We start from the raw sequence: 72,089 nt of genomic DNA, 5'->3' as shown, positions 1-72,089 counted from the left end.
AGAATTATTTGTACTCAAACTTTGTAAGGTAATTTGCATAAAGCCACTTATGCAAAATTGCCCACTATTACTTGGAGTTGCTTGCAACAATAAAAAAAAAAAGATTAACAGCGAGCACTTCTCAGAAATTACTCTCTTTTTCTGCAACAAACAGAAACTCCTCCAGAACAACTGTTTTGGAAACTTTAACCTTTACTTGTAAATATACGTTATTTTAAATACAAGAATTTTATTGTGTTATTCTTTCTCAAAATTAACCAAGTTGTTCGGATAACAAGGAAACAAGAAAAGAGAGGTGCGTTAGAAATAAAAAAAAAATTCTAACAATATGCAAAGTAAACGTCTTAATTATTATTGTGCCCAAAAGCGTGTTTTACCCATTCTCCCTCAAATTTTTTATAAGTGAAATGCAATTTCATTCTATTGCATAACTTATTTTTATTACCAGGTGTTAATGGTGGTGCGCATCAGTTTCATGTATTGTGTCATCTTGTCGTTTTCTCTCAGACAATGTTGGCCAAAACTGTGTGCAAACTTGATAACTCTCTAATTTCTCCATCGCAAAGTCTCCAGTTTGTGCGTTTGTGCGTTTCTGTGTTTATCTATGCCTTTGTCTGTGCACTATATTATTCTTCCCATTTTTTTCTTCATTCTCCTTGCTTGACTGAAACACTGCATGCTGTACAAAAAATTAAGTTAATAGTACTACTTTTTATTCACAGTACATTTTGACATTTATAGGAGTACTATTGCATAGGGGTTAGCTGAAATATCTTATTGTCATCGATGCAAAGATTCCCTCACTTCTGCTATCATTTCTTTGAGGATGGATGGCCACAGGAGACACTGTGCTGCATATTGGTCTAAAAGACGTAGTATATGCATAGCTCAAACACTTGTCATTCATATTGACTAAAGTTTTCATTGATATTGACTAAAGTTTTCATTGATATTGACTAAAGTATTCATTGATATTGACTAAAGTATTCATTGATATTGACTAAAGTATTCATTGATATTGACTAAAGTTTTCATTGATATTGACTAAAGTATTCATTGATATTGACTAAAGTATTCATTGATATTGACTAAAGTTTTCATTGATATTGACTAAAGTTTTCATTGATATTGACTAAAGTTTTCATTGATATTGACTAAAGTATTCATTGATATTGACTAAAGTTGTCATTGATATTGTCAACACCAAAGTTGTTTATATTAATTTTTATTTATTGCGGACTATTATTCCCATCTTTATTAGTTGTTGTTTTGTGACATTTTGGCCAACTATTCCTCTGGCCTTCGTCAGGTGGTAACGAAGGCCAGAGGAATAGTTGGCCAAAACATCATGAAACAAAAACTAATAAAGATGAGAATAATAGTCCGCAATAAATAAAAATTAATATAAATAATGCTCATCTCAATAATGAATTCCAATTAAAATAATATATATATACCAAAGTTGTTATTCATATTGCCAATACTAAAGTGTCCATAGTAAAAAGGCAATGAGACACAATCATTCTCTCTTTGGCGTTGAAGTCGCCCAAAAGAACAAGATGTTCCTTGCTGGGAACCTTGATGATTTATGGCTGCCTCAGATGTAGGTTGTTGAAGAGAGTGTTGGATGTACATGCTGATGAATGTAACAGGGTCTCCAGTGGAAAAAAGGCAGAGAATTCTCTCAGACTTGTTGCTACCTGGTTCTAACATATGTGATAGGCTGCTCCTCACAGAAAAACACACTCCATGTTAATGTTGTTTTTGTCAGAAGAATGTGAACTCCATCTCTCGCAGTGATATCGAGTAAAACAAACAAGTTACTTATAGAAAGGTGCTTTCCACTTAGCTTTTCAAGCACATTGTTGATGATTTCATTATTTCTTAAGTGGCAAATATTCTAGAGGTGCTCATGAATAATAGTTAGGATAGACTAGATATCAATCCTAGTTTTAATGCTGGTTTATTTTTTTTGTAGTTTCGTCTAATTTGAATTTTTCCCCCCCTCTTCATCTTTATCATGTTAGAATAGGTGGAGAATTCGGCTGCTGTTGTCAAAAAAAAAAAAAACTTCCAATTAGGCGAAACTACAGATATTAAATTAGTAATAAAAACAGTAAAACGACAGAGAACAAATCAGTCAATAAGTAGGATGCACAGGGAGAACAACCCTGACGATGGTCAATCGAGACCGAAAACGTTCGGTAAACTAGGGGACTTTATAAGAACTTTGGATCCCACAACAAAAATACTTGTACGAAAACAAGAAAAATGTGAAAGAAAGATCATAAAAAGAAGAACGAAGATCCTCTTCAATAAAATATGCGCGAATATAGTTGTAGATTATAACTAGCAATTCTTATTCTTCCTTTATATTCAACATAAAAAATGAAGATGGGATGTCCTCTCCAGACGTGCACGTTTTTTTTTTTGTTTTTTTGTTTTTTTTTTTTGGTCTGTTTTGGTCGAATGCAAACCTGACTCAGCTTTGTGAAGGACAGGTTTTTCACCATCTAGCATATCGCCCTTCTCCGCAAATGCCAAATGAACAACAGAGTCGCTACATGGAATGCCACAATGAACTGTATTACAAATTATAAATCGCCAAAACACTAATGTAGAAAAAAATAAGCATCAAGGCAAGAAATAATTTTAAACTGAACAATTCATTGAAATGGCTTACTGTTGTTTTGTTAGAGTTTGAAATAAAGATTTCCTCACAGTGTATGAATATAAATCGTATTTTTTGTATTTCTTCTTAATGATGCAAAAGTTTTTCATACGTTTGACTGCATCTGTAATAAATATATGTATTCTCTATAACAGTTTCAAACGTTATAACGTTTTTCTTTTCACTTTTTCTTAAAGTATTTAAACATTACTCAGATTGGCATTAAGAAAAATATATGTATATACAAGTTCTGAATAAAGTTTTTTTTCTTACAAAGAAAATAAAAAGATGAAAGCATGCAAACAAAATATGCATATGTAACAAAACATAATAAAAAATATGTATATGTAACCAAAACATAATAAAAAAATATGTATATGTAACTAAAACATAATAAAAAAATATGTATATGTAACCAAAACATAATAAAAAATATGTATATGTAACCAAAACATAAAAAATATGTATATGTAACCAAAACATAAAAAATATGTATATGTAACCAAAACATAATAAAAAAATATGTATATGTAACCAAAACATAATAAAAAATATGTATATGTAACCAAAACATAATAAAAAAATATGTATATGTAACCAAAACATAATAAAAAATATGTATATGTAACCAAAAAATAATAAAAAAATATGTATATGTAACAAAACATAATAAAAAAATATGTATATGTAACCAAAACATAATAAAAAAATATGTATATGTAACCAAAACATAATAAAAAATATGTATATGTAACCAAAACATAATAAAAAAATATGTATATGTAACCAAAACATAATAAAAAAATATATATATGTAACCAACACATAATAAAAAAAATATGTATATGTAACAAAAACATAATAAAAAATATGTATATGTAACAAAACATAATAAAAAAAATATGTATATGTAACCAAAACATAATAAAAAAAATATGTATATGTAACCAAAACATAATAAAAACATATGTATATGTAACCAAAACATAAAAAATATGTATATGTAACCAAAACATAAAAATTATGTATATGTAACCAAAACATAATAAAAAAATATGTATATGTAACCAAAACATAATAAAAAATATGTATATTTAACCAAAACATAATAAAAAATATGTATATGTAACAAAACATAATAAAAAAATATGTATATGTAACCAAAACATAATAAAAAAATATGTATATGTAACCAAAACATAATAGAAAATATGTATATGTAACCAAAACATAATAAAAAAATATGTATATGTAACCAAAACATAATAAAAAAATATATATATGTAACCAACACATAATAAAAAAATATGTATATGTAACCAAAACATAATAAAAAATATGTATATGTAACAAAAAATAATAAAAAAATATGTATATGTAACCAAAACATAATAAAAAATATGTATATGTAACCAAAACATAATAAAAAAATATGTATATGTAACCAAAACATAATAAAAAAATATGTATATGTAACCAAAACATAATAAAAAAAATATGTATATGTAACCAAAACATAATAAAAAAATATGTATATGTAACCAAAACATAATAAAAAAATATGTATATGTAACCAAAACATAATAAGAAATATGTATATGTAACCAAAACATAATAAAAAAATATGTATATGTAACCAAAACATAATAAAAAAATATGTATATGTAACCAAAACATAATAAAAAAAATATGTATATGTAACCAAAACATAATAAAAAAAATATGTATATGTAACCAAAACATAATAAAAAATATGTATATGTAACCAAAACATAATTAAAAAAATATGTATATGTAACCAAAACATAATAAAATATATGTATATGTAACAAACACATAAAAAAAAACATATGTATATGTAACCAAAACATAATAAAAAAATATGTATATGTAACCAAAACATAATAAAAAAAATATGTATATGTAACCAAAACATAATAAAAAAATATGTATATGTAACCAAAACATAATAAAAAATATGTATATGTAACCAAAACATAATAAAAAAAATATGTATATGTAACCAAAACATAATAAAAAATATGTATATGTAACAAAAACATAATAAAAAAATATGTATATGTAACCAAAACATAATAAAAAAAATATGTATATGTAACCAAAACATAATAAAAAAATATGTATATGTAACCAAAACATAATAAAAAAATATGTATATGTAACCAAAACATAATAAAAAATGTATATGTAACCAAAACTTAATAAAAAAAATATGTATATGTAACAAAAACATAATAAAAAAAATATGTATATGTAACAAAAACATAATAAAAAAATGTATATGTAACCAAAACTTAATAAAAAAATATGTATATGTAACCAAAACATAAGAAATATGTATATGTAACCAAAACATAATAAAAAAAATATGTATATATAACAAAAACATAATAAAAAAATATGTATATGTAACTAAAACATAATAAAAAAATATGTATATATAACCAAAACATAATAAAAAATATGTATATGTAACCAAAACATAAAAAATATGTATATGTAACCAAAACATAAAAAATATGTATATGTAACCAAAACATAAAAAATATGTATATGTAACCAAAACATAATAAAAAAATATGTATATGTAACCAAAACATAATAAAAAAATATGTATATGTAACCAAAACATAATAAAAAAATATATATATGTAACCAAAACATAATAAAAAAATATGTATATGTAACCAAAACATAATAAAAAATATGTATATGTAACCAAAACATAATAAAAAATATGTATATGTAACAAAACATAATAAAAAAATATGTATATGTAACCAAAACATAATAAAAAATATGTATATGTAACCAAAACATAATAAAAAAAATATGTATATGTAACCAAAACATAATAAAAAAAAATATGTATATGTAACCAAAACATAATAAAAAAATATGCATATGTAACCAAAACATAATAAAAAAAATATGTATATGTAACCAAAACATAATTAAAACAATATGTATATGTAACCAAAACATAATTAAAAAAAATATGTATATGTAACCAAAACATAATAAAAAAATATGTATATGTAACCAAAACATAATTAAAAAAATATGTATATGTAACCAAAACATAATAAAAAAATATGAATATGTAACAAAACATAATAAAAAAAATATGTATATGTAACCAAAACATAATAAAAAATATGTATATGTAACCAAAACATAATAAAAAAAATATGTATATGTAACCAAAACATAATAAAAAAATATGTATATGTAACCAAAACATAATAAAAAAATATGTATATGTAACCAAAACATAATAAAAAAAATATGTATATGTAACCAAAACAAATTTAAAAAATGGATGTTTATATTTTAATATCGTTAAAATACGCACTTTTAATGTAGTCATTTTTTTTTAAATAGAAGCGATAGATCGATTTCTTGAAATATGTCATAACAATAATACTTGTCATGTCGAAAATAGTAATATATCCAAGAATTACATAAATTCATGGAGTAGAACAACTGCTGTTGTGTTTTTAGTAAAAAAAAAAAAAAAGAAAAGTCAGTTGTAATAAATTTCGTGTAACTCTAACATATTTTGTCTTCCATAAAATAAATTGAGTACGAATCAATTTAACATAAAATATATCACTTAAAAGAATTTGACAAATCTTTTTGTTTATCGTTTTAATTATGACAAATGATGGTAAGAAAACAAAGTCATATTTTCCAAAACATAATGATTACATTTATGTAAAGATAGAAAAAAAACCGCCATCGTGTCAATTGTTTAAAAGTTTGATAAATTTAATAAACATCAACTGAATAAATATAGGAATCGATTGAACATTACTTTACTTGACATAAATTCAACAAAAACACCATTAAAATTATATTTTTATGAAACAATAAACGGGTGTGTATTACTATACACATAGATTCGAAAAAGTTGTCAAAAAAAAACCCCAAAAAGCAAATATATAACAAATAAATGTGATCGAAGGAAGATAAATCATTTTCCTACCTAACTGGATGATTTTTTAGTGTTTTTATTTAATGTAACATGCTTATTCAGCTCGACAAACATACAGTGTTACCGATATATTTGAAACTTTAAAATGGAGCCGGACTCTCTGTTGAACACGGTAAGTTTGGGAAAATGAGTTAAAAATTAAAAAAAAAACTATACAAAATACATTTTAAAAACCCACCGAATATATGTCAGCCCATATGTCACGGTAACATATATTGAGCGAGTTTCTAACAGTATTTTGTATATATATATATATATATATATATATATATATATATATATATATATATATATATATATATATATATATATATATATATTTATTTATTTTTAACTCATTTTCCCAAACTTACCGTGTTCAGCAGAGAGTCCGCCGCCATTTTAAATTTTCAAATACATCGATAAACACTGTATGTTTTTCGAGCTGAATAAACATGTTACATTAAATAAAAACACTAAAAAATTATCCAGTTAGGTAGAAAAGTAACTTATCTTGCGTTTTGGAGAAAATAAAAAGCATTCGTGGATTACTTTTATAAAACGCAACTTAGAACAAAGAAATAAAAGGGAATTAATACTTACTCTTCATCAAATCTTCTAATGCAAAATTGTCTGCCTTTAAAAAAGAATAAGATAACGACTGTGTGATTTGTAAATTTAAAATGAAAATCTGACAAATGGTCGTGCAAATAAATCGACTAGATCAAATGAAATATCGATTTATTAATCAAATTGTATTTTCGAAAATCGAAAACATTGTGAATTATCTCCCCTTTTGTATTCGTTTTTCTTTTTATTTCGAAAAACTTTGTATATGAAAATATATACACCTGTGAACAGCTCTTATATTAGTAAAATTGTGTGAGCACTACTCGTGTGCCTGTATGCAAGTGTCACGCCTCTTCGTGACACGCAATATTATTTATTTTATTTATTATTTACGGCATATTTATTGAAATTAAAAGTGAAGTCGCGTAAATTAAAACAAATTTTTTAAAATCCTATTCAAAATGAATCTGAAAGAACAAACACACCACGTTTAAAGAATATTTTATTTTCTAATCCATTTCGAATTTAGGAAAACAGTGCCTCGGAAAAAAAAAGGTCCATTTTTTGGTTCGGCAATTATGGAATAATACAGATTAAAAGGGTCGTTCTTTCGGCGATAAAAAGGCTAAGCTCCCCCCCCCCTCCAATACGAGGGGCGTACAATGTAATTCCCTTCCAGTTGTCTGATCTAGTTGAAATTTTGCAATGGTTTATGTTTCTACGGGTTATGTGGCAAATTACAGCTCTGAACTAATTGTGGTTTCTGTTTTACAGGTGTTTGAACTGAGTCAGGTGTGAAATGGAGCCTGTTGAGTGTCGAGCAGTGATAGGACGCACACCACAGGAGACTTTTGATGAAATGAAAGAAACTTATGGTGATAATTGCCCCATCATATGACCTTGTAAAACGCTGGCATTGTAAATGCAAACATGACCGGAAGTCTGTGGAAACAGCTCCCAGACCTGGTCGCTCCCCTTTCTACCATTGATGAGGCATCTGTCCGTCAAGTTGAGGCTGCCATTTTGGAAGATCGGCAGTCGGCACATTACTATTCGCCAAATTGCCCAAGATGTCAAGATTAGTACAGGGTCTGTGGAAACTATCATTCATGACCATTTGCATATGCATAAGGTGTCTGCCAGATGGATTCCCAGGTTGCTCACACCCTTCCAGAAGTGAGAACACGTCGAGTGCTCGAGGATGAATTTGGAGATGTGCCAAGAAGATGAGTGAGAGTTTTTCAAAAGACTGATTACACAGGATGAAACCTGGGTCCATCACTATGATCCAGATACCAAAGCCCAGTCAATGCAGTCGAAGCACTTGGACTCACCACCTCCAAAGAAGGCAAGGGTGTAGCCCTCCGCTGGCAAGGTCATGCTCACAGTCTCCTGGGATCAGGACGGAGTAGTGATGATAGATTTCCTGGCAAAGGGTACCACAATTACAGGAGCCTATTATGCTTCACTTTTGAGGAAATTAAGAGAAGCTATCAAAATCAAGAGGTGAGGCAAGATCAGCAAAGGTACCCTCCTCCTGCAGGACAACGCTCCAGTCCACAACTCGCATGTCGCCAGATCAGAAGCATGGGCATGTGGTTATGAAATCCTTCCCCATCATCCCTACTCTCCTGACCTTGCACCCTCTGACTTTCACCTCTTCCCAGCCATGAAGTTGTCTTTGAAAGGAAAGCGTTTCCCAGATAATGCAGCCTTGATTTCTGAAGTTACGTCATGGTTGGAGGACCAACCTGGGGTGTTCTACAAAAACGGTCTCCAGAAGTGCATCAAACGATGGGAGAAATGCATAACTCTGGGTGGTTCCTATGTAGAGAAAGACTAATAACTGTGCCAAGTTTCGTTGCTTTACTGCTATGGAAAATGGGTCAGGGGCATTACTTATGGCACGCCCCTCATATATATTTTTAATATTGAACATAATAATTATTATAAGGTTGCTTTAAAGCAAATTGTTTTACAATCAACGGAGATTTGACAAAGTGGTCAAAATTCAAATAACAAATAAATGTTATCAAAAGGCAAGATGAGTTACTCTTCTATTTATCTGAAAAAGTTTTTAGTGGTTTTACTAGCGTTAAAACGTTTCTTTGGTTTAAAAACATATATTATCTAGAGCGTTACATGAGAACAAGAAAAATGGATATGATTTGACTCCTAATTCAAAGTTTTGAAAATTACTTAAAAATAAAAAAATTATACAAAATACTGTTAGAAAACCACATGTACCTCATGAACATACATTAGAAAACCACATGTAATACATTAACATACATCAGAAAACCACATGTACTACATGAACATACATTAGGAAACCACATGTACTACATTAACATACATTAGAAAACCACATGTACTACATTAACATACATTAGAAAACCACATGTACTACGTTAACATACATTAGAAAACCACATGTACTACATTAACATACATCAGAAAACCACATGTACTACATTAACATACATCAGAAAACCACATGTACTACATTAACATACATCAGAAAACCATATGTACTACATTAACATACATTAGAAAACCACATGTACTACATTAACATACATTAGAAAACCACATGTACTACATTAACATACATTAGAAAACCACATGTACTACATTAACATAATCATAAAACCACATGTACTACATTAACATACATTAGAAAACCACATGTACTACATTAACATACATTAGAAACCCACATGTACTACATTAACATACATTAGAAAACCACATGTACTACATTAACATACATTAGAAAACCACATGTACTACATTAACATACATCAGAAAACCACATGTACTACATTAACATACATTAGAAAACCACATGTACTACATTAACATACATCAGAAAAGCACATGTACTACATTAACATACATTAGAAAACCACATGTAATACATTAACATACATCAGAAAACCTCATGTACTACATTAACATACATTAGAAAACCACATGTACTACATTAACATACATTAGAAAACCACATGTACTACATTAACATACATTGGGCGGGTTCTAACAGTATTTTTGTAATGAAAGGACATTTTTTTCTCTTTAAAAATGAATAAATGACTATTTATTACACAAATTTATGTAATAAATTTAATAATATTTAACAATGAATATATAATATAATATAAATATATAATAATTTATGTAATAGATTTGTTATATTTATTTAATAATAATTTTAATCATATACATTTAATAATTTAATTTATTTAATAATAAATATATAATAATATAATAGATTTAATATATTTATTTAATAATAATTTTAATCATATGAATTTAATAATTTAATTTATTTAATAATAAATATATAATAATATAATATAATAGATTTAATATATTTATTTAATAATAATTTTAATCATATGAATTTAATAATTTAATTTATTTAATAATAAATATATAATAATATAATAGATTTAATATAGGATGCAAGTCAGGCGGTCACCAATCTATATTATATGTTTTCGAATTCACACCATTTTATGGGATTGATTTTGGGAATGTATTTTATTAAAGGTAAATTAAACGGGATTGCTGATTAAAAGAAAGGACTCACCAATCAACATCTTTACATAAAGAAAAACAAATGAAATCCTGAATTTGCCAGTTTATAATGTTTTGTATGGCGCCAATTCACTGTAGTTGGAGTTTGATGTAGGGAAGCCGTGTTTTGTTCAATTTTCGATTTTTGAGCAATTATTGGCATAAATCACTACTTTATTGAGATCATGTGTCTCACATGGATGTTCTGTCATCCGGTAATTCCTTCATTACTGTCTGTATACCGCAGTAATTATTAAATTAATAAAATGTTTGCCGTCACTATTTTATTAGCGATGTTATTTGAAATGTGCGATCCGTATTGTGTTTGAGCATATACCAGATCCCGAATTCATGGCAACGTCATCAATTTTATAATCGGTGAATTTATATAAAAGAAATAACATTTTCTGATGTGTTGGATAAATTAAAATAAAGAGTTCCAACATGAAGCTTTTCTTAGTGGAAAGGTTCAATAATGAATAGTTTGAGGAAGTGAGGATTTTGTGAGATTAGCATGAGGCTTAAATTTACTGAGTTTTTATGATAAGAGTTTCGCATAAAGTCCATGCAGCTATTTTTGAGGAAAATAGTCCATAAATCCACATAATCGAATACGTGTCATAAGAATAGTTCGAAATAAAATTGTTAAAAAGAAGATTTAAATTCTTGCTCGACGAGGTAGATTTCCATGCTGGGTATTAACGTTCATGCCTGTTGCATGTAAAATCATGACAGATTTTAACGTCTCCTGCAAACAGTTTACTCAAACACGTGTTGATTTGACTTTAGTGGGTAAATCTTCGTATACTGTTAGAAATTTCAGAATGCAAGGGCGATAACTGCTAAATTGTTCCAATCACGCGATTATTTTGACCAATGAAATTGCATTGTTTCAGTTGCTGCGGAGGATTCAGGAATTGGCGGGAATATTGTGTTTCTTCAAATAGATTTCCATTCCGTGTCAAGCAAAGCAGACGCGTGGTGTCTCGCTCCGTGCCAAATGAACTTTAAGGCAGGGTTCTATTCTATTTGTTATCTCTGCTCACTTAAATGCGGATACAAGCTTGAGGCAAAAATGTTTTATGGACTAATTACATTCATCATTATTGCCCGCAGGAGGGCATCCTTTATTATGGAACATCGATCGCAATGTGCGTTGTTCTTATTTGACCAGTCTGGAAGGATTTCGAAGAACCCTCAACCACTTCTACGAGCGACCGAATTCAACCAGCATCTTCCACAGAAGAAAACTACCTACACCTTTCGAGGCATAAACTACCCGCCATTTGGCCGAAGCTAAAGACGTGCACTCTTTTGCAAATATGGACTCATTTTACCTTTCTTGTAAATAAAATATTCTTGGAATTTAAGGTGAGCCTTTGTTGCTTTTCTGAGTGTCTCTTTCATTCTGCCAAAGGCAAAAACGAGTAAGATAAATTCTTTCACCGTTTTTATTGCAAAAGAAATCCTCCCCCCCTCCAATTTTTTTTTCTTATGAGTAATAACGTTCTTATTGCATAAGATTTCGATTCCCCCCCCACACACATTATTTTGGATTTTTTCTTTTCATTGTGTCGCCTTTAAAAAAAAAATAATAATATATTGAATATTCATTCTTATATTAAATTGTAATCGTTCATAAAAGAATTTATTCATTGAAAATAAATATTATTTCATGTAAATTGCAACTGAAGTTCATTTGAAAAAAAAACAACATTATTTCATGTAAATTGTAAACTGAAGTTTTAATTTGTAAAAAAAAAAAATACCTTTCAAATATTTTACGATAATTGTAATCGTTTAAATAATGTATGAAAAGCAATTATATTAATTCTTGAATTTATAATTGATTCATTGTTGAAATGTGTTGTCGTAATGTCGGTCTGAACTTTCCTTATGGGTTTAAATTCCTTGTTCATTGAGAGTTTCGAATTTTGTTGACGTAACCCCCTTCAGATAATAGTTGTTTCTCGTCGGAGAATCTTTTTCGTGCCCTTTACTTTTATTTCCCCACGTAGGAACGGCCATTTTTTTCTCGTGTTGTGTCCTTCGAACATGGCAAATTCAAATCTCCTTGGTCGAATAGAGGCTAAGAAGTTTCGTATAACAGCTTCTTTGGATTGGATGAACGAGAGAGGAGGTGGGCGTTGTATAAATAATTTTTCTTCCGACATCGAGAAACGGTTGTCTGAAGTGGACGATTTATTAGATCAGTTAATTTTGAAGTCCCCAGATGAGGAAAGACTCAATATCTGTCGTGACTTCGAAATGTTTAAGGCGGGAGTCCACGACAGACTGGCTGAGCTCCAGCCGGAGATTGAGAAATCAAGGGATATTGTTCCCATGAAAATGGAGTTGGAGTGACCCCCCTTTAGTGGGAATCCAACTCCGAATAAGTTTGAATTCCGTGGATTCCTAAGGAAATTTGAATTCTGTACTGCGAACATGAAAAGTGCAGATAAATTATTATTGCTAAAATCCAAATTATCAGGAGAGGCGTTTAATATTATTTCTAGGTTTGATGTGATTCCCGAGAATTACGACGCAACTTTGGAGTGTCTGAAGGAAAAATATTTAAATCCTTCAGCAATTATGAACAAAATATTCGATGACATTATTCCGCAACCAGAGCATTATGCGTCTTTGAGGGATATCAGAATCCTCCTCCAGCGAGTCAAACTCGAACTGACGGAGATGGATAATTCCTTTGGCACGGATTTTCTTACAGATAAATCCACCTCAGGAAGATTAATAGCTCATATTCTGTTCGCTAAATTTCCGAACAGTGTTCGCAGAGAAATAATGAATAAATCTTGTGAACGGTTTTCTTCTTTAAAGTCTATTTTAACGTATACATTTGACGTTATAGACATAATAATGGCGTCGCCTTTAAATGCGTCAAGGCGGGAAAATTTCCCACCAAACATGTCGGGTTCGTTGAATGCTGGAACCCTCGTGGCGAAGAATTCGGAGCCAAAACAAATCAAGTCCTTTCAGAGTAATAATAACTAAGTCTTTCGTCAAAAATGGCGAAAATAAATTTTGTAAATTGTGTCAGGTTGATGGTCACCTGACAAGAGTTTGTTCTAAATTTCCAAATTCAGAATCTAAAATTATTCGAGCGAAAGAATTAAGATTATGTCTCCGGTGCCTCAGTGAGCACTCAGAGTCCAGTTGCAGGGGGGTTAAGGGGTTCCCCTTCCATTGCAGTAATTGTGGTCTAAAAAACCATTATTCCTTAATGTGTCCCAAAGGCTCTAGGTCCTTTGTGGGACATACTTTCGTGGCGGATCAGGACAAGAGTATTAGTTCTGTACTCAAGATATCTATGTAGGTTAAAGGGCACCCGGTTTATTTTTTCTGTCTGTAGCCAAAAATCCTTTTTCTCTAAAATAATTCTGGACCGGTCGATTCACAGCCGTAATCTAAATCCTGAGACGGTACAAATGTCCGTCAATACCCTTGTGGGGAATAAGTCCTTAGATCTTTCAGAGCTGGAAGTGTCTATTAAATTGGGACATCAGCGTCCTTTTTATCATTCTGCATTGTTTGTTGAAAATTTGAAATTGAAATTTAACGTAAACAGGTTCGACGAGATTATGTCGAATTTAACTGAAAAAGGGTATAAGTTTTGCCCTGGTTATTCTGAACTAAACGGTTCTAACATTCTCGGTATCATTGGCTTGGATCTTATTCCTAGAATCCATAATCTCAGTTTAATTAAGTGCTTGGGAGGTTCCGCTTGGAAACTCCCCAATTATATCATTCCCTTCGGTGAGGGATCAAGTTTTTTTAAACAAAAATGATAAGGCTGTGGAAAAATTGCCAGCCTTCGATCAAGTTATTAAAACACTCCCTATGTGTCAGTCATATTTAATTGATAGTGTATTAAAGCCAGTAGCATCTTACGAGGATGTGCTGCAACCTTTTTTTGACAGTCCTGCTGTTGAACGTGGAGTAGAAAAGTTTTTTTTCTCTGGACTCCATAGGCATCGAGGATGCCAACCAATTGTCTTCAATTGATAAAGAAAAAATAAATGCCTTCGAAGAGGCTATAGTTCTCAAGGAAGGAAAATATTACGTCGAGCTGCCTTGGGAGCATGACAAGCTTCTCAAGGTGGAGTCCAATTATGTGCCTTCACTGTGAATAATGCATAGGGTGGCCCAGTCCTTGGAAGGAAAAGGACTGTATAACGATTATATACAGGTCTTCAAAGAATACGAAGACTGTGGAATTATCAAACCTTTCTCTGTTCCCCATGAAACTTATGAGAATTATAAATGGATTCCCCATCGGCCAGTAATTAAAGAAGGTCTGGGAATAACTACAAAAATCCGCCCTGTTTTCAATTGTTCGTTGAAAAATAAAGGTAGCATTTCGATTAACGACGCTGCTTATTCGGGTGTTAACATGACTGCATTGTTGCTAGATATTCTACTAGCTTTCCGAAAAGAAAAATATGTGCTTTTGGGCGATTTGCGCAAAGCTTTTTTACAGATCAGGTTAAAATCTATTGAAGATGAAAATAGATTTTGTTTTTTCCTCAAGGTAGATGGCAAATTGTGCGCCTACCGATTTAATACTATTATATTTGGGTTCAATGCCAGCCCTTTTATATTAAGCTTTATACTTAAGCATCATGCCAAAAAATATGAAGCCGATTTAACTTCACATTCGATTTCCAATAATTTCTATGTTGACAATTTAGTTACTACTAATAGTGACCGAGATATTCTAAGCCATGTGTATAATAAAGTCCGCGACAGACTCGGAGAAGCAGGGTTTGAACTCCAATCCTGCAACTCCAATTGCACGAGCATATAAAATAAAATGATGGAAGACGGTACTATCTCGTCTTCTTCCCCCACCTTTGAAAAGGTGCTGGGGTATCAATATTCTGTTGAAAGGGATACCCTTAAACTCGCTCTATCTGTAATAGATGGCAATGCCAATACCAAACGCAAGATATTATCTCAAGTTTCAAGTGTATATGATCCATTATCTTTACTTTTTCCTGTCACCATGCAGGGGAAGATTATTATTAGTCAACTGTGGAAAAAGGAGTTGTCTTGGGATCAACAAATCCCTGAAGAAGTTAAGGCCACGTGGCAAGCACATGCCAACGAGCTGAATTGTATAGGGGACTTTGAATTTCCTAGATGTACTCTCCTAGCGGAATCCCCTGTTGAAATTATTTGCTTTAGCGATGCTTCTAAGCACGCTTATGAGTTTTCCATGTATGCGAAACAAGGTGTTCAGTGTTCCTTGATATTCGCCAAGGCAAAAGTGGCACCCATCAAGGGAAAATCACTACCTGTTTTGGAATTATTAGCTATATTTCTAGCGTTTAAAGTTATTCTACAAGTTTTGGGTGCTCTAGCGCCCATCAATATCAAATCCTTTTTTGTCGTGTCTGACGCACAAGTAGCCCTGTCATGGATTTTGAATGGGAAGGCTGCAAGAAAAAATATATTTGTAGAAAATCGCGTGTCAGACATTAATAAGTTCATTGAAAACATTAAACTTAAATATGGGATAAACCCTAAATTTAGATATGTTCCTTCGTCGGATAATCCGGCTGATCTTTTAACCAGAGGTATTACTGCCTCTAAGTTCAAACAATTTTTCAAATTTTGGACCTGCGGACCAGATTGGCTTAATCAAGTTGAAATCAGCTGGCCCACATCCCCCTTTCCTTGTCTTAACAATGTTAACAGGAAGATGGTAAGAAGATGTTCTCGGATGAAACTGCTTCTAACGAGAATCACTTGCCAATTAAAATATCTGATTTTTTCTCATTAACTAAGGCTATTAATGTCTTAGAAAAAGTTGTGAGATTCGGTGATAAATTACGTCACCGAAAGACTGACACCGTCAAGAGAGCTAAATTGTTGCTCTTCTCTCATTTACAAAGGGAAGCCTTTCCCACAGAACTTGCAACAACCCTCTAATAGGGCTGCTCCCCCAAGAGTTACGGCCCTTGGGTTATTCCTAGATTGGGAGGGACTGATACGGACTCAAGGACGTATTCAGAACTCCGAGGTTTTTCCATATGAAGTGAAATTTCCTATATTGTTAGGAAAAAATACCCACCTGACCAAATTGGTCATTATTGAAGCTCACCAGAATTGTTGTCATATGGGAGCAAATTCAACCCTTAGCAAGGTGAGGCGATTGGGTTTTTGGATCCCCCAAGGGAGACAGGCGGTGAAGTCGGTTGTCCGTGACTGTGTTATACGTAAGAGAATTAATTCTCTACCGTACAAAGCACCCTCTGGGTTTCAACTGCCTTCTGATAGAGTAAATTTTGTCCGGCCCTTCAAATGTGTAGGGGTGGATTTTACTGGACATTTTTTTGTCAAAAACAATAATGAGGATGTCAAAATGTACATCCTACTGTTTACTTGCATGATTTTATGTGCCATACACTTGGAATTGGTACCGGACATGAGCGCAAGATCTTTCTTGTTAGCGTTCATTAGATTCACCAACTTATTTGGTGTACCAACTCATATGTATTCCGACAATGCTAAATCTTTCATAGCGTCGGGTATTATATTATCAGACATATTTGTGTCTGATGAATTTAGAGAATATTTCAAATCCACTACTATTGTTCATTATACAATTCCCCTGTACTCTGCATGGCATGGTGGAGTATGGGAGAGATTAATTAAAACTGTGAAACAGTGTCTTTCCAAGTTGTTGGGTAGGAGGAGGGTCGGTTATTTCGAGTTCCTAACTGCCCTTTCAGATGTTCAAAAGGCCATAAATGATAGGCCACTAACATTCATTTCAGCTTCTGATAGAGGCCTTGATGGGTTGACTCCCAACCATTTTTTGCAGACAGGATATCATCCCCGCCTGCTTATCAATCTTAGCAGTTCAGAGGACCCTTGTACAGAACCTCCAAATAGAAATTCGCTTTTACATTCCCTTAAAATGAGGGATGAATTTGTCAGTAAATTTAAACGTAGTTGGCATAATGACTACTTGCTCTCAATTAGAGAAGTAGATGCCCACATTACAGAAAATGAAACCTCTAAAATATCAGAGGGTGAAATTGTTCTTATCAAAGCTCCTAATAAGTCCCGGCCCTTCTGGGGGTTGGGTAAGGTAGTAAAATTATTGGTCGGAAAGGACAACAGGGTTCGTTCAGCCTCAGTACTGAAAGATGGGTATGTCCAAATTCATTCCTTAAAAAATATTTATCCTTTAGAGATAAAACATAACCCTGAACCTGCAATAGCAGAATTTGCGGAAGAAGGAGGCCCCTTCTTTTGCCCTACATGTTCAGTCGCCAACGACGGAACAACACCTATGGTGTGTTGCGACTCGTGCAATGAGTGGTACCATTTTGGTTGTGTCGGGGTCGACCAACAAGTTACCGTTGAAGATTGGGTGTGTCCGGATTGTGCGGACCAAACACCAAGTTAATAATTGTATATTCCTTTTATAGACTCATCAGTAGAGTCATTCCTTTTATTACTAATAAATTCTCTGTTTGCCATAGAGAGATTGTTATAAGTTCAGATTGACAACAGACACACATTGAATTTAATTGCTATTATTGTGTTAATATTAAGTCCTTTGGGACAGAATTTCATTGTAATAACCTGTCCAAATAGGCGACAATCATTAATTTCCCGAAAAAAAAAAAAAAAAAGAAAGAAATGAGTAATCCATTTCTTTCTCTTCCTTCCTTTGGCAGTGTGTTAGAAATGTCAGAATGCAAGGGCGATAACTGCTAAATTGTTCCAATCATGCGATTATTTTGACCAATGAAATTGCATTGTTTCAGTTGCTGCGGAGGATTCAGGAATTGGCGGGAATATTGTTTCTTCAAATAGATTTCCATTCCGTGTCAAGCAAAGCAGACGCGTGGTGTCTCGCTCCATGCCAAATGAACTATAAGGCAGAGTTCTATTCTATTTGTTATCTCCGCTCACTTAAATGCGGATACAAGCTTGAGGCTAAAATGTTTTATGGACTAATTACATTCATCATCATTGCCCGCAGGAGGGCATCCTTTATTATGGAACATCGATCGCAATGTGCGTTGTTCTTATTTGACCAGTCTGGAAGGATTTCGAAGAACCCTCAACCACTTCTATGAGCGACCGAATTCAACCAGCATCTTCCACAGAAGAAAACTACCTACACCTTTTGAGGCATAAACTACCCGCCATTTGGCCGAAGCTAAAGACGTGCACTCTTTTGCAAATATGGACTCATTTTACCTTTCTTGTAAATAAAATATTCTTGGAATTTAAGGTGAGCCTTTGTTGCTTTTCTGAGTGTCTCTTTCATTCTGCCAAAAGCAAAAAGCGAGTAAGAGAAATTCTTACAATACATGCCTTCTCGAACATTCTAGCCTGTTTACTGTATTCATACGCGAGGAAATGTAACATAGTTCCTTTTCTGTGGTCGCATTCGATCATCATGTTCCTGCATGTTTTTCATACACGTCGGTGTTTTGAAGCATTTATTCCTGCTATGCATAGTTGTTGCTACAATAATATAAATATAATATATAAATATAAAAAATAATATAAATTAATATTATATTATATAATAAAATAAAATATATTATATAATATTAAATGTATATTATATAATATATAATAATGTAAAACTTTTACTATAAAAATACAGAAAGAAAAATAAAAAGATTCTTTTTAAGCGTTTCCGGAGAGATCTAAAAATAGAACAGAAAAGTGTCCTTTTTTTGAAATCCCCAGAAGGTTCCTAAGCCGAGGTGTTCTATTTTTGAAATCCCAAGAGCTTCCAATAAACCTTACTATAAATAGACGCTAATTTCTATTAATTTTTATTCTTATTGTGGACTATTATCCTCATCTTTTTTTTGTTTTTAGGATAATAGTCCGCAATAACAATAAAAATTAATAAATAATACTCATCTCAATAATGAATTCCAATTAAAATAATGTATAACTTTCTATTCGCACTGTAAGTAATTTAGGTGACTAAAATAGGATTTGTCCACGTTTTAATAATGTCTTAATCACTGTAAGTAATTTAGGTGGCTAAAATAGGATTTGTCCACGTTTTAATAATGCCTTATTCACTGTAAGTAATTTAGGTGACTAAAATAGGATTTGTCCACGTTTTAATAATGCCTTATTCACTGTAAGTAATTTAGGTGACTAAAATAGGATTTGTCCACGTTTTAATAATGCCTTATTCACTGTAAGTAATTTAGGTGGCTAAAATAGGATTTGTCCACGTTTTAATAATGCCTTATTCACTGTAAGTAATTTAGGTGACTAAAATAGGATTTGTCCACGTTTTAATAATGCCTTATTCACTGTAAGTAATTTAGGTGACTAAAATAGGATTTGTCCACATTTTAATAATGTCTTAATCACTGTAAGTAATTTAGGTGACTAAAATAGGATTTGTCCACGTTTTAATAATGTCTTAATCACTGTAAGTAATTTAGGTGACTAAAATAGGATTTGTCCACATTTTAATAATGTCTTAATCACTGTAAGTAATTTAGGTGACTAAAATAGGATTTGTCCACGTTTTAATAATGTCTTAATCACTGTAAGTAATTTAGGTGACTAAAATAGGATTTATCCATATTTTGACAATGCTCTTTTCACTGTAAGTAATTTAGGTGACTAAAAAAGGATGAAGGATAAGAGAGGGATAGAGATAGAAAAAGAGAAAGAGAGAGAAATAGAGAAAGAGAGGGAGGATTGAAAGATAGAAACAGAGAGAGGGGGACAGAGCGCGCGCGCGAGAGAGAGGAGAGAGACACAGAGGGAGGGAAAAAGAAAGGAGGTCAAATAGAGATAAAGAGGATAATAGGGAGAGAAAAATAGAAAGAGAGGGAAAGATAGAGAGCGGGGGGGATATTGATGGAGAGAGCTAGAATCTAGATAGAGAGAGAAGGAGGTAAACAGAGGGTGAACTAGTAGTTCACTGAACTAGTGAACTAACTACCCTTCCTACACCGTGTTTATCCTCGATCAGTGGAGAAGAAATCCTTGAAGACTGAGGCAATTTTTATTTTCGTTCCTATTCAGAATATTCCTTTTTACAGACCTGGATTTTCTACACATTAAAAACCGACTTTGTGTTTAATTCTGCCCTCGTGGGGAGGCAAGTAAATAGGAACAAAGTATGTGTGTGTGTGTGTGTGTGTGTGTGTGTGTGTGTGTGTGTGTGTGTGTGTGAGAGAGAGAGAGAGAGAGAGAGAGAGAGAGAGAGAGAGAGAGAGAGAGAGATCTTGGAACTAAAAAATTCCCCGGCATGCTCAGTTTTAAATAACTACTATTCGTTTATGCTTCTCGTACGGCTGTTGCAGCATTAAAAATGAATTTTTAAAATATAATTTATTTTTTATGTTGCAAGTTAGTTGTGTCGAAAGTATGAATGAATATATTTATTAATTTAACGTTTAAAAATATATACATGATCACCAAAGCAAAAAAAAATATGGTACTTGTACAGTTTAATCAAGACATTAAAAAAATGAAACTATCGAAAAAAAAGTTTTAATTGTACGTATCCGTTATGGAATGAAGTTCTCCGAAAAAAAACTTTCACTGAATTTCATCAAGTATTCTTTTTTTTTTTTTACAACGAAAAAACAATTTGTTATGATACCGAGCAAAAGGTTCGATTTTTAGGAAGAAAATATAGTAATAAAGATGGGGAGGGAGTGTCAGCGCTTTAAATTGAGTTATCTCCCCGTGACGAAATCCAAGCTATCTACCTTCAACACCCTCTCATAAACACGTTTTTCGCTGTAAAAAAAAAAAAAAAAAAAAAAACTCGATCAAATTAAGTGAAATGTTTTTCAGAAATCTTCAGTTCAAAACGGATACTTACAATATAACCCTTTTTCGATATTTTCATTTTTTAATGTCTTGATTAACAAGTACCAAAATTATTTTGAACTCGTTTTAAAAAAATAAACTTGATCACGGAGTCAAGAGACATAAAACGAAACCATATATTTATTTAAAAAAATATTTTTTTAAAAAATACTTTTTGTGTTTTTACGGAACAAAAATAAAAGAAACGTATTATCAAAGAAAGCAATTATTTTATTTAGAAGAATAATTCAGTTTAAACGATTCTTGTGCTATTACGAAACAACAGAAAAGAAAACACGGTACTCATGTAATTTTGGCACTACACTGAAGTAATAACGTTCTTATTTCGAAAGCCATTCTTAACATGGGGAGGGGGTATCGTTTAAAAGTCATTTCGGCACTTGTGAAGTATTGCTGACGGCGGCTATTGTTAGGGTGGGTGGGTGATATCTCCAATTTCTTCTTGGTCAATAATATGACAAACACGATTTTTTTTCCGAACAGAAAAATATTTGAAAACAAAACATTTATTGTCTAAAAATGTGGGTTAAATGTTTACAACAGAACGCCAACCAATAATTTTTTTTTTTTTTTTTTTTGTAGGTTTCCGGGTTCGCTAACGAATCTGATATTCAAACCCATCGCAAATTTACCGTTTGCGTGGTATTAACCCCAGAACCCACGCACTATTTTCTGCCAACTCACCGCCATCGTTTATGCTATTCTTACATGATGCGTTCGCGCATGGACGCGCGTAGTAAGGTGACTTGTCACATCGCGAAATAATTTTTAAGCAGACATTTGAATGAAATAACAAGAAAGTTTTCAACAACCACAAACTGTGGTTCATTTTTCTGTGTTACGTAGTTTTTGATGCTTTTTAAATGATCTAAAAAAATTCAGTTTTCACGAGCGGTTTACAAAAGCATTTTTATATTTATTAAAAATTCTTCCGCGATGTGACAACGCATAGCATAAACGATGGCGTTGAGTTGGCACAAAATAGTGCGAGGGTTCTGGGGTTAATGCCATGCGATGGGGTTGAATATCAGATTCGATGTGACAACGCATCATGTCAGAATAGCATAAACGATGGCGGTGAGTTGGCACAAAATAGTGCGAGGGTTCTGGGGTTAATACCATGCAAACGGTAAATTTGCGACGAGTTTGAATATCAGATTCGTTGTCAGCGACCCTGAAAACCTATTAAAACCCAATTTTATTGGTCGGTCTTTTGTTGTAGTTAAAGTAAACACTTACCAAATGTAGTTTAACGAAGACATTAAAAAAATGAAAATGTCGAAAAAAGTTTAAATCGTACGTATCCGTTTTGGACTGAAAATCTCTGAAATAAAAATTTCACTTAATTTGATTGAGTATTTTTTTTTGTTTTTTACAGAGGAAAGACACATTTTTTGAGAGCGCATTGAAGTCAGCCATTATGGAATTTATTGAACATGCCACGGGGAGATAACTATATAAAGCGCCGACACTCCCTCTCAATCTTTAATTCTAGTTTTTTCTTCCTAAAAATCGAACCTTATGTTCGGTATCATGACAAATTGTTTTTGCGGTGTACAACAAAAAAACAGGTATTATTATACAAACACCGTGACAGCGTTAGGGTTAGGGTTAGGGTTAAGGGTTAGGGTTAGGGTTAGGGTTAGGGTTAGGGTTAATTCGCTGTCACGGTGTTTGTATAAATTTACCAAAAAACAAACAAAAAAAAAACTACTTGATGAAATTATGGGATTTTTTTTTTTTCGGAGACCTTCGACCTTCGTTCCATAACGGATACGTACGATTTAAACTTTTTTCGATATTTTCATTTTTTAATGTCTTGACTAAATTGTACAAGTACCGAAAAGATAATTTTAATAAAACAATTTTTAAACAAACATCGGATTTTTGTACAATGAAATAGTTTTTTGTTTTTTTTGTCAAATAAATAATTTAAATGAAACATTTTTTGTAATTAAAGTGACTTTGAAGGGTCAACAACAAATTAATAATTTAAATCTTTTCTGAGCGAGAAGCGTCACCTGGCGACAATTTAGACAAGAAAGGATGGCCGCCGTTTCGTTCTCATACTGCACAAGTGCATTTTGTTGTTTCGTGTACACAAAAAGTGTTAAAAGTTCAGTACTTCACAAACGGTCTGTTTATTTAATGATTTGCTCCTTCAAAGCGTTTTCAGTCACTTTCTTCGTACGTGTATTTATTTTATTTATTTTTTTTTTTCTCTGGGTAAATTTGATTCATACTTTTATTTCGTGCTTGTTTTTATTTTATTTTTATTTAATTTAATTTTTTTTTTTATTATTATTTTCTCCACTAAATATTATTTTTTTGTTAAATTATTTTTTCATATATATTCAAATAATGCTTTTGCCCCCTCCCCTTTTTTGGCCTCAAATAGTACCTTCAAAAAGTTTTCGTGATTAAATAAACCAAAGAAAACCTTTTGCACATGCGCTTTGAGGGAGCAATCATTAAATAAAAACATTGTTCCCCGTGAAGTACCAAAAGTTTTAAATAAAATATTTGTTTGATTATTTGATAAAACAAGAAGTGTTTGTTTGTGTGTTTGTTTTAGCAAGAAATGTTAGAAACTAAAGTGATTTTTTAATGAATACATGGTTTCGTTTTTCGTGTGAAATAAGATAATTTTAAGGAAGGAAGGAAAGAAGGACGACAACGCATGAGATGCAGTTAAAGGAGTCATGATATGAGCTCCAGTTTTTATTTCTCTGAAAAACCCGCCTAAACGGAAGTGGTTCTATATTTTAAACTGTTCCTTAGAGAGTTCACTAAGGGGAGGTAACTGTTCATACTATCACATCCCTCTTCTTTCAATAATTCGATGAAAAGATAGAAAAAGGAAAATAGTTATAAACCGATAAGACAAAATCAAAGATAAATAAGAAAAGTCAATCAGTAATTGTTTCATCTCTAATTCTTTTGGGGGTCTGATAATACGTCCAGATCTGGTGGTTGTGTGGTTGTATAAGTCTGTTACCCCATAGGGTATTTGTTTAACTGGTGACTGTTGCCTTTGTGTGTTGTTTGTTTCTATACTGGATGAACAGTCTCTGGCAGGCTCCTGAGAAACCTCAGTGGAGTGTACCATGTGCTTCCGGTGGAGTCTACTCTAAGGTGCTGACGATTTCGACGCAGAGTTTTTCCGGAAGTGGTCTGTATACAACCTCGGTTCTTGGCCCATTTGTGTGACAAGTGCAGCGGACCACTCACCTGCTTCTTTATCTAACACACGTACAGGTTGTCCAATGTGCAGTCTGGGCAGATCTTTTGCATGTTGATCCGTGGTACTGTAACGATGTTATCGTTTCGTTTCGTTACAATCCTAGTTTTGTAACAACGTTATCATTTCGTTTCATGACAATCCTTGTTTTGTAACAACCACACATGAAAATAAAGGCCTCCATGTTTTATATTTAAAACTAACAACACGCGTCTTTTCGTTTCTCTCTCTTAACCAACCACACAACACGAGCAAACACAGCGTGACATGGTGGCAGCGGCGAGATAAAGGGAAAAATAAAATAAAACAACGATAAAAGTAAGACATTATATATTTTTTTTCTCTCTTTTTTTTCGAACCAAAACTTCGTAAAACACACACACACACACACGCTCGTTGAAGCTCGCAATGGCTAATATATCGATACCAGTTCCCATTCTCGACTGGGACTCGCCTAACACTGCAGAGTCATTCAAGATATTCCAACAACGTTTGGAACTTTATTTCACAGCGAAGGGAACTAAAGAAGAAGAGAAAGTGCCTATCATTCTACTCGCAACTGGCGAGGAAGGAATTCATAGATACAACACTTTGTCTATGTCAAACGAAGACCGGAGAGACGCCAACAAAATTTTCAACGCATTTTTGGAGCAGCTGGAACCGGCAACCAACCACCGTATATGTAGGCTCGAACTCAGTAGATACCAACAAAAACCTACCGAGACGACCGACATATTTCTAAACAGGTGTCGCTTACAGGCGAAGAAATGCGATTTCACAGCCCATGAAATGAACGAACGTTTAGTAGAAATACTGATAGCCAACACGCCCATACCGGACTTACAAAAAGAACTGTTGAACAAGCCGAAGGGCTACACAATAGAAGAGGCTGTGAAATTAACACGCACATATGAGGCTTCAGCCGTGTATATAAACAAAATACACCAACTACATGGCCTGTCACAGATAGACACCATAAATCGCGGTGGTCGCGAACGCCAGGAAGGCAACAGAAATACCAGCAACTTGTGTAAAAATTGTAGACGGGACCACCGTTTTGGCAAGGAGCATTGCCCTGCCAAGAACGACATATGCAGCTCCTGCGAGAAAATGGGCCATTGGGCCAAATTGTGCTTCTCAGCGAGACTCAGACCCAGGAAACAAAAAAAACCCTGGCACAAAAGCTGCAGCCAGCCAAGGCACAGACAACATGGAACAGGCCGAAAAGTCGACAGCGTTGCTGAACATGACGACAGAGCCAGAACAAAACTACATGCGGCGATGGAGCACCTCACATTCAGCACTATTAACAGTGAACATCCACTGCACAAACAAAAAACAACACAAAATGAAGCGTTTGTCAATATCAACGTTATATTGACAGACCACCCAGGTACGCACAGCCTCAAACTGAAGGTAGACACGGGTGCACAGGCAAACACACTACCTTTACGCATATTCCGCAGTATGTGCCCCTCCGCCATAAACGAAGACGGAAACCCAATACCTGGATCACTAAACCCAACGAAATGCATACTGACAGCATACAACAACACTGAAATAAAATGCCATGACACCACAAACATCAGGTGCAAATACAAGGACTCTTCATGGCTCAACACTCAATTTTATGTGGTTAACACTCCAGGACCAGCTATACTGGGCCTGCCAACATCTGTAGCCCTCAACGTTGTGACAATGAACTGTGCCATATCCGTTCAGCAACAACCTATCAACAGCATAAATGATCTGATGCGTTTATACCCCGACAGATTCAACCGCATTGGTGAGTTCAAGAAAACGCAACCACCGCATGAAGAGAAACTTGAAGTGCGGAGACAAGAAGAAGAACGACAACGGCTTGAAGAAGAACGGATCCGGGCTGAAGAAATTCAGAAACAAGAAGAATTACAGCGGCAGGAAGAGTTAAGGCGTCAAGAAGAATTAGGCCGCCAGAAAGAATTACGACAACAGGAAGAGTTACGAAGACAAGAAGAATTACGGAGGCAAGAATTACGGAAACAGCAAGAACAGCAGCAGAAACAGCAGCAGGAGCAAGAAGCCCGTCAGCAGCAGCAACAACAACTTCTTTTGCAGCAGCAACAGCAACAACAACAGCAACAGCAACAGCAACAAGAACAGCAACAGCAACAACAACAAGCAACCAATTCCTCTGCACAGCAGGCGAAGATATGGGCCAACAATAAAGTAACTGTGTCGAAATCAGCTGCAAAATCGTTGCTTGAAATCCAACAGGAACAGGCAAAACAATTGGAAGAGGAGAAGAAAAAGAAAAAAAATAACAACGCCCAACCTCAACAACCAGCACCGAAAGGGGTCGTACTTCTCCTGTGTTATCAACCTCTCCTACCTCCGGCTGGAGCTGTAAGTCATCTCCCTGGCAAGTGCAGGCAAGCAGCAAATCAAATGCCAGTTCAACATGGGAAGTTCAAAAGAATAATAAAAAGCAGTCAGTCTCATCTCCTACCAAAAATAGCAATGCAACGATTGATACAAACAGTTTTCCCAGTCTGACTGCAACAACGTCTCAAAACACAAAAACAAAATCATCCAAAAACAAACATAATACGGATGGTGTGCTAAAATTGTTTCAGTCATCCAATTCAAATGATGATTTTATCCATTGGTCCGAATCTCTGCTTAAGAACCTCAAAGTTAACCTTGATGTTCCAACCTTTGTGGCCTTTCTTCAAGAAGTCGATTCCCAGAAAGAGGTTATTGACTACATACATTCTTACCTGGGAGAGAGCAAAGTTGTTGCTGAATTCACCCGCCAATTTTTAGAAAAACGAACTACACTAAAGAAAAGTGGTCAACAAACGAAACCAACCAGCAACAAGAAAACAACCACCAAGATCAGGATCAAATATATGATGCTTTTAAACAAAGGCAACACAAGCAAAAGAAATATTTTGACCAGCATGCGCTCAAGGAAGACCTACCACCTCTATATCCTGGCCAGAGGGTAAGAGCACAAAACCCTACACACGGAAACTTGGACTTAGCAACCCTAGCTTCTCAAGCAGATGGTCCCCGACCAAACTGCAAACGGATATATGATACGGAGAAACCGGCAGCATATTAGGAGTGCTCCAATAAGGCCAACCGCCAACACCACTACAAACGCCAAAGCATGTAACATTTGCAGAACCACCTGCATGTACAACTCAGTCTCCACAAAGAGACTCCCAACAATACACTTGCAGTGGCAGGATGGTACGACCACCATCAAAAATGAACTTGTGAACATTTTCTAGAGAAGTATAGCAAGCAATTCATGGGGCAGAATAATCCCCTGCTTCGCTGTAGCTATTCAGGCAGTCTACCCTGAATTAGCCCTTACCTTTTATCATATATTGAATATGCTCAATATCATAATCTTCATATTGGTAAAGGGGGGATGTAACGATGTTATCGTTTCTTTTCGTTACAATCCTAGTTTTGTAACATCATTTCGTTTCATGACAATCCTTGTTTTGTAACAACCACGTATGCGCACTGAAAATAAAGGCCTCCATGTTTTATATTTAAAACTAACAACATGCATCTTTAAGTTTCTCTCTATTAACCAACCACACAACACGAGCAAACACAGCGTAACAGGTACATCTTCTGATTTTCTTGTCTCTGATACAGTCGCGCCATTATCTTCTCCTTGTTAGTGTTCTGGTTGGTGCATTTGACTGGGATGTTGTCAGCTAGCTTCCTTTGGTATAGGAGTTCCCCTGGGGATGGAATGGCATGATTTAGAGGAGTTGAACGCAGGCATAGTAATACCATGTCCAAGTCACGACCACTTGAAGCAGCTTTTTTGAATGCAGATTTCACTATCTGGACACAGCGCTCTGCAAAGTCATTTGAGTGCGGAAACCTGGGTGAAGACGTGTGATGTTCAAAACCCCATTCTTTTGCGAATTGCTTGAAATAAATAGAGCTGAAGTGTGGACCATTCTCACTTATCACTTTCTCTGGAATTCCTTGTTCTCTAAATATTTGCTTTGTATGTTTGATGACTTCATGACTGCAATCTCACAAATGGGAACTTGAAATAATAGTCCACAATGAGCATAAAGTTGAGATCGTCAGTGGCCACTATCTGCCATGGCCTCACCGGAATCTCGCGGGGCATCACTCTGCGCTTTTTGGTGCTGCTGACAAATGGTACATTGTTGTACCATGTTGTCCATGTCTTTGTTAATGTCGTCCCCGAAAACACAACTTTTTGCTTGGAGTTTACATTTCTCCATCTCCTGGTGTCCATAATGTATTTTCTGTAATACCTCTTGCTGCATTGATTTGGGTATTATTATTCTGTTTGATTTTTATAATATGCCATTTTCGATGGACAGTTCATCCCGATAGAGCCAATAAGGTCTCATATTTTTGTCCACTTCTCTGAGTGTGTCGGGCCAACCTCTTAAAATAATCTCCCTCAATTCACATAGTGTGGTATCCTCATTTGTTGCTTGGTTTAACTGATCCAGTTTTGGGGTTGAAAATTGAACACAATCTTCCTTCAGGTCCAAGTTAATAACTTCTTTAGCTTTTTTGTTTGGTAGCCTCGAGAATCCATCCATCAGTGCCATATCTTTCCCAGGGCGATATACGATTGTCATGTCATATCCCTGCATGTCATATCCATGCATATCATATCCAATGCATTGGAGGCGAGGTGGAGCCGCAACCAAATTTTTTAAGTTGATTATTTCCAGAGATCACTTTCCACCTGGAATAAACTTCCATAGATATAAATCCTGAATCGTTCACAGCCAAAAAACAACTGCAAGGAGCTCCCACTCTATGTTGGCATATCGTTGCTCAGTCTCTGTTAAAGATTTGGATGCTTCTTGAAGGAGAGTGGTACCAAGTCCTCTATTTAATGCATAGACCCAGATAACAGTTTGCTTTGAAGGGTCAAAGTATGACAGCAGCATATCTGTGCAAATGAGATCCTTGACTTGCTCTGGTGATTTTCTGTCCAAGGTGCTCCTTTTTTTAGGAGATTTCTTAAAGGTGCTGTGAAATCTGACAGGTGTGGAATGAAATGTGCCATATATGTGATGATTGCCAGCATCCTCTGCAGGTCAGTGGTGTTCAATGGACTAGGTAACATTTTTATTTCTGCTACCTTGCTGGGATCAGGGTGCATACCATTCTGGTCGTAGATTGCACCAAAAAAGTGAATTTGTTTCTCATTGATGGCACACTTTCCACGGTTGAAACAAAGTCCTTCCTTCTGTGCAATTCTAATATTATAGTATATAAATTCTAATATTATAGTATATAAATTCTAATATTATAGTATATAAATTCTAATATTATAGTATATAAATTCTAATATTATAGTATATAAATTCTAATATTATAGTATATAAATTCTAATATTATAGTATATAAATTCTAATATTGTAGTATATAAATTCTAATATTATAGTATATAAATTCTAATATTATAGTATATAAATTCTAATATTATAGTATATAAATTCTAATATTGTAGTATATAAATTCTAATATTGTAGTATATATATTCTAATATTGTAGTATATAAATTCTCGTTAAGTTATGAAGGTTTTTGTGTTGCTCTTCTTGCGTTTCTCCAAAGACAATGACATCATCAATCAGCCCTAGAGTTCCAGGACACATTTCCAGGATCATGTCCATCCACCAGACCAAAAGGCATCCATTGAAAACAAAATCTTCCAAAAGGGGTGTTGAAAGTAGTCAACAGTTATGAGGCTGCATTAAGTTTGATGGACCAATATCCATTTTTGTCATCCAATTTAGAAAAATATTTGGCACCAGAGAGCTTATGTGCAAGTTCTGCCATTGTAGGGGTCTTGTAATGGCATCTCATGATAGCCTTGTTTAAATCTTTCGGATCTAAACACAGACAGAGTTTTCCATTGCCTTTACGCACATAGACCAAACTGCTGACCCATTCTGTAGGCTCGGTTACTTTTCGTATAACACCTTGTTTCACCATATTCTCCAACTAGGTCTGGATTTCTTGGGACATTTCCTCTGTGCATATATAACAGGGTGGTTGTCTGGTTTCAGGACAATGTGATATTCACCCTCAAAATTGCCGATATTGTCAAAACGGTCTGATCCTGTGTTGATGTTATTGAAACTGGTGTTTCCTGGATCGCACAGTGTAGAGTTACCAGTTTAAAATCTTGTGTCGAAGGTAGCTCTATGATAGTAGGTCCTTCTGTTGTCACAACAAAGAACTTGAGTGTCTTCCATTTTGCTTTGTGTGAACAAACTATTTTAATGGATCCGTGCTGTGTAATGTGAGAACCATTATATGCTGTTAAAACAGTTGGTTCATCCTTTGTTGCACCGGGGGGAGTAGGTGTCTTGCTGCACTTATCAGGTGTGGGAACATCTTCTGGAAAGTACGTAATGGAAGTATGTTGCCTTCGGCTCCTGTATCAACCTTAGCTTTCAGAAAATGGGTGCCCGGGAGGTTGGGAAGCTTAATTACAAGGTTTGTGAAAATCTCTGTTCGATTGTTGCTTTGTTCTTGGATAGAGTCCAAAGACATTTGTTCAAACTTGTTAAGCATCCCTTCATTTTCCCTCTGAGAGGCATTAACCGAGTGCATTCGGTTGCTTTGGTTCTGGTGCTTGTACTGGTTCTTTTCTACTTCTGTGCGTCCTGGTTTATTATTTTTTTCTTTCAATGTTGTGCGTGTTGGCACACACCTTACTGCGTTTTCATTTTTGCTTGTACAAACTTTGAATCAATGATTTTTTCGTTCACAAGCTGAACATATGGTACCCCATGCCAGACATTTTCCGCTCGGGTAGGAGCCTCCGCATCGTTTACAATGCTGGCATCGCACTGTATCTATTTCTTGCTTTTTCCGTTCGTCTTGTTCAGTTAGCTGTCTCATATGGTCTATGGAAGCTTCATGTGTCCTGCCACAGTTTATAGCTTCCTGCAGTGTTAGATCTTCACCCTTCGCTAGAAGTTATTTGTGAAGTTCTGGGTGCTTCATTCCAGATATAACCTGCTCGATGAGTCGTTCCTCTGATTTCTGGATATCTTGGAATTTGCACTTTAATGCCTGCAATTTCCATCGAGCTAGAAAGTCATCGAAACTCTCTGACTGCCATTATTTTTACTGATGTAGATAAAAATGAGCAATGTGTAAATTTAATTGTGGCTGCAGTCTTCGAATTTTTACCAAATTATTTCTGGATTATTTCTGTCGGCTTCATTTTCAAATGACTAAGTGTTGTACTAGGTGTATCAGAAGCGGACATTAAAAAATGACGCGATAAGAACTAATAATTCAACTTACATCTTTTCGAAGATTATAACTAATTAAAAAATGTAAATCAAACCCTAATTTTTTTTCAATTAAAGAGGTAAAGACCGAATTTTAAAAAAATAGCAGGTTTTACAGCAAATTATGCAATATTTGTTTTTTTAAATATGTTTTCTTTAAAAAAGATTTAAATAAAATCAACGTATTTTGACTTGCTTTGATAAATATATGTATATATAAATGCCAAAAGATCACTTACCTATAAAAAATACTATTAAATGGGTAGTTCCATTCTTCATTGTTAAGAATTTATCCATATTTATATTTTAAATTCCATGTATATTTTAAAGCGAGGGTTGTAGAAAATCGCATTTTCGTAACGCGTTTTGCATTAAGCTTAAAGAGCTGCTCCTGCTACTTTGGCATTTATCAAATATGGATTCGTCAAAGGAACATAATTAATGTCTCTTTTTTATTGCGTACTGTTAACCAAAATTAGTATTTTTGGTCCACCGTAGTTTAAAAAAAGCACACATTCACTTATAAGTTTTTCCCGTTAAACAAAAAATCCAGTGAACCAAGTTTTTTTTTTTAATTCTCTTAATGAAATACACGAGTTTTTAAGTATTATATCTTATTTCTACTTTATCAACTGGATTTTTTTTAAATATCTAAAAAAAAGAAAACATTGAATGAAATAGAAAAAATTGCCGTCAGCATCTGGTATTTACTTATAAGCATAACATGAGGTTTCATTTAAAAAAAAAATCAATGTAGTTTTCAAAAAAAAAGAATGTTCGCATTATTTTTTGTCCCAATAATTATGCATCTCTCTGTTTATACATTTATTCTATTTTTATTCTGTTTTTATATTTGATTTTTTGGATTCCATATCTTTTATGATTCTTAGTTTCGTATATTTTGAGTTTGATGCTAGCTCCTTGATGACGTCACGATCCCAGCACAAAATTCGGCCTCTTTTAGATTCCAGCAACTATATCCACCTGTCAACTTGTAAAACCCAAGAGGAGAATGGTTTTGGAAAAGTTACATGAACTCAAGTTGGACTGGGGCGTCCAGATTCATATTGAGTGTAACTTGATAAAGAATCCCATGATGGATCCTGTCGAATTTGCTGACTACATGGTGTGTAATTCAGCTTCTCCGAGTTCCTATGAGAGTGTAGGTTATATTGTGCAGAGATCACTTGCAGAACCTTCATTGTATGAAGTTGCTCCTTTAAGTAGAACGCATCCTGCTTTGGAGTCACATGCAGGTGGTATTGTTTTTAATTTTTTTTTAAGATCTGCCTTGACGTAGCTTCCTGCAGTATTGCAAGAGCTATTGAAGACAAGATCGATTTGTCCAGGGATGTTTCTGAGGCGCTCAGGACCATCTTATACTTAGAAGTGAGTTTTCTGATGCTGAGATGTTTGTTTCAATACTGAAAACCAGGAGATTGGATCTCTCCTTGATAGGGGTCTACATCTAAGTATTACATCTCCAGCTACCGGAGTGTTTCTGACACCTATACCCAACTTTGTTTGTTTGGCTTTATATAAACGTTTAAAACTGTAATTGCCTTGCATAATTTGTGCAGGGTTTGGGTTTCAGTTTTATTTCATTACACCAAGTTGAAGAATTTATCATAACATAGGGTTGATTGGATTCGTCCCTCTTGTAGCACCGGTGTTGATCTCACTCGGCTCTTGTGGTTATGAGGGAGCTGAGATATTTTGGTGTTTGCCAGAGATTCTATAAGGATTCTTAGTTTCATATATTTTGAGTTTGTACGAAACTCCCTTTAATTTAAAGAAAAAGAGCAATGCTAGCTCCTTGATGACGTCACAAGCCCAGCACAAAATTTGGCCTCTTTTGGATTCCAACGACGTGGAGAGTGGACGTAGATTCATTGCCCGGTGAAGATATGGAATTTTAATGAGCCCTCCTTCAAGAAGAATACCCGGCAACAGAACACTGGGACGTGATGAGGCGTACTTCTGAAGACTTTACATGGCTACGGTTTGCACATATTTTGAAGGAGTGTAATTTTTTAAAAAGAATTTAAATTGAGAAAAAAGAAAAAGGCACGTGCTGTTGGAATTTTTTGTACCAATAGTGCATGCCGCTGTTTACATTTATATTTTTATTCTGTTTCTTATATTTGATTTTCTGTATTTCATATCTTTTATGATTCTTAGTTTCGTATATTTTGGGTTTGTATAAAATTCCTTTAATTTGAAGGGAAATGCTAGCTCCTTGATGTCATCACGAGCCCAGCATGAAATTCGGTCTCTTTTTGGTTCCGGCAACGAGGATATTGGACGTGCTTTTATTGTCCGGCACTGATATGGAATTTTGACGAGCCTCCTTCAAAGAAGAATGCCCGACAAGAATATCCGGACGCGCTGAAAGCAAACTTCTGAAGACTTTACTTTACATGGCTACGGTTTGCACATAAATGGAAGGAGAGAAATTTTAAAGGACTTTAAAATGAGAAAAAAAGAAAAAGGTACATGCCCGATACCTTCAATTTGTGAGTACGTTCCTAAAGTTTATTGCTTATGAGAGAGAGATTCGGAACTACTATTTGAATTACCTTGTATTTGTTCATGGATGCGACATTTTCAATATAAAAACCAGTGTTATTTTTTTCATTATATGTTGTTACTTTGGCATTCTTTGTTCTTTGAATTTAATGTCCGCAAAAGAAAAATTTGCAACTAATTTTATTGTAAATAAAATCTCTTCTTCGTTTTGAAACAAGACCGTTATTTTTTATTCTTTACCCCCGCCCCTTTTTATTTTTTTATTTTTTTTTTCAGGCTAGTTATTTTTGCGGCGAATTTATCTGAAAGAGGATAAAATTCTAACAAGGATTTACACTTTTGACTTTACAGGTAAATTTGCAGATAACTATTCTTTTTTTTTGTTTGTTTTAAATTTGAATATTTTATTTATTGATCTTTTATCTTCAATTTGTGATGTATAAAACTTTGGTACATAAATTAATTATTTAAATTTAAATAGACATTACAAAATGGGGGGGGGGTAAAAAGAACGTTTGTCTAAAATATTATATTCGGTTTATTGGAAAGAGCATAACATTTCACAGTGACCCAGAAAATATTGTAAAAATTGAACCAATAGAAAAAATTTTGATAGATTTTTAAAGTTTAAAAATTGAAAAATATTAAATTGTAAAATTCAATTGATTTCAGTACGTAAAAAAATGGCTGCCTGAACGCGCCCAGGCACTTTGTAAACACTGTTTTTTTTTTTTAAATAAAAAATAATATTTCTATTATTTTTTAAACAACTTTAATAGTTTATTTTGGAAGTATATTCCATAAAGAAAATAAACAACCCAATTTTAAAAGGAGAAATCACGAGTTTTTTATTTTATTTTATTCGCAGTTTTGTGTTAGGAGTGTCAAAAATTCCCCTAAAATTCTGATACTGCTTGTACCTTTTAAAGCCTTCTTCTCTCGAGAGTAACAAAATGTGGCCAACCTGTTTTTCCAACGGGATATTTTTGACCGAGAAATAAAGGTTACGGTTACAATGCTGCTTAAAATAATCTAGATGTTTCACTTAAGTCTCGCTTGTAGCAATTGTTTTAAATGTTTTGATCCCGACAATATCAAAACCAAATTTTTTATTTTCTTTTATTTTTGCAATACGAAAGAACAAACAGGCATGTATGTGTATATTTGTTTTCTGTAGAAAAATGTTCGTTAATTTATATATAGTTTAGGCACCGCCAAAAATGGCCGAAAAATCAAGTTGTTTTTTAAAACGAAATTACATTTATTAAAATCCATTATTTCTGAGTAACTTTTTTTCTTCCAGAAAGATAAAACCCTGAATTTTATCGTATAGAAAACAGAATAATGTAAAACTTTTTCTACTATTTTTAATTAAATTTTAAATGTTAAATTTTCCCCAAAAGTTAACAATTGACATTTTTTGTCTTGCACAAAAAACGTACATAAATATTTAAAAAAAAAGAAAGGTTTTTGAAATAATTAATTAATTTATTTGTTGTCTAACTAAGATTTAGGATGATTTTCTATGAGAATATGCAAAAATATTATAATACAAGTACCTGGATTTCAAATAATTCCACATATTCATATAGGCAACCAGTTACTTCGCGTCGATCTAGAGCCTAGATCGGCAATATTAACGTTTGTAGTTGATAAAAAGCAAACTATCGAAGACCAAACAGGCCAAAAAAAACTTATTTTTCAGTGACGAAAATTTCAATGTATTATTAACGCTGAGGCTGGCCAGTACCAGATGGGTGACCATTTGTATGAGTTTGGTTTTTAATGTGTATGTGTGTGGGGGACAGGCTCCCCAAAATAGGGGGGGGCAATTTAAAGCAGAATAAAAAAAAATTTATTTCAGCGCGTTTGGTCCACCGTAGTCGAAAGGCGGCAAACGTTTTCAAACGGGATCGAAAAAATGATGCTATTTTTAACACAAAGGGCACAATATTTATCAATTTTTTTTTTGTATCGATTCTTCAAAGCATGCCCTGGTCATGCATTATTCGGCTCACTAAAAAAAAATTGTTAATTTATTTATCAAAGATTTTAAAATGGCTTTTTTTGGATAAATATCAAAATTTTTTTTTTTTTTTTTGCTTAACTTAAATTAATTATTTTACTTAACATATTCACCGAATTTCACCTTTCAAAACTCAAAAGGCGAGATAATTAAACACAATCGAAGTTCTGATATTCAGACATCAAAATAAGGTATGCAAACAATTTTTTTTTTTTTTAATCTATAATTCTGTCCCTTACAACAACACAATATGTTTTGTTCAGTTTCAGATGATTATTTTAAGCATATTTGTACCCCCTCAAAACAGGGGGGGTTGTAAGCAAATATATATATATATATATAAATATCATTTATGAAAAATAAGTACACTGTTATAAAGTTCATTCTTCTCTTAATAATCGCTGAAATTTTCGTATTGATCGGATAATTATCTGATTTTTGGTAGATTTTTAAAAAGACGGTCCGTCAAAAAGTACTTACCTGCCCCCCCCCCCAGTTTTGGCGGTGCCTAATATAGTTCCATGGCGACCAGCAGAAAAATTTAATTGGTAAATGTTTACTTTAATGACAACAGAAGACCGACCAATAAAATTTCAATAATAAAATATCAGATTCGTTGTTATCGAGCAAGAAAACCACATAAAATGTGGTTTTCTCGCTGACAATGAATCTGATATTCAAACCCGTCGCAAATTTACCGTTTGCATAGTATTAACCCCTGAACCCTTGCACTATTTTGTGCTAACTCATCGCCATCATTTATGCGTTCGTGCATAGATGTGCGTAGTAAGGTGACTTGTAACATCGCGGAAGGATTTTTTATTTTTTATCAGACATTTAAAATAACAAGAAAGTTTTCAAAAACAAAATGTGGTTTATTTTTCTGTGTTACGTAGTTTTTTATGCTTTTTTAATTAATCTAAAAAATTAAGTTTTGACGAGCGCTTTACAAAGGCGTTTTTTTTTGTTTTTTTTGGAGGGTTTTTTTTTCAATTATAAAACTTGTACAACATTTAAGAGGTGCTTCAGCAGTTTAATTTACCGTTTTTTAAAATTTTTGTGAAAAATTAAACAGTTCTTCTGCTTCGTGTATGTCGGCACGTTACTTACGGAAAAATGGTAAATTAAACTGCAGAAGCACCTCTTAAATGTATAAGGTGCTGTTGTAGGTAATTTCCCATCCTTTGGCGTGACGTTATACCAATACGTGGCCTCTGTAATGGTACATTGCTTTCTGGCAGCAATTCTCTTAATGCTACGATGGTTCCTCTCAGCAATGCCATTCCCTGATGGCACATGGGAAATTACCTACAACAGCGCCGGCCAATGCCATGTACACATATCGGAATTGATGCTGTACAGCCAGTCAACCAGAAAAGACATGCCAAATACGAGGTAGGGGATCCAGTTTGGGTAAGACCACCTGGAAACCGGTGCACTACTAAATTCAAACAAGGATGAATCTCTGGGGTGATCAGCCAGCAGTCGGTCCTAGTTGACGGAATTCCACGCCATGTGTGCGATCTTCGCCTGGCTTCTGAGGTGCATCATACAACTACAGAGGAGAGCAATGAATCCTCAAGTGATGAGCTACTGATGAACGAAATCAACAGACCAGAGAGTGATGATTATAGTTCACCTGACGCGGCGGAAACAGAATCAGAACCAGAACCAGAACCAGAATCTGAATCAGAACCTGAACCTGAATCTCAATCTCAATCTGAACCAAAACCAGAACCAAAACCAGAACCTATGAAACCTATGAATATGCCCCTTCGCAGAAGTAAGCGGACTAGGAGACCAACCCTGCAGTGCAATCTGTGTGATCATCAGATCAGGGGCGAGTGTAATACTCACCAGAGTAGCAAGCATCCACGTATTTGTGCATTGTGTGAATGTGCGTGCAAGGAGGGGTGGACTTGCCGCAGGGAAGTGTTGGGTGGGAAAAGAGAAAATAAACTGTGATCTCATGATTTTTGATTTTGAAATTCCATGCGGAAAATATATGAAGGATTCAGCTTCGCATGCTATTTCCAGCAATTTTTACATGGATAATCTTGTTGCCACCAGTTGTGACAGAGAATTCTTATTATTTATAACAATGTTCGCAGCAGATTGTTAGAGGCAGGATTCGATCTGTGATCCTACAATTCTAACTGCTCTAAGATACAAGATAAAATGTTGGAGGGTGAAACTATTTCTTCTTCCTTTATAGCCTTTGAAAAGGTTTTGGAATACCAATATGACCCTCTTCAGGATACATTCAAACTCTCTCCCATTTTAGCAGATTCTGAGGTCAATACCAAATGGGGGATTCTTTCACAAATATCAGGAGTATATGACCCTTTATTATTGCTTCTCCCTGTCATGATACAGGGGAAGATCCTTGTCAGCTTGATCTGGAAAAACAAGTTGTCTTCGGATGAGCGAATTCCTGAAGAGCTCATCAACGTTTGGCAAAACCAAGGATCTAAATAATTTGGGGAAATTTGAATTTCCCAGGCATGCATTGTCTGAAAATCGTTCTGTTGAATTTATTTGTTTCTATGATGCATTGAAAAATGTGTACAGATTCACCTTGAATGCCAAACAGGAAGCTAATTGTTCCCTGTTATTTGCAAGGCCAGAGTGGCTCCAATTAAGGGGAAGTCACTTCCCATTTTGGAACTAATGGCTATGTATTAAGCCCTTAAGGTAGCCCCTCGGATTTTGGGTGGCTTGGAGCCCCTTAATATTGATAATTTTTCCCTAATGTCCGATTCCCAAGTTGATCTCTCGTGGGTCCTGAACGGTAAAGCATCCAACAAAAATATATTTATTGAAAACAGGATCGCAGAGATCAAAAAATGTTCAGAAGATATTAATATCAAATTTGGCGTTCTACCGAAATTAAAATATGTTTCCTCGTCAGAGAACCCGGCAGATCTTTTAACTACAGGTATCAACACTTCTAAATTTTCTCAGTTTTTCAATTTCTGGATGTATGACCCGGACTGGCTTAATAAAGATGGCATTGATTGGCCAATCTAACCTTTAAAAACTAATAAAAAATCATGTGTATACTCTTATGAGGCACATCATTCTGAAAATACCTCCCCGTTGGATATTACAAGATATTCCAGCTTATCTAAGGCAATCAGCGTCTTAGAAAAAGTGTTAAAATTTTATGATTTGTTATGTCACCATAGTGCTGAAAATTTTAATAAGACTAAATTATTGCTATTTGCTAATATGCAAATAGAGGCCTTCTCACATGAAGTAGGTTATTTGAAACAATCTTCTGATAAAGTGCTTCCACCTAGGGTAACTGCCTTAGGTTTATTCCTTGATAAAGATGAGTTAATTAGAACCAGAGGTAGGATACAGCGAGATCACAGTGTAGTATCTGTTCTTCAGATGCTGCACTTTAATTTCTTGTTCTCTGTCGGTGGAGGAGAAGTCCTTCACGACTGAGACAATTTTAAATTTTTGTTCCTTTTCGCCACGTTAAAAAACGACCCTGGTGTCTAACTCTGTCCTATGGGGAGGCATTGTAAATAGGAACTCTAATATTCTTCCCTTTGAGGTCAAGTTTCCCCTTTTGTTGGGGAAAAAACATTATTTAACAAAACTGGCGATTAAGGAAGCTCATCTTCATTGTTGCCACATGAGGGTTAATTCAACCCTCAGTAAGTTAAGGCTGTCTGGGGTTTGGATCCTTCAGGGGAGACAAGCTGTAAACGCCTTTTTTGCACACTTGCATTGTATGTAAAAGAATAAATTTTCTGGCTTGTAAGGCGCCAGTTGGGTCTCTATTGCCTGCTCATTTAATCAAGTTGGTGTGGATTTTACCAGACAATTTTCCATAAAAGTTATAGGGGTAGAAATTAAAATGTACATATTACTCTTTGCATGCATGAGTTTGCGTGCAATTCACTTAGAATTATTGACGGATATGAGCAACTGCTCTTTTATGCTGGCCTTCATTAGGTTTACCAATTTATTTTGTATCCCTATGCATGTATATTCCGATAATGCAAAATCTTTGGTTGCGTCCAGAATATTGTTGTCGAACCTGCTTGAATGTAATGAGCTAAAGGAACAATTTAAATCTATTCACATCATCTAATAAGCCCTCTTTATTCTGCCTGGCAAGGGGGAGCTTGGGAAAGGCTAATTAAAACTGTCAACCAATGTATAAGGAAACTATTTGGCAGAAGAAAGTTATTTTGAATTTCTGACTGCACTTTCTGAAGTGCAAAAGGCAATAAATGACAGACTCCTCACTTGTATTGCTTCTGCTGACAGAGGCTTTAGTATTTTAACTCCAAATCATTTTCTACAAACAGGCTATCAACCTTGTTTGCTTATTAATAATTATGATGCTGAATTATGTCCTGACCCCCCCCCCAATAGGACTGCATCGTTACATTCCCTCGAAACGAGGAATAAATTTGTTGAAAAATTCAGTCATATCTGGCACAATGATTACTTTTTGTCATTAAGAGAAGTTGACGCCAAAATTGGGAGCAGTTGTTCCCCAAAGTTATCTGTTGGAGAGATAGTGCTTATTAAGTCTCCCAACAAAACCAGACAATTTTGGAATCTTGGTAAAATAATTAAATTAATTACTGGAAGTGACACTAATGTTTGTTCCGCGGTCGTTTTTAAAGATGGGTGAGAACAGGTCCATTCCTTAAAAAATCTTGTGCCCTTGGAAATTAAGAGTAATGATGAGATTGTATCGACCAAGTTTATTGGTGAAGGAGGTTCAGTTCCTAATAATGGTACATCACCTATGGTGTGCTGTGATTCCTGTGACAGCTGGTATCATTTCAGCTGCGTAGGAGTTAATCAGCAGGATACCTTAGGGGACTGGCTTTGTTTAAATTGTAAGGATGAAGCTTCACAGGTCATTTCACATATAATGTCATTTCACATATAATGGTCATTTCACATATAATGTCATTTCACATATAATGTCATTTCACATATAATGGTCATTTCACATATAATGTCATTTCACATATAATGTCATTTCACATATAATGTCATTTCACATATAATGTCATTTCACATATAATGTCATTTCACATATAATGTCATTTCACATATAATGTCATTTCACATATAATGGTCATTTCACATATAATGTCATTTCACATATAATGGTCATTTCACATATAATGTCATTTCACATATAATGTCATTTCACATATAATGGTCATTTCACATATAATGTCATTTCACATATAATGGTCATTTCACATATAATGTCATTTCACATATAATGTCATTTCACATATAATGTCATTTCACATATAATGTCATTTCACATATAATGTCATTTCGCATATAATGTCATTTCACATATAATGGTCATTTCACATATAATGGTCATTTCACATATAATGTCATTTCACATATAATGTCATTTCACATATAATGTCATTTCACATATAATGGTCATTTCACATATAATGGTCATTTCACATATAATGTCATTTCACATATAATGTCATTTCACATATAATGGTCATTTCACATATAATGTCATTTCACATATAATGGTCATTTCACATATAATGTCATTTCACATATAATGTCATTTCACATATAATGGTCATTTCACATATAATGGTCATTTCACATATAATGTCATTTCACATATAATAGTCATTAACTAATATCTGGATGCATTAGAATTATTGAAGTTTCAATTGGAAATTGACAGCAGACAGTGGCACACATATTAATATTAAGAAGTTTTAACTGAATTAAAGTTATATAATTATTGAATCACATTCTATAAATACATATATATTTCTAGTCTCTCTCTCTCTCTCTCTCTCTCTCTATATATATATATATATATATATATATATATATATTTCTAATCCATATATATATATATATATATATATATATAGTCTATATATATATATATATATATATATATATATATATATATATATATATATATATATATATATATATTTCTAGTCTATGCTCCTCACCTTGAGTTGAGCATATTGAGAAGTGATACACGAATTACCATTAGCGCATAAGCAATGCTCTTTGTGTAAACAAATCGAGCTTAGTTATTTCGGACGATGTCAAAACAATGCATGACTCGAACAGCAGCCGCTGATTAGTGTAATGGATAGGAGCCTTGACTGTCATACAATTTCAATCCTGGCTTGGGGTAATTACCTGTTTAGCTGCACTGATGAGCTGTGAAACAGTGAAACAGTTCTGTATGTGGATGACTATATATATATATATATATATATATATATATATATATATATATATATATATATATATATATATATATATATATATATATATTAGGAGTTAAGATAAACGGGACAAGCAAAATAAATGCATACGTTTTCAGCGTCCCAATTTCTCATTAAAAAAAAAATGATGAATCGCTTCTTAGTCCAACAAGATATTTTGCTTTCATTTGTTACATTTTCTGCAAAAGCACCATGAAAACTATTTCACTGTAAATAATTTCCGACCAATCATTAAGATTTTCCCAAAATTACAAAACAAAACGTTTTACAAAATATCAAATTAAAATATATAATTTTATTTACACAATTTTTGGGGGTAAATTTTTACTTGATTTCCCAGCTGAACATTTTCCTAAATAATAACTCTCAATGGTTTTAGAGTATGCTGAAAACGAATATCGCATTTAAATTTTCGGAAAAGTACTTATTTGTGGAAAATGTAATTGTAATATCCGTTTTCAGTCTACCCGAAAACCTATAAAAGTCATTTTAAGGTCATTTTGTCAAGTAAAAATTTACCATTTTTTAAAATGCTAAACTTTTAGATTTAGTATTTTTATTTTCAAAAGAAAAAAAAAAGATTCCATTTTTTTCGAGGCATTAAATGGTGATTTGTAGCATAAAAAAAAACCTATTAAACGTGATGTTAACAAAAAAATAACAAGAGATGAGCGAAAAACAGGGGAGATAATTCATACTTTAATTTTATTGAGAAACATTTTAAAGATTAAACGTTAATTCATTAGACGAAGACGTCATTTTCATAAGGTTTTCATTTGAAATTTGCAAGTCTAATTATGTTATCCTTTCTTTCAAACATTCCACATATGCGTGCCAAGATTTGAAGACGAGTAAGTATTAATTGCTTCAATTTCATTGTCCTCTGTTTTCTTTGTAAAAAAATATAAAAACCGTTCCATCAAGCGTGAGTCTTCCCCTTTAATCCTTACTGTTTATACCCCCCCCCCATGCAATGAATAAATATTTTTAATAAACTAATTTTTGCAAAATAATGTCTACATTGTTTATGAGATGAAAATAATGTAATTTATTATGTGAGATTTATTTGTTAGTTTTTATTAAATACACACACATTATATATGTATGTGTGTGTGTGTCCGTCCATGTCTTTTTTTTTTTTTTTTTTTTTACTACGACATTTTGACGTTACGGAAGAATGGGCGACCTAACGGTGTTAGTTGAAAATCGCTTACTAATGTTAAATTGTTCCGTTTTCATGTTTTTGTTTAAATTTACCAACAGCTATGTTTTACTTCGGCAATATTTTACATGCCATATCCGCGTGTATTGAATTTGTTTAAGTTTGTATTTTTTCTTTTAAAATTATTATTTTACAAAAAAGTACCCCCCCCCCAAAAAAACATTGTATTCTGTTTTCTAAAATTATAAAGAAAGCAAATATTTAATAAAGTAATATAGTTTTATAATACGAAAAAAGCAGATTCAACCCATTGGAAAACACTGTATTTAAAAAAGCAAAGCAAAACATTAATACAAACAACGTAATAGATGCAGATCACTAGAAAACGTTGTATTGTATTTATCAACAACAAAAAATGATAATAAAAAAATCATTGTGCTCCATTTTCCAAGTAATATATTATATAGTGTATATACTAGGCAGGCACCGCCAAAACTGGGGGGGGGGGCAGGTAAGTACTTTTTGACGGACCGTCTTTTTAAAAATCTACCAAAAATCAGGTAATTATCCAATCAATACGAAAATTTCAGCGATTATTAAGAGAAGAATGACAGTGTACTTATTTTCCATAAACAATATTTATATATATATATTTTTTTGCTTACCCCCCCCCCCCTTGTTTTGAGGGGGTTCCAAATATGCTTAAAATAATCATCTGAAACTGAACAAAACATATTATGTTGTTGTAAGGGACAGGATTATAGATTAAAAAAAACAAAAAAAAACTTTTTTGCATACCTTATTTTGATGTCTGAATATCAGAACTTCGATTGTGTTTAATTATCCCGCTTTTGAGTTTTGAAGTGTGAAATTCGGTGAATATGTTAAGTAAAATAATTAATTTAAGTTAAGCAAAACAACAAAAAAGTGTGTATAATATTTATCCGAAAAAAGCCATTTTAAAATCTTTGATAAATAAATTAACAATTTCTTTTTAGCAAGCCGAATAATGCATGACCATTATTAAACAGGGCATGCTTTGAAGAATCGATACAAAAAAAATTTTGATAAATATTGTGCCCTTTGTGTTAAAAATATCATTATTTTTTCGATCAAGTTTGGAAACGTTTGCCGCTTTTCGACTACGGTGGACCAAACGCGCTGAAATAATTTTTTTTTATTCTGCTTTAAATTGCCCCCCTCCCCATTTTGGAGAGCCTGTCCCCCACACGCATACACATTAAAAACCAAACTCATACAAATGGTCACCCATCTGGTACTGGCCAGCCTCAGCGTTAATAATACATTGAAATTTTCGTCACTGAAAAATAAGTTTTTTTGGCCTGTTTGGTCTTCCATAGTTTGCTTTTTATCAAGAACAAATCTAAAGTTTGTAAACAGAGTAATCAAATCGACTTGAAGTAACTGGTTGTCTATATGAATAAGTGGAATTATTTGAAATCCAGGTACTTATATTATAATATTTTTGCATATTCTCATAGAAAATCACCCTAAATCTTAGTTAGACAAGAAATAAAAAATGAATTCTTTAAAAAAAAAAACCCTTTTTTTTAACTATTTATATACGTTTTTTTGTGCAAAAAAAACAAAAAAAAAACACAAAAACGCCAGTTGTTAACTTTTGGGGAAAATTTAACATTTAAAATTTAATTAAAAATAGTAGAAAAGTTTTACATTATTCTGCTTTCTATATGATAAAATTCAGGGTTTTATCTTTCTGGAAATAAAAATTTTACTCAGAAATAATGGATTTTCATAAATGTAATTTCGTTTTAAAAAACAACAACAACTTGATTTTTCGGCCATTTTTGGCGGTGCCTAGTGTATACCCTTCCCAAGTATATTATATATTTTATAATACTTAAACAGATCTAAACCATCGAAAAGCACTGTATTTTGATTTAAAAAAATAAACAATAAAAAACATTGTATTCAATTTTTTTTTATAAACATAAAGAGATTAATAAATATTTAATGAAGTATTTTTATAATAATAGTTTCACATTTTCTTTCATGTCAATTTACACTAAAACCGATCGTCCAATTTGATAACCGGACCATTATTTCTTCTACTTTAGGTTTTTCACCTGACACTTGTACGGCTGGATCTAGGGTCACCTATATTCCAGAATGCTGATATCTATGTATTAATAGGATAGCATGTGTGTTATTTATTTTGTGTGTTACCCTTACATCTGAGTGACTGTGGTTTAATTGTTATGGACTTCTATTTCTTGTGATAAATAATTTTATCAAGAATTCTTCATAAATTTTGGTTTCGGTTTCAATTATAGTTGAATGAACTCAAGTTATATATATATATATATATATATTCTTGTTTTTCATAAGTTTTGATTCAAGCTGATGCACCTAAGTCATATGGATATAGTTTTTTAAACTTTTAAATCGCAACTTTACAATATATAAAAATCGATAGAACATTAACTCTATAATACGAAATTTGCAAGAATTAAAATATCATATTTAAGCATACTTTACAACTGGGCTATGCCGGGCGTCTCTACTAGCTTAGATAAATACTTTTGCAGTTTTAACAAAAGAGTAATATCCATTTAATTTAAACCAAAGCTAATATCTATCTGGTGTTGGCCGGGATTTGTTTTACTTTATTTTGTTTTTCTTTTTTGTTTCACTTTTTATTAAGTTTTTCATCATTTTAACACATTATTTTTTAGTCAGATTTTGATTGTTAAATATAAATTTTACGAAACTGTTTAATAATTCAATGATTAAACTGAATTTCTAACAAATTTTGTAAATAAAATATTATTTTAATCTTTTGTAAATAAAATATTATTTTAATCTAATACATGATGACTTGTCAAAAATTAAGAATTCAGAAATGACTTTCTATTTGATATTCCGATGAAATGTAGGAAAGTGATTCTTTTTTTTCATCCATCCAGCGCAGCCATAGTGAAGATTGAACTCGCTACACGAGTTTGTAGTGTAATTCAAATCTTGTCAGTTGCTGAATACTTGATGCTTCGACAAGGGTATTTTTTATCATGATGCCATCACTAGATGGGGTGCCTACCACAGCTTAAGAGAGTCCCATCTACCCTCGAAAGAGAAGGATAGACCACGCCAGTTTCTCAACCTGGTATTTTTACTTTGTGGTAAGCCGTTGAAAAAAAATGTTACATTAATAAGATTTTTTTATTTATGAAATTATGAAATGTCTTCAAAAAGTGTCAATGTTTTAATAAGAATTTTATTTTCTATTTGATGGCTTAAATGTTTCCAAATTCAACTCTAATTTGAAAGTGTCAGCAAAGTCATTTTTTAATTCGTAACAAAAGAGAATTTTTTATTGTCAGACAAGTTGAAAAATAAAAATACACAAAAATAGTGCCCGCAATATTAGTAAAAAGAATGTGAATCAACTATTCAAACAGTCCAAGATGATTTAAGTTAATAGAAAGCTACCTCTACCTATCTGATGATTTTTTACTTGAAGTTTATTTTTCTATTTTTTAAAATTTTAACTTAGCTGTTTTGTATTCTTTATAATATTCACTTGGGAAGGGTATACACACTATTAATGGCACAAGAATAAATCACTTGGACATGTGTGTATAGAACAAAAACTTTTATTGACTGATTTAGTAAGGTTAGTATGGAAGTGGGGGTTGTGGTCCATTCAAAAGAGGAGTAGTGGGAAAAGGGGATGACTCCGACTTTTTCACCAATACAGGTCAACAAGATTAAATTTTCAACTTTTTTCAGGTTTTCTGTCAGACTCTGGAGCTAGAAGAAATATTTGGAACTGATTTCTCCATCATTCCCATTCATGTGTTAACTTGTCTGTATTGAAGTTAAATTCCCTTGGATATGGTAAAAATTCCATGATTTTTTTTCAATGGCTACCTGAGTTTCTTCTGACACCATTTTCTATTTTTCATAGTATTGACTTGCGAAGCATGAAAATAAATAACTGGACATGTGTATATGCAACAAAACTTTATATTGACTGGTTATTATTAGTATGATTACTATGAAATTGGGAAGTTGCTGTCCATTCAAAGGGGGAGTAGTGGACAAGGAAGATAACACCATTTTGACTGTATACAAGCTGTTTATCTTTTTTTAAATTATTATTTTTAATTGGATTTTGAAAGTTAAGTTATTTATTTTTTTACTTAGAAATAAATGTTATGATAATTATTGACTCAAATTTCTCACAAATTTCCTAAATAAATGTCATTTTAAGTAGATATCCCAAACTAGCCCAGTTTAGGATTCGAAAACTGGTAAATAAAGTTAAATTTCCCTCAACTTCAACTTGCGATATCTCGTTTATTTTTTGGGTTATTTTGATGAAGTTTTCATTTAAATAAAATTTAATCTTTTTGCTTTACAGATATATAATTCTTTTTCTTGTGTCTTTAATAGTTTTTTTCAAGGCTACTTCAAGTTATGTCACTAATTTTGGTGAACGCAGCTTTATTTTTTACACAAAAAAAATGTTGGTGTTTTTCAAATTTGGTGTGTGCGATATTGTCAGTCTCTAGGTATAAAAAATAGTACCATTTTAAAGAAAAAAGGTCACTTATCAATATGGTGAGATTAAAATCGGGGTTTAAGTGGGTTTTTACAAAAAAATCCAACTTGAAAACTTCCGTGAAAGAAATATGAAAGAAATATGAAAGAAATATGAAAGAAATTCAGTTGAAAAAATTCCAAAAAGCTCACTGTTTTGTAGAGAAATGTCTTTAATAATCTGTTGGTGTCATATTACTATGCTCCAAAATCAAGGAAGGCCGCTAATAAAAGTGACTGTACCTACACATCGAGATTTACAACTTAATCTCAAGTGACTGAAGTAAGAAGTATCATTTTTAACTGTCAGCATGAACGAGCCACACGACCTAGTGAAAATGTAAACAAACAACCTGTTTCACTATGGATATATCAAAATTCTAAGATGAGTTTATTTTTGTTTATTTAAGTTATAGAAAGTTATTGTTTAAAAAAAGATCTTTAGTGCGTCCATAAAAGAAATGTTTGTTTATTTAATAATTCCTGAGACGGCACTTCTACAGTTTATCGCCAAAAATGGAGAGGCCATTTTTTTTCGCACACCTGTCATTAAAATCCGAGGGACAAATCAGTATTTTAAACTATGACCGAAGTTAGAAATAAATAACAAAAAAGTTAAACTAGATATTAATTACTTCCGGAAAGAACTATGAAAAAAAAAGTAAATAAAGAAAGTGAAAGAAAACATATATCCATATTTTAATTGAAAATGTTTCGATTTAATTAATGAAAACGGGAATGTTTTTTCATGAAACGTATATATATTGTTATTATTAAAAACAGAAAATGACATATTCATAATTGTCTAAACTGGGCGAGCACCATTTGAGAACCAAAACATTTACTGTATAAAAATTGATCAAAATATAATTGTAAACACATTTATTGAAAAGTTTGCATAAGAAAATATAATTTTAATAAAACAAATTTGTAATGAAAGCAACATTGGATTTCTATAAAATAGTGTCATTTTTTTCCGAACAAATAATTTTAATGAAACATTTTTTTTAATTAAAGCAACTTTAACGGGTCAATAAAAAATTAATTTAAATGAAACTGAAAAATCATTATCTACTTTAATTTTTTTATTTATTTCATGCTTCGGTCATAGTTTAAAATACTGATTTCTCCCTCGGATTTTAATGACAGGTACATGAAAAATTGGCATCTGCATTTTTGGCAACAAACTGTAGAAGTACCCGTGAGACCTATATGTTCTATCAGGTGTTTTTGAAAGACTTGAACTGAGATATCTCAAGGTTGTCTTAGGTGTCAAAATCAACACCAGTGGAAATAAAGTTCAACTGGAAGCTGCTTTCTCTGACTACTTGAGAAGAAATCCCGTTAATTCATTTCCACCTCCAAAGCAACAAAAAAATCCCTTAGTGAATCTGCTGAACATTCAGATAACTCCTGCAGTTGTGATGAAGAACCATCTCAGGATATCTTCAGTTATGAGCATCAAGGACAATGGGTTGCTGTCTACTATGACACCAACTTTTACATTGGCCAAGTCATTGAGGTTATATCTGCATCCAGCACTGTAATGAAATTTTTATCGGAAACGAAAAGTAGAAATTTTTTTTTCGATCGTCTTTGTTAGATGACATTGCACAGGTAGAGTCAGCATTTGTTTATGGATGGGGTTTTGAGGTAATGCCAGTTTCAAGTGATGGTGGGATTTGGAGTGTTCTTGATATCTACCATAGCAGAAGTTTATGAAAGAATTCTGAGTGAAAATCAATAAGGAAAGGAATTGTAGTAAGTGCCTATAAAATATCTTACTTGTTTCATTGTCTTTTAAGTTGAAAGTTTTTCAATGCTTGAAAAAAAATTACTTGTGACTTTTTGTATAACAAATTTCTAAATCTTATTGTTGTCGGCCCTTTTTTGGTGAGTTTAAATTCCCCAAAGCAAAAATATTTCTGCGGCAAAACTTTTTGTTATTAGAAACAAGGCCAGCATTTTTTTTTTAGTTTCTCACAAAAAATTAGTAAAGTTGCAAAGTTTTAAGCTTCTACCTCCAATGGTTACATTTTTACAGCAATTTCAGTAACGTATACTTTTGACTCATTTTTTAACACTTTTTTGCCCTTTTTACGAAATTGTCTGTTCGACTGCTTTTACATGTTCACAATTGAGTGGTTTTATCAATTTATAATTAAAAGAAAAAATTATCTTGATCTCTAATGTGTTATGAATCATACTAAGAATAGCATTACAAGCGTATGCTGTATTTTCGTGGACATCAGCAATATTACATACCTAATGTGCTTCAACAAGTCATATCTTTTTTATTTGTTGGTCAGTTTTTAAAAGAATTACATTGATGGAAAGAGAATAAAATAAGCATTCCAATGATGTTAATTTATTTTTCTTTTATGCCTTCAATGTTTTTATGCTTCAAGTTAAAAATGAAAAATTGGTAAAAAAATGACGACACAAAAAGGGAAACACTTTTTTTCAATTTGTTCATTTTATACGTTACGTTTGGAGACACATACGTGGGGTTAAATTTGATTGGATATGGCTGACATTTTACAGGCTATATAAACAAAGAAGTCCATCTCTACTGATGTTTGATGTTTGATTTTTACGACGATAGGAAGCAAAGTTATGACCGAGCAAAGTTGACGAAGAATATTTCAAAATTGATGAGATAAATCTGCATATATCATCCATTTTCATATAAATAATAGTTTCAGAATTATTTTCATGTATAATATGTAAATATTCGATAATTATTAATTGCGCAGAATTTTATTTCAAATGTTATCTTTTATAGAAATCAAATTCGCTTACGGAAAAACGGTCGCTAAGCGCGTCATGTGCTGAGCTGACTAAAGCATTTTCTTAAAAATAGAAAACTGTTTCTGCTTTCGTCTTACTAGACTAGTCATTTTTTATTCTGAGTTCGTCAATTTAAAAAAATTATTTTCAAGTTTTTCAAATTTGATTTCCAAACAATACTATTTTGTTGTTTTTAACGCTTTCAGTACACGGGCACTAAAAGCGTTAAAAAACAAAAAAATGTACTAATTACATGCGTTTAACTACTTATTTGTACTTAAGGTAGAATTGAGTTTTTTAGTGGTCAAAAAAAAAAAGCATAACAAATAAAAGGTATTTGTTCACATGCTACCATGCTAAAATAACGTTATTATTTAGAAACCCATTCTTAACATGGGGAAGGAAGGGTGTTTTTTGTTAACTATTCTGTACTTTTACTTAATAATTAAATAAAAAAGATATTGTGAAAATTGTATTTATTTTTAATTCATTGTCAAGACTATTTTTTGGAATCTGTAAAACAAACCCGTTTTTTTTTTAACTGAGGATATCTAAATAATAATAATAATAATATGAACAATTAGGCGGTTCGATAAAGAATTTCATTGTGATGCATTTTGTAAATTTTTACCTTGTTTCCACCTTAACATTTTTCTTTAAAATGACTACCTTTATAGGTTTTCGAGTATACTGAAAACGAATATCACATTTAAATTTTCCGCAAATAAGTAGCTTTCCGGATATTAAGCAATGTCATTTCTTACGTTGTTGCTGGTGACCATCTTGGTATGTGCGTTTGTGCATAGTTTCTCGGGGTTGCACTTGCGCATATCAAGATGGCCACCAGCGATAACATAAGAAATAACATTGCTTAATATCCTTATTTATTTGCAGAAATTTAAATGCGATATTCGTTTTCAGCATACCTTAACACCTATTGAAGTAATTTTAAATGTTAAGGTAGAAACAAGTTTTAAAAAATTACCGTTTTATTTCTTTGTTTACATAATTGAATTTTCAGTAAAACAACAGAATAGAAATGACAAAAAATACCATCGACTGGTGAATTATATAGATTTTGCTTATCAGGATTCCTGGTATCCTGGCACCGTGAAAGTTACATCGAGGATTCATGTAAAGTACGATTTAGGGTTGCATCGCAGAAAATAGGGGTATATTTTGTGCCAGATAGAGAGGATTAACAAAATTAATAATTGGACTGGTCCCAAAATGCATAAATTCTGGTCGACTATGGGAATTTCCATCTTTTACAGAAATCCAAAATCCATATGAAAATTTTTCTTTAATATATTTCTGAGATTAATTCATATCTACTCCATTTTTTTTCTTTGAAGGGAGTAGTAAATACCGGTCATGAATGCTCTTTAGGCATCCAATGGCTACACCCAGGATTAAGCTCTCCTTTGGTGAGTAGGCAGGAAAATGTTATATTTAAATACCACTATAATACTTAGTTTTATTCATAAATAGACACCCACTGTATGATACCATGCGCTAGTTTTAAACAAATTGAAATTTGTACATCTGAATTTATAATTCATGGCTTATGGTAAAGAGATACATTAGATTTGACTGCATAATCAGAAAGAGCACACAATTTTACATAAGACTGCCAAATTTCATTAGAATAGCTTGAAAAATAAATAAATGGTGGCGAAATTACCGAATTTCTTGAAATGTTGAGGTCCGTAATTTAGCCCACTTTTTCTACAGAAAAATGTCCAGGGAAAAGCATAAATTTTGGCACTTAAAATTCTCATAACTTTTAAACTACTGATAGTATTTGCATAATTCAAACGGTTTTAAGCATCTTTTACATAGCTCTTTTCATGCAAGTTGATAAAATAACAATTATCTAAAAATAAAAAATCGACTTGTAATGCTACTAAGAAGATTCAATGCATTAGCTATTGAAATGAAATTGATATGAACAGTCAAAGTTGCATTTCCGTGTCATATTTTGCACATTTTTCCTGTTGGTAGTGGAATTTTGCCTAGTGTTTAGGTTGGTTTCATCTAATAATTATTGCTTTCATCTAATAATTATTGCTTTCATTAGTATTAATTTTCATTTAAGACAAGATGACATTACATTTATAAGGCTTTCATTTTTAGTTATGTACTGTGAAATTTGGCTTCTGGACCATGATAGCAAATTTTCAACTTTCCGACAAACTTTGAACGATCATAACTTGATAGCTAATTGCGCTACCAAAATAAATTTGGTACTTTTGTTTATGGTTTATGAAAATCTATCTGACCACATTAATTTTTTTTAGATATAGGGTCATTCCATGTCAAAACACCAGCAAAAAGTTCAAGTCTGCACCCACCGACACCGAATTAGTTGAAATTTGGCACAAATATTCCCCTTCATGAGTTGGGAAAATTTGCCAAATTATTTGGTCCTAAACCTTACCGTTCGGATTTTAGGGGGGTGTAAAATTTGCATATTTTGCTTCCAAATTTATGCCATGAAACGTCACAGAATTTCAGGGTTTTATAAAATGAGAAAAAAAAACTTTCTCTTCAATTTTCATAATATTTTTTTGATAGCATCTACTATGGTTGTTTAAGTTCTCAAAAAAAAATTTGTGAGGGTTTCTAGCCTACTTTAGAAGATATGGCCCTGCAAAGTTTATCTTTTTTCTATGTACGCACGGTAATTCAGTGAAAGATTGATAAAGACAATCATCCTAATACTCCCAAACTCCTCAAATGTTCATATTGTGCTAAGTAATTTCTTAAACTATTCAATAAGATAGTCTTTGTTAAGAAAATAATTTAAATATAGTTAGCAGATATTGCATTTTGTATGATACGGATAGATTGTCTTTAACAAGTGATAAGCATTGACTCATGCATTAGGATCAGCATTTAGAGTTTTTGTAGATGGCATTAAACATTAATTTAAACATAAATGGCATTAAACATTAATTTAAACATAAATGGCATTAAACATTAATTTAAACATAAATGGCATTAAACATTAATTTAAAAGAAATTATTTCTGATTGAATTTAAAAAAAAAATTAATTTCATAATTTTCACGAAACAAAAAAATTCGATTTCTTTTTGTTTTGCATGTGAATTTTTAAAACTTAGAATATTTGTAATTGTCACTAAATATTTATATATTTTTTTATTCATAAAGAAATATTTTCAATTACATCACTTTAAAAATTATATTTTTATATTTTTTACAAGTTTTCAAAAAGTTATTCTCATTAATCTAAATTTTTTTTGTTTAGAAGAAAGTGATGACAATATACAAATTTTAAACTATGCTGTGCACCAAATTTTGTTGTGTACATAGATTAATTTGTTTTGTATACAATTCTTTGCACAGATAATTTATCCACTTTGGACAAATGATAAACTCTACCATTTGGTGTTGTAGTATCAATATCAACAGACAAAGACTTGCCTCTTTTTGTTCTTGCACAGCTAAAATACCATTTTCCAAACACAATTTGCAAGCCTTGCGTACAATGTGTTCTGAAACACCAAATACATTCATGAATTTTTGTGTGATCAATTGGTAGGGGCAAGTGTCAAGATCTCTATTTTCATTTTAGTGGATTCCACAGACTTCACTTTTGCTGTAAGAACCTCTATCATTTTATCAAAACACCTAACTTTATCTAAAATCTCATCTTTTTTAATTTTAAAGGTTCATCACATAACAGCTCAGAGTCAATGTTTAATGACCTACTGATTGCAGAACAAAGTTTTCTCTTATCTAAACGAGCCTTTCCAGAGTCATGAAGCCCTTTTGTTTTCATTGGAGAAATTCCAATAGCAGAGAAACATTCATTGATATTTGTCTTCTGTTTCTATTGAAGTACTTGCATCAAACTCTTGCATTTCCTAATCCGATACATGACTTTGTTTTTCATCATCAAGAAGTTTGCTGATTCGTATTCGACAACTTAGCACAAAGTTTCTTGCCTGGAATAAGTAACAACTTAGCTTTTGCTTTATCTGCCAACTTCAAAGAAATTGCTTTCAAACTGCCTTTAATTTGCTTCTTATGATTTTTAAATGGATTGCACCAACTCTTTTCAAGCCACTCATACTTAGTTAACAAGGTCTGCTTGTGATGGTCACAGATAGTCTGTATTTTATCCTCATCAAGTCCTGTCCTATAGGCAATAAGCTTTACATCCATTGCGTCCAAATGATCCACTGAAATTAATCCAACCTGTTTATCATGGAATAAATTAGTACTTGTTTCAACTGTTAGCTCAGTACAAATAGAATAATTCATCTTTATCTAAAAAAAAAAAAAATACTTCATTCTGTGTGCTTGTAAAAAATCCAAGTAGGAAAATGTCACCTTTCTCTTTGGATACTGTAAGAAAAATGACTAATAAATATTTTAGGTGCCACAGACAAGTTCCAGTCTGGGTCAAAGGAGGGTCATTCAGTTCACGGTTGGCCAAATTCTAAATTTATTACAATTCTTACCTATCAGATATCTTATGTTTAACCCATAGTCTACAAAAAATGTATTGTTCAGTGTAACTTAATCTTAGTGTTTTAAACTAATGAAAAATACATTTTATTATCACTTTCTTCTAAATGAAAAAAAAAGTTTTAGTTTAATAAAATTAACTGTAAAAAACAAACAAAAAATGTTTTATGCCATCAACAAAAACTCTATAAAGTGTTAATCCTATTGCATGAGTCAATGTTTATCACTTGTTAAAGACAATCTATCCATACCATACAAAATGCAATATGTGCAAACTATATTTAAATTATTTTCTTTTTAAATTAACAAAGATTATCTTATTGAATAGTTTAAGAAATTACTTAACACAATATGAACATTTGAGGAGTTTTGGAGCATGATTGTCTTTATCAATCTTTCACTGAATTACTAACATACATAGGAAAAAAAAACCTATAAAATTGGCAGGGCCATATCTCCTAAAGTAGGCTAGAAACCCTCACAAAATTATTTTGAGAACTTAAGCAGTCATAGTAGATGCTATCAAAAAAATATTATGAAAATTGAGGAGGACATATTTTCTCTAGACTGACCATAAGCTACATAGGTAAAAAATTGATGATTTGGGGGACATGCTTTTGGGAGAGCAAAATTTTATTTTCTACCAGGTATGGGGTTAAAATAATTAGATATTCGGATTCTACAGTCCCTAAATGCCCTTCCTACCAAATTTCAAAAATATTGTATAAGTGGAAGTATTTTTTTTCTTATTTTATAAAACACTGAAATTCTTTGACGTTTCATGGCATAAATTTGGAAGCAAAATATGCAAATTTTACACCCCCCTAAAATCCGAACGGTAAGGTTTAGGACCAAATAATTTGGCAAATTTTCCTAACTCATAAAAAGGAATATTTGTGCCAAATTTCAAGTAATTCGGAGTTGGTGGGTGTAATGGCCTGGTGAACCTATAATGAAAACTAAATTTTTTCATAATGGAATGACCCTATAATGAAAACTAAATTTTTGGTTTGGGATACCTATTTTAAGTTTTCACTCTTTTAATTCATGATCATGTGTTAAGAATATTAATCTAGAAGTGAGCTTTTAAATTGAACTCAAATGTCAAAAGTAATTTATTTGTTAAACTGTTAAATGGCGAGTGGGAGACTATTTACAGAAAATACAAATTTATTACAGATCTTTCTCAAAAGCCTTCATGCGTTCTTGACATATTTGAGACCATTGTCCACTTAGAATTTCATCCAAATGAAATTCCTCAACAGATATCTCGTGACAAAGACAAGTAATGCTTACATTCAAAGGAATTGTGCTATCAACACCCTGAAGGCTCAGATTAGTGTTGATAGCATAAAGTTTTTACTTTGAACTTATTTCCTTTATAGAGAAGTGTGAGTCTTCAAAGGCTATGAGATGTCTTGTGTAACTTTGCTACTTACTATTATAAGATTTCCCCTCACAATTAGTAAATCAACTTTTCATGTAATTTGTGACACATATTGGGAAAGGCATATACAATGTTTTCTGAAGTGAATCTGCTAGATGAGGTAATGAGATGATAAGGTGATGAGATTATGAGGTGATGAGATGGTGAGGTGGAGATGATAAGATGATGTGAAGAGATGAGGTGATGAGATGATATGATGGGATGAGGTGATGAGATGAGGCAATGAGATGAGGTGATAAGGTGAAATGATGAGATAAGGTGATGAGGTGATGCGATGAGATTAGGTGAGGAAATGATGAGGTGATGAGATGGAGATGATGTGAAGAGATGATATGATGGGATGAGGTGATGAGATGAGGCAATGAGATGAGGTGATAAGGTGAAATGATGAGATAAGGTGATGAGGTGATGTGATGAGATTAGGTGAGGAAATGATGAGGTGATGAGATTAGCTAATGAGGTGATAAAATGAGATGATCAGGTGATGGGATGATGAGGTCATGAGATGATGTGAGGTCATGAGATGTGATTATCAGGTGATAAGATGAGATGATGAGGTGATGAGATGATGTGGTGATTAAATGTGGTGATTAGATGATAACGTAATGAGTACTCAATACACCACAACCATTCATGACAGATAAATGATATAATTTTCCTTCACCTAAGGAGCCACTTTCTGCAGAAGACTTGCTTAGGGGCTATTTTCATGAATAGTTGGATGTTTACTTCAAAACTTTGTTGTTATGTTTTTAGAAAACATGCAAAACTGTCTGTTGTCCGATATACAGTTCTTCTCTTTAGCAAACGTTTCTTTAGTTTCTAGTATATGTGCAAAAATTGCTTCTGTGCAACACATTTTTAATTTGGATTATGTATTTCATGATCCTTCCAGTTGTATATATTGTCTATCCTATTTATATTGGTAACAAACGTTTTGTTTTTCTCCAAATTTCTACCAAACACAAATTGACAGATTGAGGACTATTTATATTTCTTTTCGTGTAATTTCACTGAATCTATTGAAATTGGGAAAATTGATATAACACAGCAATACTATATTAAATCTCATAGAGTTACAGACGTTGATGATTTCATTACAATTCTTTAGTATTTTAGAATCTGTGATATGGAGCATAGCTTCATTATGTGGCTGTACATGTCATAAAAATTTATTATGTGGTTGTACATGTCATAAAAATTCATTATGTGGTTGTACATGTTATAAAAATTCATTATATGGCTGTACATGTTATAAAAATTCATTATATGGCTGCACATGTCATAAAAATTCATTATGTGGCTGTACATGTCATAAAAATTCATTATGTGGCTGTACATGTCATAAAAATTCATTATGTGGCTGTACATGTCATAAAAATTCATTATGTGGCTGCACATGTTTTAAAAATTCATTATGTGGCTGCACATGTTTTAAAAATTCATTATGTGGCTGTACATGTCATAAAAATTCATTATGTGGCTGCACATGTCATAAAAATTCATTATGTGGCTGCACATGTCATAAAAATTCATTATGAGGCTGTACATGTCATAAAAATTCATTATGTGGCTGCACATGTCATAAAAATTCATTATGTGGCTGCACATGTCATAAAAATTCATTATGTGGCTGTACATATCATAAAAATTCATTATGTGGCTGTACATGTCATAAAAATTCATTATGTGGCTGTACATGTCATAAAAATTCATTATGTGGCTGCACATGTCATAAAAATTCATTATGTGGCTGCACATGTCATAAAAATTCATTATGAGGCTGTACATGTCATAAAAATTCATTATGTGGCTGCACATGTCATAAAAATTCATTATGTGGCTGCACATGTCATAAAAATTCATTATGTGGCTGTACATATCATAAAAATTCATTATGTGGCTGCACATGTCATAAAAATTCATTATGAGGCTGTACATGTCATAAAAATTCATTATGAGGCTGTACATGTCATAAAAATTCATTGTGGCTGCACATGTCATAAAAATTCATTATGTGGCTGTACATATCATAAAAATTCATTATGTGGCTGTACATGTCATAAAAATTCATTATGTTGCTGTACATGTCATAAAAATTCATTATGAGGCTGTACATGTCATAAAAATTCATTATGTGGCTGTACATGTTTTAAAAATTCATTATGTGGCTGTACATGTCATAAAAATTCATTATGAGGCTGCACATGTCATAAAAATTCATTATGTTGCTGTACATGTCATAAAAATTCATTATGTGGCTGTACATGTCATAAAAATTCATTATGTGGCTGTACATGTCATAAAAATTCATTATGTGGCTGTACATGTCATAAAAATTTATTATGTGGCTGTACATGTCATAAAAATACATTATGTTGCTGTACATGTCATAAAAATTCATTATGAGGCTGTACATGTCATAAAAATTCATTATGTGGCTGCACATGTCATAAAAATTCATTATGTGGCTGTACATGTCATAAAAATTCATTATGTACCAATTCATATACCTCGATTAAATAAAAGGTTTCATTTAAATTTTGTACAGATTCTTTAGTTTGATATAAAGATTCAGGATGTGAATATATTTACATTGGGAAAATAATATTCAAGAGAAAAATAATAGAAAATAATAAAAGATTTGACAAATTATCCTAAAATTCTGAAACACAGTTATTTTTTATAAATTAAATAAATTTGCGCATAAAGTATATATACATTTTTATATCATCTAAAATCGAACCTTAATCGATTATTTATAATCTCATAATTTTTTCTTGTTTTGCAGATGATCATATGAGGAAAATATATTTTTTAAACATTTCAATGTCGATTTTAAAGTAAACAGGAAAATAAAAACGTGACTTTTCACTATTTTGAAATTTCTCAAATTATTCTTTGGTAACAACACCATAGTATGCATTGTAATATATTAATACTAGAAACACTAATACACTGCCTCCAAGAGATTAATTTACTTACAAGCAAAATGTTTTTCCAAAAAATCGACTTGGAATGAAACTTTTTTTGTTTTTCTTTAATATAATTTTAAGAGTTGAAAAGCTTTTAAGACATATATATATATATATATATATTTTTTTTTGATTTTACAGATAATCAAGTTGGATGAATACAACATTTAAATCATGGATATTGCTGTTTAACATAAGAAAAAATAAAAACACTAAAGATTGAAATGTTCAGAAACCTTCCAAAAAACAAAGCAGTAGTACACCTTACAACATACTGAATACATATATAAAACTCTGATATATATATATATATATATATATATAATTTGACCATGAAATGTTTGGAACATTAATCAATACATACTGTTTAAAAATAACAATAAAAAGACATGGTTACTGTTAGAACCATGATTATTCAAAGAAGCGAACCTGTTTTCTGCTGAAATTAAAATTAAGTATCAAATTTAAAGAATTATACAGGCTTAATTATTGATGAAAATGCATTTTTTTTGTGATACGGAAAAGCATTTTTAAAGAAAGGTAGTTTAAAGAAACAGATTTGAATACACACGCAGAAGTCAGGTTCCTGTGAAGTATATGAAACGTTTTTACAATGAAGTTTCACAGTGATAAACCGTATTCTTGTAGAATATGCGGGAATTATTTTACCCAGAAATCATCGTTAAATACACACATGAAAATACACACTGGCGGGAAGTCATATGCTTGTAAAATATGCAGTCGATCATTTTTTGAGAAAGGCAATTTAGATCAACATATTCGAACTCATACTGGGGAGAAACCATATTCTTGTAAGATTTGTGGCAATGCATTTGCACAGAAGTCAACCTTGAATACACACATGAAAATACACACTGGAGAGAAGTGCTATGCTTGTGAAATATGCAGTCGATCATTTGCAGAGAAAAGAAATTTAAATCAGCATATCCGAACGCATACTGGAGAGAAACCATATTCTTGTAAAGTATGTGGAAGCTCTTTTACTCAGAAATCCTCGTTAAATACACACATGAAACGGCACACATCAGAGAAACCATATGCTTGTGAAATATGCAGTAGATCATTTTGGGAGAAAAGAAGTTTGAAGCAACATATTGAACGCCACAATGGAAATAATCTTTATTCTTGTACGGTGTGTGAGGAATCCTTTACTCAGAATTCATCTTTGACTAGACATATGAAAATGCACAGTCAGGAAAAGCCCCACATTTGTGAAATATGCAGTAAATCATTTCATCAAAAAAGGAATTTAAATCAACACATCCGAACTCATACTGGAGAAAAGCCATATTCTTGTGAGTTGTGTGGCAATTCTTTTACCCAGAAATCATCGCTGAATACACATATGAAGATACACATTGCAGAGAAGCCATATTCTTGCGAAATATCCAGTGGATCAGTTTTGGAGAAAAAGTATTTAGAACAAGATATCCCAACTCATACTGCAACGAAGCCATATTCTTGTAGTATATGTAGTAAATCGTTTACACAAAAATCATCATTAAATACGCATATAAAAATACACACTGGAGAGAAACCACATTCTTGTGAAATTTGCAGCAAATCATTTTCACATAAAGGTAATTTAGATCAACATATTCGAATTCACACTGGAGAGAAGCCATTTTATTGTAAAATATGTGGGAACTCTTTCAAACAGAAATCATCGTTAAATACACATACGAAAATACACAATGAAGAGAAGCCATATTCTTGTGAAATTTGTAGTCGATCGTTTTTACATAAAGGCAATTTAGATCAACATATTCGAACGCATACTGGAGAGAAGCCATATCCTTGTGAGTTGTGTGAAACTTCCTTTGCACAAAAGTCATCCTTGAATACACATATGAGAATTCACAGTGGAGAGAAGCCATATGCTTGTGAAATATGCAGTCGATCATTTTCGGAAAAAGGAAATTTAGATCAACATATCCGAACTCACACTGGAGAAAAGCCATATTCTTGTGAGATATGTGGAACTTCTTTTGCACAGAAGTCATCTTTGAATACTCATATAAAAATACACACTGGTGCAAAGACATATTAAATGTTAAATCATTTGAATACTCATATGAAATGCTGTGTTAAATCATTTTCCAAAAAATATCTCTGCATTCACACTGAACAAAAGCCATTTCTGTTCACTTAGGACAACATTCCATAATTCATATAAGAAGTCATACAGAAATCCAAATTCATTTAAAGTATGTGACAAATTATTTGTGCAAAATTACCAGATAGTCAAGCATACATACATACATACACAGAACAGCATAATCATATATATATATATATACACACACATATATATATACATATATATATGTGTGTATATACAGGGTGACCCAAAAAAAAACAGAGGACAGTTAATTGTTTTTCTGAGCATTTTACAGTCAACGGAGAAAAAAATGACAAAGACCCTTATGTTTTGATGTGGTGTTTTGAATATAATAAACTAGTTATGACCAAAGTTTCATTTCATTCAGACAAAACACTAAGAAACGGGGCCTAATTAGAGTTGGGGCCCGTTTTTTGGGAGTCACCCTGTATATGTGTGTGTGGGTGTGTGTGAGTAGGTATTCAGAAAAAAATTTCTTCATAGAGGAAATATTGCAAATGTACCCAAGCGACAAAGTTCAATAGAAATACGAACAATCGCAAATAAAATGATATAAAATCTGAAAAGTATTTCTTGGTTGAAGTGTGAAATAGTAGGTAAATATCCAGCATCACATAGGATACTGTATCTTCAACCTAAGCAAAAAGTTGTGTAAAAATAGAGATCTCAGTTTTGATTAGTTTTGTGGTACATCATTTTTAAGAAAATCTTTTCTAACCTTTCATATCCAAACACGGACAAGAGAAACTGTATCCTTTTAAAATTCAGAATTTACAGAGAAAATCTTTCTTGGGAGCTCATATGTTTGTTTTTAAATGAAAACAATCTTGAACTATAATATATATGACACAATTAAAATGCACTTTTCCTATGAAATTTATAAAAATCATTTTCACTAATATCAAATAAAATACAGAATGGAACGATAAAGAAAACAACACTACAGCTTTATATTAAAACTTTATTTGAAAAAAAAACAACAATTCAGGTTACGTGATTATGTAGTAGAGCTGACATGTATTCAGTGTAGTCGCCTTTAGCCTCAATCACCACCTCAGTATGAGTCTAGAACTGAGAGCATCCCTTTTCCACAAGTGCCAGCGGGAGCTTGGTGAATACTCTGTAGATGACAGCGATCAGTCTGCATTTGGTGTTGTGGGAGGTCATGTTGGTGATGTTCTCAACATATGATCAAACGAAGTAGTCCAGCAGGGAGAGGGCAGTGAGAGGAGGGTACAAAGTTGTGTACCAGTGTTCAGTCCTGCTGCCACACCCAGGGTCGGCCATCTGATTGCAACAGGGGCTCACCACTCTTCAGCGCATCCGGATACTCTGATGTTGACTTTCAAGCTGACTTCAAACAGGTGAAGTAGCATGATGTGAAACCAAAAACCATAAACCTTGTTTTCATCATGCTGAGTATGTCCTTGTTATTAATGACAATCTAATGATGCATTTTGAGGGTGTTGGCAATGGTCCTGTTGTCATAACTTGGATCGGTAGAGAGCAGCGCATCTCCGATCTTGCTCATTAAACATTGTGTTTCTTTTAGAAATGATAGAAGGCTACTTTTGCTCTTGTGATTTGTACACAACTCACCAACTAGTAGATGGTCTGCAACAAAAAAAGAAAAACCGGTTTTATCAAATGGAAATAGAATCACGTCTTCTTTTCTATGGCAAGAATTTTATCATTCCACTCTGCAAATACAATTTTATCATTCCTGTATTTAGTGTAGATAACCAATTTGCTTTAAATTTTGTTTATATTTAGTCCTGATCTGTATTTTTTATGAATAAAGATATTAGAAGATTTCTGAGTTTTGCACTCCTTATTTAATGTGTACTTTTACTCTATGAATTAACACTGGAAATCACTTTAATAGGATTTAGCTCCTGATATCAATTGTTGAATGATTAATCCCATTATCCTTTATTCATTTTCATATAAATCAAGATGGTTCTTGTACAATAAACACAACTGAATGAATTTAAGCTGGTAGATTCCATGTTAAAAGCATCGATTAAAGTTTAACATGAATACATATGTATTATATATGCTTGAATGACAAATATGATGCAATGTCCTGTGGATAAACAGTATTTATCGTTTGAAATTAATTTATTGCAACACAAGACTTCGTCTTCAGAATTATGTACATTTTCTTTCCTTTTTTTCTTTGATGTTTTCAAATTAGTTAATAAAAATTTGATGATTATAAATTAAACACTTTGATGATTTCAAATGTTAAACACTTTGATAATTTCAAATTAGTTAACAAGCACTGCAATGAATTCAAATTATTTAACAAACACTTTGATGATTTCAAATTATTGGCATTGAGTTCAAACATTTTTAAATATCCAATCAAACAAAATCAGAAAGTTTTGTAATGAACATGTTTATAGCTCGAGCACATTGCATATGCCAACGTTTTATTTTGTGCTAATCAAGACAATTTAGCAAAGCATAATTTAACAGAATAACAGATTAGATTAAATGGTTATAAAGAAAACTTATCAACTAGATTTCATAAATAGATAATTTGCTTTCAAAACTTTGTTTTGTTTGTGTTAATAACATATTGCAAATATTACGGTTTCTTTTTATATTTGTGACTAAAAACGTGTTTGAATAATTGGTAACTCATGTGTCAAATACAACACCCATTTCCTTGTCTTGTGTTTTATTTTTCTTTATAGCATCGCAACAACATTTCCTTATGTGGCTGAGATGTGTCGTCCATGTAAACTGTTGTCATTACTTTAAGCTATTATTGAATAACCAAAAGAAATAGTTTTCTTCAATTTGAAACGTCTCTTCCTGACAATTTCTCACGTTTTGTTTTCGACTGGGTTGATAATCGTATGTCAAACACTATTTAAATCGGTTTTGCACACATTGTTTCTCCTGACGTCATGTAAGATGGGGCATTATTTGGAGTCATCATATACACTTGCAATAATCCTTCAAAGGTTTTTCCGTTAGGTGTACTCCTTGCTTTTGAACAGATCCACGAATCTCGCATAGTATGCCGCCATCATTTTGTACACTACTACAAAATTTTAATAGATTCTTTTCATTAATTAGACATGAAACATTTTATTGTTTGATACAATACAATCAACTGACCAAAAAAAATCCCTGTAAGAAAAAAATGTTTGTTTCTTACATTATAAGATTTCTTGGCATGTTGAGAAAGCGTGACGAGAAAAAACATAAAGTTGCTTAGCAAGAAGCACGGATGATAAATGAAAACTGGGTAACAGACAAAGGATAGTAAAGTAAGGATGTTTTGATTATTTTCATTGCTTCATTAAAGATCTTAAAGGCTGATTTAGCAAAATATGTGCATTATCCTTTTGCCTGTTATGACCAGGTCAAAAAGAGGAGACAGAATATCTGCATAGTGTGGGATAAAAACTTCATAGACCAACAAAGTGCTTGCGTTTGTCTTTGCCTCTAAATAAAAAATGGAATCAGCGACTGGAGCTACACCAAATAGTTGTGAAAGGTCAAGAAGATCTCAATTGAATATCTGCAAAGGAGACTAAATTTAATTGAAGGCTAATAATTACTGCAAGCAAGAAGTTAATGGCAGCATGTCCAAGAATAATCCAAGAATTGCACAATGTTCTGAATGAATGAATGAATGTTCTTTTTGTAAAATCTCCAATAAAATTTTCTTTATTTTGCTGGATTCAGGAGCAAAATATGATTGGTGACTTTTCCACCAAATCCCTTGGCCTTATTGGGTGGCTTCAATAAGTTTCAGTCTTATTTTGTACAGCCACTTAAAATTATCGTAGACTCTTGAAAATTCAGTATGTTATTGTTATCTTATGAGATAACTGACCAATTTTTATGATTTCAGCTTCAAATGAATAGTTACAGTAGGAATTGGAATACACCCTACTACAGTTGGTGAATTTCAAAAATGCAGTCTCAATGTGAGGACACTTTAGGCAATAAAATTCTATTTTGAACTTGAAAAAATGCCGCAAAAACGGATGAAATACTTCAGATTAATTTTGATTCTTCCTAGCAACATTGACAATAAATGATTCGTTATTTCTTCACAATGCTGTGAAGACAATCATTACAACAGACGGAAATATAGTCTCTCACTTTAATCAAGAAAATCTGTTGAGGGTCAAGAAAATCAAAGTGAAAGTAAAACTGTATCGCTTTCAAACCTGTTTGATGAATTAGCTTCAAATACGCCAACAGTAACAAATCAAAGCTTAGAGCAAGTAAAGGCAGAGTTTAACCTTGAAATAACAGAAATATAAGAAGCACAATCCAAACGAGTTCTATATTACAGTTGTAATAATGTAATAATAAGAGTATTTAACTTTAAATGCTAATAAGAAGCAGAAAGAATAGAAGAGGAAGTAGAGCAGCAGCAGGTGCAGAGCCGATATAACCTACTGATATGCAGAACTTCAACTTGGAGTTCTTCAGTAGTCATGCAGAGAGTGATCCAGATATAACTCAGCGCCTGCCTCGGAACATAACGTCAACAGCTGGATTAAGCAGAGCGTCGACAAGGAAAGCAAAACCTACCTTAAATTTTAAGTTTTATTAACTGTAAAGTAAAATGTTATAACAAGCAAATAGTATTTCACTGATTTTTTTTCGTCATATATTTTTTAAGTAAATAATGTTAAAGATTTTTTTGTTTGAGAAAAGGTAAGTAAAATAAATACTTTCAAGGAATTTGTTTTTAAAGTTTTTTTTTTTCAAGGAAAAACCTAAAAACTAGAAAAAATTGAAACAAAACATTTTTTTGTTCTTTTTCTGTTTTTTTTTTAAATTTTTTTAAAGGAAAAACTTGAAAAATTGAAACAAAACTGTATGGGATAGTTTTTTGGGTTTTTTTTCTAATATTAAAACAGATGTTGTTGTTTCTGCAGACTGTTGAACGGCATCACACGATGGCAAAGTGGATGCATTGCAGAGGTGGTAACGGACATTCAAAAAAGATCGTCATCAGCCAGGTAGTTTTCGGTGATGTGAGCTAATATGGATACAAATGAAGCATTACCAAATGTTTGCCTCCACATAAACGCTAAGAGATATGTGTCCAAAAGCTCCTGGTTAATCCCACATTTTACTTTGTTGCGTTGTTTGGCTTCCATATTCGTTCCACATGATTCGTCGGAGGCTTAGTTTCAGGATCTACGAAGTGAAGGCTGTGGTTCAGCGTTAAATGGCGATACCCCTCTCCCCCCACTTTGTTGTATGCATTCCAACAGCCTGATACGACTGTGGTCCCTGGCAGAATATATTTTATTAATGGAAGGAGGGTTTCTGCATTTTCAGCGGGGGTTGCATCCACCGAAGATCTAGCTGGTGTTTATAGCTGCTCACTTAAGGCTGTAAAATTCATGGGTTTTTATTTCTGATGTGAAAGTATGGAATCGTGTAGTTTTTTTTTTTTTTTTTACTGATTTGTTTTCCTTCTTCCAAATTGCCATCTGCTGCTTTGAATTAAAAACTTCACGATGAAATAATAAATTAAACATTATTTTATGATGAAATAATAAAATTGAACATTATTTTATGATGAAATAATAACATTGATTATTATTTTATGAAAAAAATATTAAAAGTGAACATCATTTTATGAGAAAATAATCAGATTGAATATTATTTTATAAGATAACAAAATTAAATATTACTTTATGATGAAATAATAACATTGAAGATTATTTTATGATGAAATAATAAATTTGAATATTATTTTATGATGAAATAATAAAATTGAAAATTATTTTATGATGAAAATATGAAATTAAATATAATTTTATAATAAAATAATATAATTAAACATTATTTAATGATGAAATAATAAAACTGAACATTATTTTATGAAAAAAATATTAAAATTAAACATCATTTTATGATAAAATAATCAGATTGAACATTATTTTATGATGAGATAACAAAATTAAATATCACTTTACGATGAAATAATAAAGTTTAACTCAGTTTTATGACTAAATAATAAAGCTGAACTCAGTTTTATTATGAAATAAAACAATTAAACACTATTTTATGATGAAATAATAAAATTGAAAATTATTTTCTGATGGAATAATAAAATTGAACATTATTTTGTGATGAAATAATAAAATTGAAAATTATTTTATGATGAAATAATAAAATTGAAAATTATTTTATGATTAAATAATAAAATTGAACATTATTTTATGATGAAATAATAAAATTGAAAATTTTTATATGATGAAATAATAAAATTGAAAATTTTTATATGATTAAATAATAAAATTTAATATTATTTTATGATAAAATAACAAAATTTAAAATTAGTTTATGATGAAATAATAACATTGAATATTATTTTATGATGAAATAACAACATTGAATATTATTTTATGATAGAAATAATAAAATTGAATATTATCTTATGAGGAAATAATAAAATTAAATATTATTTTATGATGAAATAAGTAAATAAACATTATTTTATGAGGAAATATAAAAATTAAATATAATTTTATGATGAAATAATAAAATTGAATATAATTTTATGATGAAATAATAAAATTGAATATAATTTTATGATGAAATAATGAAATGGAATATTATTTTATGATGAAATAATGAAATTGAATATTATTTTATATTGAAAATATGAAATTAAATATAATTTTATAATAAAATAATATAATTAAATATTATTTAATGATGAAATAATAAAACTGAACATTATTTTATGAAAAAAATATTAAAATTAAACATAATTTTATGATAAAATAATAAGATTGAACATTATTTTATGATGAGATAACAAAATTAAATATTACTTTATGATGAAATAATTAAGTTAAACTCAGTTTTATGATTAAATAATGAAGTTGAACTCAGTTTTATCATGAAATAAGAAAAGTAAACACTATTTTATGATGAAATAATAAAATTGAATATTAATGATAAAATAATGAAATTGAAAATTATTTTATGATGAAATATTAAAATTGAATAATATTTAATGATGATTTAATAAAATTGAATATTTTATGATGTAATAATCAAATTGAATAATATTTCATGATGAAATAATAAAATTGAATATTATTTTATGATGAAATAATAAAATTGAAAATTTTTATATGATTAAATAATAAAAGTTAATATTATTTTATAATTAAATAAAAAAAATTAATATTATTTTATGATAAAATAACAAAATTAAAAATTAGTTTATGATGAAATAATAAAATTGAATATTATTTAATGGTGAAATAATAACATTAAATATTTAAAGATGAAAAAATAAAATTAAACATTATTTCATGATGAAATAACATTGTATATTATTTAATGATAAAAATAATAAAATTGAATATTATCTTATGAGGAAATAACAAAATTGAATATTATTTTATGATGAAATAAAATTGAATATAATTTTATGATAAAATAACAAAATTGAATATTATTTTATGATGAAATAATAAAATTTAATATAATTTAATGATAAAATAATGAAATTGAATATTATTTTATGGTGAAATAATAAAATTGAATATTCTTTCATGATGGAATAATAAAATTGAATAATATTTTACGATGAAATAATAAAATTGAATAATATTTTATGATAAAAATAAAATTTAATATTATTTTATGATGAAATAATAAAATTGAAAATTTTTATATGATGAAATAATAAAATTGAAAATTTTTATATGATTAAATAATAAAATTTAATATTATTTTATGATAAAATAACAAAATTTAAAATTAGTTTATGATGAAATAATAACATTGAATATTATTTTATGATGAAATAACAACATTGAATATTATTTTATGATAGAAATAATAAAATTGAATATTATCTTATGAGGAAATAATAAAATTAAATATTATTTTATGATGAAATAAGTAAATAAACATTATTTTATGAGGAAATATAAAAATTAAATATAATTTTATGATGAAATAATAAAATTGAATATAATTTTATGATGAAATAATAAAATTGAATATAATTTTATGATGAAATAATGAAATGGAATATTATTTTATGATGAAATAATGAAATTGAATATTATTTTATATTGAAAATATGAAATTAAATATAATTTTATAATAAAATAATATAATTAAATATTATTTAATGATGAAATAATAAAACTGAACATTATTTTATGAAAAAAATATTAAAATTAAACATAATTTTATGATAAAATAATAAGATTGAACATTATTTTATGATGAGATAACAAAATTAAATATTACTTTATGATGAAATAATTAAGTTAAACTCAGTTTTATGATTAAATAATGAAGTTGAACTCAGTTTTATCATGAAATAAGAAAAGTAAACACTATTTTATGATGAAATAATAAAATTGAATATTAATGATAAAATAATGAAATTGAAAATTATTTTATGATGAAATATTAAAATTGAATAATATTTAATGATGATTTAATAAAATTGAATATTTTATGATGTAATAATCAAATTGAATAATATTTCATGATGAAATAATAAAATTGAATATTATTTTATGATGAAATAATAAAATTGAAAATTTTTATATGATTAAATAATAAAAGTTAATATTATTTTATAATTAAATAAAAAAAATTAATATTATTTTATGATAAAATAACAAAATTAAAAATTAGTTTATGATGAAATAATAAAATTGAATATTATTTAATGGTGAAATAATAACATTAAATATTTAAAGATGAAAAAATAAAATTAAACATTATTTCATGATGAAATAACATTGTATATTATTTAATGATAAAAATAATAAAATTGAATATTATCTTATGAGGAAATAACAAAATTGAATATTATTTTATGATGAAATAAAATTGAATATAATTTTATGATAAAATAACAAAATTGAATATTATTTTATGATGAAATAATAAAATTTAATATAATTTAATGATAAAATAATGAAATTGAATATTATTTTATGGTGAAATAATAAAATTGAATATTCTTTCATGATGGAATAATAAAATTGAATAATATTTTACGATGAAATAATAAAATTGAATAATATTTTATGATAAAAATAAAATTTAATATTATTTTATGATGAAATAATAAAATTGAAAATTTTTATATGATGAAATAATAAAATTGAAAATTTTTATATGATTAAATAATAAAATTTAATATTATTTTATGATAAAATAACAAAATTTAAAATTAGTTTATGATGAAATAATAACATTGAATATTATTTTATGATGAAATAACAACATTGAATATTATTTTATGATAGAAATAATAAAATTGAATATTATCTTATGAGGAAATAATAAAATTAAATATTATTTTATGATGAAATAAGTAAATAAACATTATTTTATGAGGAAATATAAAAATTAAATAT

The 72,089-nt window shown here is 31.4% G+C and overlaps 2 protein-coding genes across 2 annotated transcripts; both read left to right on the top strand.

Annotated features, from left to right (window-relative positions):
- Positions 1–26,668: 26,668 nt before the first annotated feature.
- On the top strand, positions 26,669–27,943 carry LOC145269323 (uncharacterized). The gene has a single exon (XM_080125022.1). It carries the CDS (start codon positions 26,686–26,688, stop codon positions 27,466–27,468), a length of 783 nt encoding a protein of 260 aa, XP_079981148.1. The 5' UTR covers positions 26,669–26,685; the 3' UTR covers positions 27,469–27,943.
- Positions 27,944–43,793: 15,850 nt separating this feature from the next.
- On the top strand, positions 43,794–64,500 carry LOC145269317 (uncharacterized). Its single transcript, XM_080125015.1, has 2 exons — positions 43,794–43,940; positions 60,687–64,500. The coding sequence occupies exon 2, from the start codon at positions 61,159–61,161 to the stop codon at positions 62,614–62,616; it is 1,458 nt and encodes a 485-aa protein (XP_079981141.1). The 5' UTR covers positions 43,794–43,940; positions 60,687–61,158; the 3' UTR covers positions 62,617–64,500.
- The last annotated feature ends 7,589 nt before the right edge of the window (positions 64,501–72,089 follow it).

The sequence above is a fragment of the Euprymna scolopes genome, chromosome 45 (assembly GCF_053919585.1).
Source record: "Euprymna scolopes isolate OS-2025 chromosome 45, ASM5391958v1, whole genome shotgun sequence".
Taxonomy (NCBI): domain Eukaryota; kingdom Metazoa; phylum Mollusca; class Cephalopoda; order Sepiida; family Sepiolidae; genus Euprymna; species Euprymna scolopes.
Note: the sequence above shows the minus strand (reverse complement) of the source record. Positions and strands in the feature narration are given on the sequence as shown.

Coding starts and splice junctions, on each gene's coding strand:
- LOC145269323 (XM_080125022.1), top strand. CDS start 26,686: ATGCGTTTATACCCCGACAGATTCAACCGCATTGGTGAGTTCAAGAAA.
- LOC145269317 (XM_080125015.1), top strand. CDS start 61,159: ATGAAGTTTCACAGTGATAAACCGTATTCTTGTAGAATATGCGGGAAT.